Consider the following 71,723-nt stretch of genomic DNA (forward strand, 5'->3'; position numbering starts at 1 on the left):
CATCGCTGAAACAGCTACTCATCCTGCTTTATTTTATGAGACACCTTTAGTGAGAATTGAAGCAGAAAATCACTATATAATGTAAGATATGTCATGATCGTTGCGAGACAATTACCTTGAGTAGCGATGTTTACTGCTGACAGTGTGGACAGAACCTTGCTAAAATTCTCACCAGTGTATAAGCTCTCTGGTTCAAAACCCTAAAAACGAAAAAGAAGAGAGAGAAAAAAGATAGTGAGAAACACTAAATGAAACAGGAATCAGAGGTCAAATGCAAAAAAAAAAAGAAAAAGAAAAAAACTTCAGTGTATACAGTCAGAAAAGTGGAAGCTGAGTATAAAGTCGTACAGCAATATGACAACATTGAGAAGCATACAAGATGCCTCCGAATCGCTGTCCAGCCTCCGACGTTCACAGGCCGCTATCCTTTTTCTTCCAACAGGTTAGGTTTCACGTTTTAAATTAAACATCATAAACAGAGAGTTTACATGGTACACTGAAGTGCATCAGTCTTCTTATCTGTTTAAAAACCCTTCAGCAGTGTTGCACGGGACAAGATGAAGACTTAAACAACGTTACTGTGCTCTGTGAGGCAAGTTACTGTTGGAATTGTTTTCACATCACAACTTGCTTTGGGCATGACTTGGCAAAGACTTTATCGGGCTCACACTTTAATCACACAACTTAGCATTTCTCTCCTTTCGTAATATGTCCAGTACAACGTGCTCTAAACAATCAAATTGAAAACCACTTTTAAAAAAATTCACTCATTTTAAATCCTAATCATATAATTAAAAAATGTGAATTATTTTAAACATTTTAAGTGTTTGGTGCATAGTTAAATCAAAATCAAAGATCTACAGAAGCTGAAAACAAAATACATGATTTCCTTCCCTATGGCTATGAAGATGACCGGCTTGGCCAAATTACTCCCTTTCCCACATCCGAGAGATGCTATCTTTAAGACTTATAACTGAGTGTCCTTGTTTTGATTTTTGGTGTTTTTTGTTTTTAGATGTGTTCCTGGATGTGTAGCTCTCATGTTATCCATTCATCAGCAGATTGGCACTTGGCGCTCACTGTCAAACGTTAGACTACAAAAAGGTGGATTTTCTTCTTGGCATTTACTGGTAAATTGTTTGCTTATCTCCGCACTTTCATTCCAGTATGTTACAATCAGTATAACATTTTATTTACCACGTTCCCAGGGTTATTTAGAGAGTTTAATGTCCTTCTAAGTAACAACATTAAAAGTATTTTAAAAAATAATAATTTTTTTTTTTAAATTGTAAAATACTGTATCATGCCTTATTCACAAACATTCTTTATCATTTACTTTTACAGGACAGACAATGCATGTACATACAAGCACCCACATAAACATGCTAGCTAAACACATAGCGAATGGATTCCTGGCTTAGAAATGCTAACCTGGAGCAAGTGAACAGCAAAAGCAGACAAAACTACACAATGACTGAAATTCAAAGTGGCCAGATGTGGGACTGTTAACTTAGTGAGTTAGCTGAGTACTGATACTATCTGGATGGGTTGATAACATAAGTAGACCAAAAAAAAAAGGCAGTGGTTAATCATGAAATGGAATATAATCATATATAATCATAACCTGCTACACTTCACTGAGTGGACAAAAATGGTAAAAGGTTAGCTAAAGGGTTAGCATGCGTCAAGGAAAAATGTGTCAAAACATTCCAAAAGCAAAAAAATGCACTGCCAAAATGCGCCTTAAATAGCCGGGATAAAATGGAAAGAATTCCAGATTTTCATTAGTAGGAAAGGGGCAGATTTTTTTCCCCCCATCACATCTGATGTAATTCTTAATATTTTAGCTGTTGAAATTTTGCTTGTTCATCTGGTAATTTTGTGGAATACTTCCGACACAAAATGAAGTCTTTAGCCTTACTGCACACTCAACACTAATAAATGGGCATAACAGCTGGACTAGGCAAATTTGTATGACAAACATTTTAATAAACTCAACTCTTACAACTAGGATAAAGTAAAAGAAATGTAATGTATATGCTGCATAGGAACATTAAGCCACATCACAAAAAAAGAGATGTGAACTGATAAAGTCTGAATAATAATAAATAAGACAGCTGTTGCACTACTTTTACTTTGCTTCCGCTTTGAAGAGTTCCCCCAAAAAACAGAAGCGAAAATTGGGCAAGTGGCTTCTTTCTCCAGTCACATGATTTACATCTTCTGTGAGAGGCAGTTGACGGACCACTTCTCAGGTCTCATGTGTTCGACTTAAAAACACGTGGTCCATATGCGTTGTAGCATCCCATCCTGCTAGCATTTCAAACAATAAAATATTGCTAATATTGGATGTGCTCAGCGTGGAGTTTTTTTTTTTTTAAATTGGTACAAAATCTGGGAAGCAGCTTTAGAACCGGACCAATGACAGTACTGAGTGCAGGACCGGGGGGTTGGGGAAGAGAGCATAGTCTGTGAACAGAACTTGCAAATATAACTTTTACTGTTAAAGCACAGATACAACCAAAACACCTCGAAATCCTGGCATGTCACCGCGAGTCCAACCTCCCTTTACAGGTGATAGTGCTGCCTGGACATGTTGAACCTCCAAACTGGAACCAGCCCTCCCATTTTCCCGAGGAAACGGCAGGCCCCGAATACATCACAGCTGTTTACTTTGGCATATTGAATACCTAAGGCGTTCTGTCACAATTCAGTTCTCCTCATTTCTATTAGTATTTGAATAATTCAAGTCTCCTCTTGGCGGGACTTCACAATGTAGCTTGCAAACTCCTGCTTGTAAAGTGTCTGCATTCAGTACATGCCACAGGTAACAGAAAATACACTATAAAATGCAATTTAATAAACTTGCACTCTTATATATATATATATATATATATATATATATATATAAGAAATAGCTGTAACCAGCTCAGCTTCAGAGAAGATGTGATGATTCGCAAACAGGCCAAGAAAGACAAAAAGACAAAGCAGCATACATAATGATTAAAAATTAACGCACTGCACCTATATTTACACATTTCCCCACGTGCTCTGAAAACATTTCCCATGTTTCCCTAAAAGTATTGATCTTTATTCTTGTACAATTGGCTCGACCTGGAGGAAGAATTACGGTACACATCCCTCACATGATGCTTGATGGCTTGTAAACTAGACAGTTAATCAAAACACATCAGTCCACGGATATAATAAAACACATTATCAGTTTATCTAAACCGAGCAATGTCAGTCATGTACAAAGTTGTTCTAAGAGCAATCACTAATAGCACTTTTTATTTATTTATTTTATCTGACTTGTATTTATTATTATGCAGATAGCTCAAATATACGCAGAGAATATTTCTCTCGCTTTATTCCTGCTGAGATTCTTCTGCAAATACCCCATAACGTCCATTCAGAGGCATATGTCCTGGATGTAATTAGTTAGGAGAATGATGTTATGATAATAAAGTGCAATGACCGCTTACCTCAACCTTTAAAGAGACGCATCCTTTCAAAAACTCCCGAATGTTGCCAATGCAGTCGGTTTCACATTTAGGATCTGGACAGTACTGCAAGAACAACAACAAAAAATAAACAACCGAAGAGGATAAATAATACTACTAATGTCACATGGGTATACTATCTAACTGCGACTCGAGGCTGAAAAGAAGCACGAGCTGAACGGATTCCGGTTTAACGGCGTAACCGAGTCGTTTAGGACGAACTAATGCAGTGCATTCGTTATGCAAAAGTATTTCTCACTCTTCTTGTCAGCATAAACTCTTTGCTCCTTGCCCTTAACGCTCACAGACCCCTTTCCCCGTCACCAAGCAAAAAAAAAAAAAAAAAAAAAAAAAAAAAAAAAAAAAAAAAAAAACCCTGTGTGGAGGAAGTGACGATCTGCTCAGGGTCCGTAGCGACAAGTATGGGCACGTTAAAGCGGAATACTGTGCAAAACACTACACCGAAATAGTATTTATACGTTATATTTATATATACATATTTAAATATCTGTAGCGCGCGCTGCTTTGAGTTAGTGTTAGCAACATGCTAACAGACGCCTGCTACAGCAGGCCTTTCTCTAGTCGACTACAGACACTGTAGTATGCTGTAACGGTGTATTATTTCCACATTCAGCACATTAATTAGTTCTGAAACCCAAACACCAAACCAAGCTAACACCCACAATCCGTCCACGTCAATTAAACATGTCAGAAATCTACTGCTGTGGCTTTTACAATCTTAAGCAGCATGTTTGAATCCACTGGCTACGGAAATGAAACCACGGGCTAATTCTTAGGCATAGAAATGAAATATAAAAAGGTTTAAAAGTGGAGATAAAACGGGAGAGAGGCTGATAGAAAGGACGTGCTTTGTTATGGTGTAAGACGATACAGGCGGCAGAACAAGACAAGGACGTTAGAGAATGCGGAAGACTTAATCGTGCAGACAGGAAGTCGGAGTTTACATCGCAATTAAAACTGGGCGTTTTTAAGACTACTTTGCTTATCAGGAAAACAAATATTTAGTGTTTATTTTAACACTTTTACACGTAAATTCATTTTTAAAACACAGCATGGTGTACTCATCCGGGCTGTTAAGTGTTTGAGGTAAAGCATCGTCGTCCCGTTACATTCCTCTTCAGTTTATTGAAGCTTAACAGTAAAAAGTAAGCACACGGTACATTACTGTCAGTCGTGTCATCCTTTATCTTCCCGAATCGCGTTACCTTTGTAATAGATCCCGGTACCAGTCGCTCCATAAGCTTGCACAAGACGACTCCATCTCGAAGTGATGCTTTGAGAAATCCCTCCGGGTCCGCGATGTTCTTTTTAGGGGAATTAAGCACTCCGAGTGAGATGAGCCAGGTTACAGTCTGCTCCTCCGGGTTCATGGCTGATCGGACCGCGCTGCTGCAGCACACAGGCCGCTGCGCACTGCTGCTGCCCACATCCGCAACACTTCTGCTTTGCGGAACAGCGTTCACATCTAGCAGCAAAGCATTAACTGAGTCTACAGTGAGAGGATATTGAACATCCCGCCAACCTGATCTTTCCAAAGAACTACATGCACACTGACTAGACCTCCTTAAAATGTTTCTCACACACGCTTAAAGTGAGAGAAAATTCTGCTTATGGTTTCCTTTACATTAACAGAGACTACACTAAGCCACACAATGTATTTGAATCAATTGTGGCTCTGCAATGAATGGACAGAGACAGCTTTGAAATAGAGCAAAAGTTTATTTAAGAAAACACACACACACACACACACACCACTATGTAGGTTTAGACTCAATTCCATCTGAAGGACCCACTTAACCAGGGCCACACTCGATCTGGATCTGAAAGACAGATGCAAGGAGGATGAGAAACTGAACACAGTTCATCATTTATAAAATGCGTCTATGGAAGTGGGTATACCTGCTGATTGCCATACATGCCGTGTATATAGCTACAACCAAGCAGCCATCAGCATTGAAGAACTACAAGCTCAGGTCTTGTTGATCAGGCTATGTTCATCCTGCAACAAGAAAAACTCTGATTAACATACTGCTGTAACCATAATATAAATATATATATATATTTTAAAAAGGTACACGAGAGCAAAAATTTTATGCATCCGGATCCAATTTGACTGGCTTCCAGTTATTTTCCAGGCTGAATTTTAGAAGTGTCTTTTCCAGGCGTCTCCTTTGTTAGAATGGGCATGCTTGTGAGCGGCTTTGGCTTTTGTTAAAAGCTAAGGCAACATCTACAATAAAAGGTTCCACTGACAATGGTCTGGAAATGATTTGAAATTAGGGGGATTTATACTACATTGTAGAAATAGTCCACAGGTGGGAGGCTTCATCTTAATATCCTTAAAATGCCTTTTGTCACTTGGAATGTGGTGTTGGAGAGTTGGAAATCCATGTTTCCCCCTTGTCATTCATTCCTGAGACTATGGGCTTTTAAATTCAAATGATCCACTGATTTTTTTTTTTTAAAAAAGGGAGAAAAAAAAAAAAAAAAAAAAAAAAAGACTCCTTTGGTTGCGGACGTTTTTTTTTTTTTTAAGTCAAGTTGATCAAGCATGAAATAACTGTACGGTGTTAGATTGCAGGTTATCGTCTGTAAGGCCAGAAGAGGTAAAGATGGTGTGTTAACTAACCTGAAGTTGAGACATCACTCATACCACTGAGTCAAGTTCATTTAGACCAGAGACAAAAGGGTTTGCTTTGCTTACCAGCTGATGTCAGGTTTAATCTGGTGTTGGATTGTTTCCTGCATATTGGTTGTCTTTGGATTGGTCGTTGCAAGCCGTCAATGTTTAGGCTTTGTGATGAGGAATCCATTTGCACTGAGGAAAACTATACTGATAAAGAGTTTGGCAAAGACATTGGTCTCGTTCTCAACAGACTGAACATACTGAAAAAGATTCTCCACATAATCTAAAATGGATCAATTTTAAGATTTCCCTCACCGTGAATGAGGCTGAGAGCTGACCGTTTACATGGATCCTCTTCGAACAGGAGTGGGGCATGAATGTTTTGATTAAAATTTTTATTGATAAATGAAAAACAATACTCTTGGGCATTGCATGTCTTTAACATCACTAGGGCACAAAACTAAACACTCATCACTTAAATTGGCAACAGTACTATTAAACGTGAGACGAGCAGGGGGAAAGAAACAAACTGTAACACTCAGGAAAAAACTTGACATGGTTGCGTACAGATTGAAACCGAAGCTTAAAGTTCATCTAGAAGTTAAAAATTTAGCCTCTCCGTTGTCTCACAACGTGACCTAACCCTTTTCCAGCACAGAGTCCATTTCAGTACCGACTTCGGTTCATTCCTCTATCTGCTCGATTAGCTCCACGACCCCGAGGTGCGCCTCGGCTTGAGCTGCTGTATTGGCGAGGAGGGTAGCCTCTCTCGAGGTCTTGCCTGGCCGGGCGTTCGGGGCGGCTGGCAGAGTACGACTCACTCCGACCGCTGGCGTAACTGTCTCGACTGCCATAGCCATCCCTGGAACCGCTGCCATAGTCGTCATAGCGACTGCCTCCACCACTCCCACCGTAGGACGGAGGGGGGCCCCTTGAGGGTGGGGCACTGCGTGAGTTACCTGCAGGGTCAACGGGTCATGTAATTGGCAAAATTCACAGACATTTTTTGTGCAAGCTGTCAAGTGCCCACTGTCCTAAATATATTCCTCATGGCTGAATGATTTACAGATCAGGGCCATTAGCACTTTCAAGTGTTCCATGATTTAACTGCGAATGAATGTGGAGCTCTGGGTTTATGAACTAAACCAAGTTAACATGTTGGTTCAACTGGTTTCCTTTAGGAATAAGGTCAAGAGGATAGATTGTAGTTTGATCACTTTGCTTCTCGTGTGATTTAGACTGGGCTCTTGGAAAGGCTCAATGGAGGAGGAAAAATCTTATGAGGCATTTCTTTTCGAGTGCGATTCTGAAATTGTACGACTTTAGTTGAAAGGACTCTTTGAAGGTACCCATTACTATTTGGATTGTCATGAGGTCGTCTTGTCCCAGGAGCACACAGCGCTGTTTGGGTACATCCTTAAGCTCTTTCTAGTACACTAAAGCTTGGAATCTTACCGTAACCATCATAAGGTTCTCTGTAGGAGCCTCCACTTGTTCGCTCCATATAGCCTCTAGGTTCACGACCTCCCCCGTAACTGTCACGATCACTACAAGCAAAAAGGAAAAGGTCACTCAACAGCCTGTGTCGCCCCCACCCAAAAAAACCTAAAAAAGCAGACAAGAAACATTTTATACCTGTAGCTGCGAGACACAGAACCATAATCATCTCTGGAACTGGACTGTGATGGATAGTCACGGTATGAATAATCACGTGGTGGAGGCCCATAGTCCCGGCTGTCTCTCGAGCTCATGTAGTCCCGACTAGAATAGCTGTAATATGTATAAAAAATAAATAAAAGAAAAATTATATAATTTTATATATATATATATATATATATATATATATATATATATATATATATATATATATATATATATATATATATATATCTCTCTCTCTCTCTCTCTCTCATGGATTATGACGTACACCAAGATACAGACAAAGTTATTTAATTATGCTTCATTTATTTGACATACCTGTCTTTGACACTGTAGTGATCATCACGTGGTGATGGGTAGTCATCCCTCCTTGACATGAGTGAATCTCTGCGAGGAGGAGGGGGACCATAAAGATCCCGATCCCTAGACATTGGAGCTGCAAAACAAAATGACTGGTTAAAAGTTTGAAATGAAGATAAATGAATGAATGAATGAATGAATGAATAAATAAATAAAATCAAATTCAGATCTGGAACAAAATGCAAAACCATTCAACCTATTAAAATTGCTTACGTCTGCCCATTGGCCCAGAAGGTGCTGGTCTCTTTGGTGGTGGCCCTCCATTGCGCATTGGTGGTCCTCTTTTTGGTGGGGGTCCTCTGGACGACATCCCTTTAAAAAAGGGTTCTACAATCTCTACGTTATCACAATACTTAGCAGATCAGAAAGACATTATTAGATACATACACTATATAGGCTCAGTACTTCTTAGAGAACAAGCGAAAAATCAGCTCCAATGGATCAAACGAAACAAAATCATCATCATAGCCCACATGTTACGAATTCCTAAAATAAAGGGACAGCCTGGAATCTTTTGTTTAATACCTCTGCTCGGTGGTCCCCGCATTCCACTGGGACCTCCTCTGGACCCACGCGGCCCTCGAGGAGAACCCCGACTGCGTGGATGCATTGACGAAGGTCCGCGACGGCCAGACGACTCAAACTGAGGCTTTGTGGCCTGCTCTACTTTGATGGGTTTACCATCCAGGGCCTTTGAAAAGCAAAGATTCACATTAAGTATTTATAAGCCAACAAAATATTTCAAGATAAAAACCAAAGTGGATAACACACACACACAGGTAAGCTCAGTACTTCTTAGAGGACAGTTGGGCTAAATCAGTTCAAACTGATCATTGCGAGAAAGCATCATCACAGCTTACTACCACAACTGGAACCACAAAAAGGAGCTTACCTTTCCATTCAATTCCCTCGCAGCATCTTTTGCATCACCAGGATTCTCATAGGTCACGAATGCGAACCCTCTGGACTTATTCGTCTCACGATCCTTCATCAACAGAACTGTAAAATGGAAGGGGAGAGGAAAGAGGGCAAAAAAAAAGCAAGTGCGTCAGAGCAAACCAATTCAATCTCAGCATAATAGTAACTGCATTTATGCAAGCTCAGAACTTCTCAGAGGTATTGATTTAATTATTTTCACATTGTGGATCAATTCCAAAATTTTTCATCACAGCTTGCAATGTGCCCAGTACAAAACATCTATGATGCCCAAGTACAAAATTAAATTCCAACAGCCGACTCTGTATCGTGTCCATTTCTACAGGACAATTCCATCCAAAATTTGCACGTCATACCATCACCACATTTTAGACACCAAAACATCAGAGCAAAAGTATTCCTGGTTCTTCTGTTATCCTCCCATTAGCACTACTTAGTACTAAACCTCCTAACTAAACGTACAGGTGCGTGTTTCAATTTGGCATCACACATCATTTGCTCTTAAATTTCAGTAATTACCTTCAGATATCCGGCCAAACTTGCTGAAGTAGCTTTCAAGAGCTTTTTCTGTAGTTTCAGTGTTCAAGCCACCGATGAACAGCTTCCCAGGCCTGTCTGCCTCCGCCATAGCCAACTCTTACAACTTAAAAGGAAAGAAAGAGGTTTCCTTATTTAAATATTTAAAAAAAAGAAAAGAAAAAAAAAAAAGAAGTGTGCATATAGCAGGCTGAAAAAAATATCATGTGTACTGTCTGTGGGAAATGTTATCATTTATAGCCCTTTATAATGTTAGGCTATAGTAAGCACATTGTTAGATGAGGTAGTAACAACAGCACAGACAAGTCTCATTTGAAGAACTCAGTGCTTTTGAATAGTGCTGCATAATAAAAACAGCACGCGTCTCTTACATACACAATGTTGGATTCTGCAAAAGGACCACACAAAAATTACGTTTCTAATATGTTCATTTCAGCACTTCTATTCGGCGTTCAAAGCATCCAGTTCGAGTACCAGCTGCATGTGTAACTAACCATGCAAAGCTAGCGATTTAGCGAGCATGTTAGCCTGGATTAAACCTCAGAGCTATCACAGTAAACAACGTTCACTAAACACTCATGCTAATATTAGCAATACAAGCAGCAGTGCATATGGCAATTTCCGAGGCGATAAAATAATACAGAGAGAAAGCTCGCCAATAAAACACGCTCTTTGGTTAAATTAGCAAGCTAACAACACCTAGCTTCAGTCGGTTGTTTGATTAACGTGATTCACAAAATGGCGGACGATGCTGGCGGTTTGGAGAGCCTTCTTACACACCATGGCCAGTATGGCTACATTGCATGCTTTACTACCCCCAACTACAACCTGAGCAACGTGTTAAAGGCTTTAGGTCATGCTCACCTATTAAACTATACATGCTAATAAAATAATGTTTGTGACTTTATGTAATCGCTATACAGTGTCCAGCAGCGCTAGCAGGTTTGTTAGAGAGGCACGTAGCCGGTAAGGGACGCGACTGGAAGTGTGTTTCTTGTTCAACGGTTTCATTTCTAAACAACTTTAAACTAATATTTGTATGTGCACCTTAAGTGTGTATTACTTTGCATAATAAGGTAGATTCAACCTAATCAGGGTAACAGATGGCAGCCGTGGACGCTCATTCACTGAGCACTCACCTGAAAACGTCGGACGCTCAACAGGAGAACTGAAGAAAGACCTCACGCTGCCTTTAATCATTCAGATGTCCCACCCGGGGTAACGAAAATAGTTGACGTCGTGAACGATCGCCGCACTAAGCTTAAACGCGCATGCGCACCTGTCGCGCATGCGCTGTGTTCGATGACTGGTCTCGCAAGAAAAGTTGATACCTGGGAATGAATAAACCGGAAATGTAAATGTATTTATTTATTTATCTATTACTTTATTCATTTTTTTAAATTGAGATATTTAGTTGTTTGTTTATTCATTTATAACTAATCGATCAATTAATGTATTTGTACATTCAATTGTGATTTTTTTTCTTGAATAATTCAACAACTTTTACATAACACAACCTATGATTAGTACAACACAACCTCAACTGTAACAGGTGGGTGGGTGGGTGGGGGCATTGAAAAGGGATACACTGACCATTTCCAAATGTGGTAAGAGGCCATCAGAAGCACAGTTCTGTGTGCTTTGGGATGTTTAGAATATAATATGGTACTGTAATGTTGTTGTAATTCATTTAAAAATAAAGAAATTCAGGGTTCTAAACTACTACTCTTGCACTTATGTATAAGACACTTCGACTAACAAAAACAACAGGTTTATTACATAATACCTATTACAGTCATTCCTTTCATAGCACATGCTGATAAGTAAAAACAAAGTCGGCTTGTATGCCGGTCTTAATAAAATGACAGTTCATACCAAAATTTTTAAGTGTGATTACAACTCCAAAATAAACTAAAGACCGTCTCTGACGAGTTGTTACAAAAACAGCACAGAGTGTCTGTCATTTTTGATTCTTTGAATAAAACATTTAGCTGGATAACATTTGTGTCAGAATTTGAAAACAACCTCTTTGACTTTGTTAGTCAAAAAGTATTTTCAAGTCAAAATTCCATTTAAGAGATCTTTAATGGTGTCATAGATATCGTCAGTTTATGGGTCACACATACACAAAGGTTTTTAGAGATAGCTCTAATTCAGTTTTGACTAGTCAAAATGATATTTTCAGATATCTGAACTGAGTTTTGCCCTAGTACAATTTGCTTTCTATTAGGTGACTAATAAAGTATCGGAGTGGGATTTGGAAAGCATGGCGGCTGCTGTTCTCGTCAAAATAGCAAGAAAATGTCAAGAAATCGAAAGAGCTCAACATCAAGGAAATTGTGGCAAGCAAGAACTGATAATTGCTCAAGAAATGCACAGAGAATTGCACATTTACTATCTCCAGAGACATAGAACATAACAAAAGTCTGGATGATCTTCGAACAATGGTGTCATCATATTCACAGTCAGTAGGTTTACATGGACAATAATATTCCGATATTAACCCGATTAAGACGATACTCTGATTAAGAAACTACCATGTGAACAGCGATTATTGATGACCTTAATCCGACTAAAGTCATACTCGAAGTAAACACAAATCAAATTAAGACATGTGGAATATTCCTGTTTTAGTCGTATTTATTATCGAAGTGCATTATAGACATGTACACATCTTAACCACACTATTAATGTCGTGTGGGAGTTTTCACCGCATTTTGCGACAGGACACGTTCACATGAAATTTCTTTCCATTCGGCGTCATCAAATTCCATTAAAACAACTCTCTCCCACCAGTCTTTACTTCGTACTTTCATCCAGTATCACCGAGTTTGTCGCGGTGGTATGAATGAAATGTTGCCGAATGAAAGAGGCCTGTTGCTGGAGAATTTGTATCCGCCATTGTCTATTTGCACGTATAGAGGCACAAATAATTAACTGCACTTGAAGCTTTCGTAAAGTTAAAAACGAAACACCCAAAACTGTATATGGTACCATAACAAAGACGAAATGTATGTTCATACGTGAAATTCTTGAGGGAACGTCGGACGGCGTGGTGTGGGGACGTAATGATGTGTGCCGTTAATTGATCTATGTTCAATAATATGTAAAATGGGAACATGAAAGGAATATTCTAAAAGCAACTCATGTAAACACCTTAATCTAAAAGAATATCGTCTTATTTAGAATAAGGTCAATAATTAGATTACTCCTGTCCATGTAAACATAGTCATTGTGAGGGAACTGGAGCTTTCTCTGTCTCTCGAAGTAGCTCAGGTGAGTTTCAGGCTTTACTGAAAAATGAAATAAAACGATACTTGCCCCTCAGACTGAAGCATTAATAGTAACCACTAGACCAACAACAATATTATGTGTATGCATACTGTATATCCACTTACCTAGCTGCAAAATTATTGCAGTTCGGTCAAAGTTATAAGACAAATCAAAACCTACATACCAAATTAAATGTGCCTATTAATCTGAGAAAAAAAATGACTGTGCAACAAAAGGTAGGCCTGCATAATGTTTCTTTGAATGGAGAAAAAGCCACTGAAAAGTTCCACACATGTCAAGTTCAAAGATCCATTAAAAATGAATGTGTATGTTTACAGTCCACATTATGTATCACACTCCAGTATATTCTTATGCAACTTTAGAAATAACAGAGAAACAGCGGCTCCAAGAGGTCAAAAGGTTAATTGTGAACTATTACCCCATGTCAAGTTAACTGGTTTATAAATTAGAAATGGTAAAATATGCCTTCAACCTTTGTATTGTGATAAACCATTGTATTATTTGCAACAGTCCAGTGTCATAATAATAAATAAGTAAAAAAAAAAAAAAAAAAACATTGACTGAGAAAAAGTAATTGAAATCTGTCACACATGGTAAAGTGCAAAGTGCTTGTTACAGAATCACCCAATTATGAGTCTGATATTCCTGGTTTTCTAATATTATATTGGTTATCATTAGGAGTTGCAAGTCAGCAACACAAAAAAGTGTGTGATTTTCAATTTTAGGTAGGTGAGGTAGACCAGCCATTCGAATAACATGTGACCAAACTGAATTTCTAATGAAGCAAGGTCACGCAGTCAAGCAAATGGCAAGAATATTATGGTGCTCCTCATAATTTCTGTACAAGTGGTCCAAGTTGCTTTGTATACCCATCAGGAGCAGAATGCTAATAGTGGATGATGAAGAGCTTGAAAAATGTAGTAAGATGACTCCAAGGCCTATATCAAAATTCTGGGAATGAGGTAAGCTTTGTTGGCACTTAAAATCTGTTCTTTCAGTTCATCAATCAAACTTTTTTATTTATTTATTTATTTATTTATTTATTTATTTATTTTTGCAGTTCAATACAACCATTTTAGATGATGCGAGCCTTAATGGTTGCAGAAGGATTGAGTGTTTCACGGCATAGGGTGCACGAGATGTTGGTTCATATCAACCCAGCAGCTGCTGCAAGGAGATGGAGTAGCACAATGGCTAGAAGACTGTATCATTCGCCCTACCCCAACAGTCTGTAGCATATTGATAACATGCGCCTCATAAGGTTAGCTTAATAATAGTTGAGGGAGCCTATAGTTCTGCTAATGCAGCATAAGCATGGTGTGTTGCTGGGATGCTAATATTGCTTAGTCTACACCTGCATTAGCCAATTCTGGCAGGTTAATGGAAACTACAGCCAAACTTATATAAACACCTGAACACCCCATCCATACATGCTTGTTGAACATTTAATTTGAGTTAAAAGGTAGTTGGTCCTCCCTCCAGTGCTGCTTTGGCCATTCCCAAGCTGTTGTCATTAAATGGGAAGCACACAATTCTCTAGAATATAAGGGTATGCAGTAACAAGATTGGTCCTATCTGGAATTACTGGAATATCCGAACCTGCTAATTAGAAGGGGGTGTTCATATGTATAGCGTATAGTGACTCAGCAAACCAAGTGGACTCCTTACATTATACAGTGTTTTGGTAGATTTTCACTTTAAATATGATCACTTTCAGGTTTGGTTAGTTTTGATCAGGTTTAGTTTACAGGTAACACTTTACTGCGAGTGTACAAATAATCATGTACTAGTACCTGAACTAATACATGAACAAATGGTAAATAAACCCACCCAATAAAGTTTACTGTTGTTCATGTATTACTCCTATAGTGCTTATTACTCCAGTTGTCGTTAAGGTAAGCACTTCATATGCATATACATGTGCTATACATGTAATAAAATTGCTTTGACTTGAATTGAATTCATGATTTCTTGATTAGACCATGCCTTTATTCTGCATTTATTCATATTGAAATATGAATTAGTCCAGGCACAAGTACTTGATTATTTGTGGGCCCCATTGTAAAGTGTAATATTCGTAAAGATCAATGTACAGTAGATGCTGACAGTGAACATACAGTATGGTAAGTTGAACAAGCTATATGTAAAGCTAGAAGACAAATGGAAGAACTTGACCTGACCAATCAGTGTGAGTAATATAATTGTAAGGTTTTTTCCTGCAATAAACACAAATGCACGTAAATGGAGAACAACACGTTTTATTTTGGGATGCACATCTCAGTAAAATGTGTTTAACGTTAGGTTGCTTCTCAATGGAACTTTAAATTCTGCTATAAGTAACTCGACACAAAATATCACGTTGTAAAAAAAAGCTAACATAAGTACTTAAAAGGAATAGTAGAAAAATGAGATTTCTGTCATGTCTGAGTAATTCATGCATCCATTATGAATGAGTCTAAAATGCTGATCTAAAATAGATTTGATCTGGCACTTATAAGTGATCTTAAACAACCTAGTTCAGACAACACCAAAAGTTGGGCTCTGCACAATTCCTTCTGATATTATGTATGCCTTGAACATTTCATACTTATACAACGAGGCAAGTATTGGCCTCTGGAAAGATTTTTCCATCTTGATGGAGGAACTCTATTAGCGGGTAGTGGGGGAAACCCAGCGGTAGCACTGTTGGGGCTCCAGACGCAAACTCCATTATCATCTCAAGGGTGACCGGGTCACACTCTCCTTCTGGAAAAAACCATATGTAGAGAAAATACTGTAACTTCATAAAGAATGTATGCTAAGCGCAGCTCTTTAATAGTGACATTTTAATGTAAACATAGAAGAAGAGTTGGTCTAGTTATGGGTATGCATTGAAAGCTGCAAGGTTTCCATGTTTCATTTAGCTCCTAGAAAAACACCTAGGTGTTTTTTCAGCACAATGGCTAGACTGACTACAAATCAGAGCATGATTGTTCGGTGTGCATGCTTGTTTTCTCCAAATCTAAGTCATTGCTTATGGATCTGTTTTCTCTTTCAAAGGACCACTAGCATTAAAGCGTTATTTTTCTATAGAACTGCTTTTCCCCAGAGGAAAAGATTGTTGCTCAGTGGTTGCTTTTCCTAAGCTCAGGAGACATAGTTGTGATTCTCATATATCTCTCTCCCTGCATCATAACTGACCAGGTTTTTAATAAATAAATAAATAAATAAATAAATAAATAAATAAATAATTTTTAAAGCAAAGTCTAATCTGCCCTTTCTGTACTTGAGTGTTACCAGTGATTTGTATGTTTAGGTAAACCATCTGTACTTACATTCATGAGGATGTCTCTTGATTGTTGACTTTGACAATGATATGCCTACCTCCTCCAGAGTATTTTTGACTTGGCTTGATGTTGTGAAGTGTTTTTCTTCAACAAGACAATAAATCTCCATTCATCCACTTTAGTTGTCTTCCATGGTCTTCCAGACATTTTGGTGTTGCTGAGCTTGCCAATGCATTCCTTCTTTTTAAGAATGTACCAAGTTGTAGATTTGGCCACTCCTAATATTTTTTCTGTCTCTTTGATAGGTCTGTTTTGTTTTTTCAGCCTAATGATGGCCTTCTTCACATGCATCGATGCCTCTTCGGACTGCATTATGAGAGTTCCCATGAACAGCTACCAAATGCAAATTCAGGGCTTGGAATCAACTACAAACCTTTTATCTCCTTAATTTATCATGAAATAACTATGAAACAGGCCACACCTGGCCATGAAACTGCTTATCAGTCGACTGTCCAATTACTTTTGAGCCTGTGAAAATGGAGTGACTGTGTAAAAAAAAAATGGCTGTAGTTCCTAAACAGTAAATACAATATTTTTGTTGAAATAAAGTTGTCTTGAATTAAAGCTGGAAGTCTACACTTCAATCACATCTTGAGTGCTTAATTTCAAATTCACTGTGGTGGTGTACAGAGGCAAGATTATAAAAAAAACAAAACAAAACAAAACAAAAAACACGTGTCACTGTCCAAATACTTATGCACCTGACTGTAGCTACAACCATGCATGTAAAGTATTATATACAGTACTATAAACACTATAATAAAAATACATTTAAACTTCTGAAAAATGTACTGTAGATAATTGAACTGGAGATTTTTGGTTCAAATATCAACTTTATTGCCATTGTCAGAGTACAGTTACAGAGACAATAAAATGTAGTTAGCATCCAACCAGTAGTGCAAATAGTAAACAAGTTAAATGAAGTAAATAAGGCTATAGTGCAATAAGTTAAGCTAACAGTGTACAGGTCAAGATAAACCGTGTTATGCATACCAGTAATGCAAATGGAAATTAAGTTAAATGAAATAAATAAGGATTATCTTGCAATAAGTTGAGAAACAGCATACAGGTAGATGCATGCAATATGATACAGTAGATACATACAGTGGATTACAGTAAATGTGAATGTGCAAATAATAATGTGAAAACAACAGTTTGATATAAATAATTGTAGTAATGACAGATAATTGGAGTGCAAGTACATACACATACTGTAATTGCAGATAATAGCAGTAATGTACAATGCAGTATAGTATGATGTCTAACGCTAATGTTTAGTTGTTAGGTGGACGCTGGCAGTTAACGCTTAGAAGCTGAAAGGAAAAAAGCTCTTCATTAGTCTTTTTGTATGGCAACGCACACTTCTGTAGTGTTTTCTGAATGGGAGATGCACAAAGAGTATATGGTGGGGATGGGAGGTGTCCTTGATGATACCTCTCGCTTTACGCATGCAATGTGTTTGATAAATGTACTTAATGTTGGGTGGCTGTGTTCCAGTGATGTATTGGGCAGTTTTCACTACCTGTTGTAGTGCTTTCTGGTCACACATTGTGCAGCTATTGTACCATACTATGATGCAGTTTGTTAGGATGCTTTCAACGGTACAGCAATAGAAGTCACCATGATCTGAGGTGCAGGGTGGGCTTTCTTCAGTCTTCTCAGAAAGTACAGGCACTGTTGTGCCTTTTTGAGAAAAGAGGAGATGTTGAGGTTTCAGGAAAGGTCAGTGGACATGTGAACACCCAGAAACTTTAAGCCAGAGACCCGCTCCACCTCAGTCCCATTAAAATAAGGTTAGGAATGTATTTGTGGGTCCTCTAGGATTTCCGGTATTCCACAATCAGTTCTTTGGTTTTCTGGGTATTAAGGTCAAGGTTGTTATTGGCACACCATGTTACCCGATGCTAAATGTCTTTCCTGTAGGCTGTTACGTCATCATCTCTGATCAGGCTAACTAACATAGTGTCATATGCGAATAGACTTGGAGATGTGCACAGGTACACATTCGGAGATGAAGAGGGAGAAGAGGAGTGGACTCAGCACATAGCCTTGTGGTACACCAGTGTTTAGGATGATATTGGAGGAGGTGCTGTTGACAAGTCTAACAGACTGTGCTCTGTTAGTCAAAATAAAATGTACAGAGTCCAGTTGCAGAGAGTGGTACTCATACCAAGTCTGGAGACTTTGGAGATCAGCTTAGATGGAATGACAGTATTAAATGCAGAGCTAAAGTCAATGAATAACATCCTCACAGGAGTTTCTATTTTCCAGATTAGTCAGGGCAGAGTACTGAACTGAGGTAATGGCGTCCTCTTTTGATCTGTTATGATGATAAACATACTGATGGGGATCCAGTCATGGTTGTAGACAGGCCTTCAGCTTAGAGCGGACCAGCCTCTCAAAGTACTTGGCGATGATGGGGGTAAGGGCGACTGGAAGTAAGTTGCTAAGTGCTTTTGCAGTACTGTGCTTTGGTACTGGCACAGTGTCTAAATGTCTGTTAGAAGTGGAAGTGGCACCAGCTATGTGCTTGGAGTTGACCAACTTAAGGATATGGTGTGTGACTTGGATAGCAACTGTGCTGACAGCACAGTGCTGAAGTCAACACAGTGTGCTCAGCTGGCAGATTTAGACCCTGCATTCAGACCCTGCATTTTGACACAGCCTAAACATCTTGTCCTGTGACAACTAATAAACATAACAAGAGGTCAAGAAAGCATTCTGAGCCAGAACTCAGTGGCATGTGGTCTGGCTAATATGATTAATAACAAGCAGCTTGAATGCTGTTGACACCAGTGTTGTGTCACTAGTGGTTTTTCCAGATGAAGCACTACACCCACATATGTGGGTTTATAGCTGTCATAACATAATAGTGATGATAAGTAATAACAGAAACTCGTTTCACAGACATTCCACAACATGAAAAATAACTAGTTAAACGGCATGAAGTGTTGTTCATTAATGAATTTAACGTTGTTGGCCAGTCACGGTGGTGTAAGAGGAATTAAAAGTATTGGGTTGTACTGTTATAGGAAAATAATTCACTTTGGGGTGGTAACATTAACTTTGCTCCATGTTGGGTTGCATCTCACCACCCCATCGTGGATTATCTATAACAGCACACCCAATCATAGTTTAGTCATTGTTTAATCATATGAATCAATAAACATACATCTAGAAATAAATGGGTTGTTGGATGCATGATCATGACTTTATCGTTGTGTTATACCCCACTGGTTCAGAACATGTCAGTGTTTCCTTGCTTTTACACATCCACTTCAACTCAGGAAGGGCTCTCCGGTGTGTTGGGAGCAGACAAAACACTAAAATGTGCGGGACAGGACCAGGGTTGGGAACCTGCTTCAAAGCCCTTTAGTGTTAGCTTAGCTAAACAAAGCTTAGTGTTTAGCCCGTTTGCCTCACACCTCCAGGGTTGGGTGTTCGATTCCCAACGTGGCCCTGTGTGTGAGGAGTTTGCATGTTCTCCCCGTGCATGTTTCCGCCCCCAGTCCAAAGACATGCATGGTAGGCTGATTGGCATGTCCAAAGTGTCTGTAGTGTATGATTGGGTGTGTGAAAGTGTGTGTGATTGTGCCCTGTGACGGACTGGCACCCTGTCCAGCGTGTACCCCGCCTTGTGCCCGATGCTCCCTGGGATAGGCTCCAGGTTCCCCATGACCCTGAAAAGGATAAGCGGTATAGAAGATGAATGGATAGTTATTGGCAATTAAAAAAAAACATTTTTGAAGCGGGGTAACATACATGTACAACAGCAACGAGTCAAACAGCCAATCAAAAATAGTTGTGGATGGGATTACACCTATGCTGTGTCTGAAACCGCTCCCTATCTCCTATACAGTGTCCTATATAGGGTATCGGCTATTTTGTAGTGTCCGAAGTCTGAGTGAAAAACTTAATTCCCTACTTTTGTTCAGTCATTTAAACCCACAATGCATTCTGATTTCGAGTATACGATGTACACTCGCCAATGCATTATTTCCCACAATCCAATGCGAGACAGCGAACTCAAAAGACAAATAAACATGGCGGACAGGAAGATCGGGAGCGGCAACTTTTAGCAATGTAAGTGTGACATTTTATTAATTGAAATACATCTGTATTGAGATATTTCGAAGTGAAATGATAAAGAGTATTGATTGATTGGCACAGTATTTATTTTCAGCCACTTAGGTTGTGATTTAAATGAACTTTTAAATGACCAACTGTACACAGCAAATGATAATTTGGTGGATTGTTCACATTTATTAATTAACACAGTCACAGTACAGTATTCACATACATATTAGAAAAGAATGTATTGACGACACAGTAACAATAATGTCCGCGACAGAGTAACTTGACTCATTACAGCGTCCGAATTCGCTCAATCGTTTTCCTTCACTTCTTCCACATATAATGGACTCAAATATCATTCGCTATAGAGTGAACGAGTGAACGAGTGAGCGGTTTCAGACACAGCACTAGTTCTCCATCCAGACGTGTATAACCCCGCCCCACCGTCCAGGACGCAGCGAGGGGTGTTTACTAGTGGTGCAGCAACAAGCCCCGCCTTATAGTTTATTAAATACAAATACTGGTTTTCGGCCACGCCCAATATCACTGTGATTGGCAGGAAAAAATGACCACCGACCCTCATTCGCCATATAGGTGATATCATGAGTTCAGTTGAAGCTGTAGCTTGTGGGCACAGAGCTTAGTAGTCTGTCTAAACGGGTAGTTAACACAAGCGCTCAATCTTTATTTCCGACAAAGTGGAAAAGGAACGAAGTGGAAACTAAACCAGCTGGAATTTGCCAGAACAATGAAGACCCTGGACTTATGCTTTAGACTTGTGTGCAGTTTTATTGCTATTAGCACAGTATCTGGTTTCTACCTTCCGGGTTTAGCTCCGGTTAATTTCTGCGAAGAGGACAAGAAAACCGGTGACTGTCAGGTAACATTTCTCACTTTCCCCCTGCATGGTTGTCTTCCGGACAGTTTGCAGAGCGGACAGAGAGCGCTATATACTGGAAACAGTGCACATTTTACAGCCTCATTCTGCTGTAACTTCGCTCCAGAGCTAGCAGAGTTAGCTGAGTGAGAAGTAGCTAGCTTAGTTTCTGTGCAAGTCACGCCACACTAAGGCAAGCAAGGTGAGAGGAGATCTTTTGCTAAGTATCCCTCTCATACCGCAGTTAGATGTGACAGAAGACACCTGAACTCCTCCGTCTGTACCTAGGGCATGTTGACCGATATATATATAGCTAGTTGCAAACTGACATCTTGGCCAAAAGAAAAGTCACACTACTGCATCAGTTCATTTGAACAGCTTTGCATAAGTTAACATCAGCTCTCGGTCACTTCTTCTATAGAGTGAGATCCAGCTCTTTGTAAACCGGTTGGACTCTGTGGAATCCGTCCTGCCCTATGAGTATAACGTGTAAGTGTGACCCAGCCTTCAATACAAACTAACAGGTTATACCTGCTTACCCTACTCTCATTTATACATGATCATTGTGTGGTTTCAGGTTTGATTTTTGCAAAGATGAAATGGAGAAGAGGCCCTCAGAAAACCTCGGGCAGGTGCTGTTCGGGGAGAGAATTGAGACCTCACCGTACAAGGTAGAACGATGTTTTCAGTCAGAGACCAGTTTAAACACAGTGATTGATGATGCTGTTTACACACATACCTTGTCTGAAGAAGTCTTGCATAACTGCAGGATGTCCCAAAAGTCTCCATATATAAGGGACTATGTATATCAGCACCATGACGAGTGTGCATTCGTCACTGGATGTTCGTGGACGCTCATGTCTCGGTTGGTCCGCAACACTTCCAGTCTTTTGAATTTGATGATAAGTTTGGCAGCAGTGTCGTGTGATGGGCTTGCCATGTTTCCTGTTCAAGCTTTCCAATCCAGCCATGAGAATGATTTCAATATGTGTCTTTATTTTTTATTCTTAATTGCTATCTGGGGGAGGACTGTGTGTGTGTGTGTGTGTGTGTGTGTGTGTGTGTGTGTGTGTGTATGAATAATGTATGTGTGTACAGTTGCAATCAAAATGATTCAACCCCCATTGCAAATCAGGTTTGTCAAAATTTACAGACTTTCAGCTGTTTGCAATGAACAAATCAAACAAAAGCAATTGAAATAGTTCAACACAACGAATGCTTCAAGTGGTTTCCCCAAATTCAACTGAAAATGCAACTTCTAATGACCTCCAGTTTCAAACTTATTCAACCCCTTCATGGCAAGCATCTTTAGTACTTAGTAGAGCACCTTTTGCTGTTGTGAGCTGCTGCAAATGAGATGCATAGCTTCTGGCAGTGTTCCTGAGGAATCGGTTCAGTGATATTCTTGGGTTTGCGTGCTGCAACCGTCTTCTTCAAATCCCACCAGAGATTTTCTATCGAGTTCAAGTCAGGTGACTGTGATGGCCCTGTAGAATCTTCCAGGACTTCTTCTACAACCAAGCCTTGGTGGAATTTGAGGTATGTTTGAGATCACTGTCCTGTTGGAACATTCTGCGTTAGTACGCACCTTACTGTGCTCACTGAAATTTCAGTGCCTGTTGCCACCAAGTCCAGCTGCAGGTCTTCTGCAGTCACTCGAGGGTTTTTCACAACCTGCCTTCTCAGAAATCTGGTTGCAGCCGTTGATAGCTTCCTTTTTCTGCCCCGTCCAGGTATTTAATAAATTTTCTCCCCCTAACCAATTCAGGTATTTCATGTGTGCCAGCCCAAGCACACCTGGTGCAACTAATGAAGCCTTCGATTAGTTGCATCAAGTGTGCTTGAGACAACACCTGTTTTGAATAATTGTGCTGTTGTAAGGAATTCTATTCAGGGGTTGAATAAATTTGAAACTGGAGAAATCATTATAAGTTGCATTTTCAGTTGAATTTGGGGAACCCACTTGAAGCATTCGTTGTATTGAACTATTTCAATTGCTTTTGTTTGGTTTTGTTCATTGCAAACAGTTGAAAGTCTGTAAATATTGACTAACCTGGTTTGCAATGGGGGTTGAATAACTTTGTGTGTGTGTACCAATTGTTCATACTTGTATTATATAATACAATACAAGTATGAGAAATATTGGAAGACATTTTGCTAAAGTGTTCATTTCCCCTATGAATGGAGACTGTTGAAACACCCTGTATATACTTGATCACTTTGTGTAAGATGTTAATTACTTTTGGGAACTATCACTTTGAAAGTCAGTAGTTTAATCTTGCTCGGTTTCCCTTCCGAATTATTGGAACCCTTCTTAAAAATGAACACGTGATTATATTATACAAACATTACTCCCAATAATTAAACATTTCAAAATGCAGGTTAGAACTTTATGTATTTTTTATATATATATATATATATATAATATAAAATATAAGTATCTCACAAAAGTGAGTACATGCCTCACATTTTTGTAAATATTTGATTATATTTTTTAATGTGACAATGAATTTTTTTTCCTTGCCACCGTCGCCACTCAGTGGCTTGCTCAGTTGGGATAAATTCACACCTTTAATATCTGTATACCGTGTTGATATTTCTGTAAAGCTGCTTTGAGACAATGTCTATTGTAAAAAGCGCTATACAAATAAAATTGAATTGAATTGAAGAAATGACACTTTGCTACAATGTAAAGTAGTGAGTGTACAGCTTGTGTAACAGTGTAAATTTGCTGTCCCCTCAAAATAAATCAACACACAGCCATTAATGTCTAAACCACTGGCAACAAAAGTGAGTACACCCCTAAGTGAAAATGTCCAAATTGGGCCCAAAGTGTCAATATTTTGTGTGGCCACCATTATTTTCCAGCACTGCCTTAACCCTCTTGGGCATGGAGTTCACCAGAGCTTCACAGGTTTCCACTGGAGTCCTCTTCCACTCCTCCATGACGACGTCACAGAGCTGGTGGATGTTAGAGACCTTGTGCTCCTCCACCTTCTGTTTGAGGATGCCCCACAGACGCTCAATAGGGTTTACAGTGAGGGGGGGGGGGGGGGGGGAAGTATTTGATCCCCTGCTGATTTTGTACGTTTGCCCACTGACAAAGAAATGATCATTCTATAATTTTAATGGTAGATTTATTTGAACAGTGAGAGACAGAATAACAAAAAATCCAGAAAAATGCATGTCAAAAATGTTAGAAATTGATTTGCATTTTAATGAGGGAAATATGTATTTGACCCCTCTGCAAAACATGACTTAGTACTTGGTGGCAAAACCCTTGTTGGCAATCACAGAGGTCAGACGTTTCTTGTAGATGGCCACCAGGTTTGCACACATCTCAGGAGGGATTTTGTCCCACTCCTCTTTGCAGATCCTCTCCAAGTCATTAAGGTTTCGAGGCTGATGTTTGGCAACTCGAACCTTCAGCTCCCTCCACAGATTTTCTATGGGATTAAGGTCCCATATGGGACCCATGGGACTCCAGGACCTTAATGTGCTTCTTCTTGAGCCACTCCTTTGTTGCCTTGGCCATGTGGGTTTTTTTTTTTTTTTTTTTTTTTTTTTTTTTTTTTTTTTTTTTGGTCATTGTCATGCTGGAATACCCATCCACGACCCATTTTCAATGCCCTGGCTGAGAGAAGGAGGTTCTCACCCACGATTTGACGGTACATGGCCCCGTCCATCGTCCCTTTGATGCGGTGAAGTTGTCCTGTCCCCCTGGCAGAAAAACATCCCCAAAGCATAATGTTTCCACCTCCATGTTTGACGCTGGGGATGGTGTTCTTGGGGTCATAGGTAGCATTCCTCCTCCTCCAAACACGGCGAGTTGAGTTGATGCCAAAGAGCTCCATTTTGTTCTCATCTGACCACAACACTTTCACCAAGTTGTCCTCTGAATCATTCAGATGTTCATTGGCAAACTTCAGATGGGCATGTATATGTGCTTTCTTGAGCAGGGGGACCTTGTGGGCGCTGCAGGATTTCAGTCCTTCACGGCGTAGTGTGTTACCAATTGTTTTCTTGGTGACTATGGTCCCAGCTGCCTTGAGATCATTAACAAGATCCTCCCGTGTAGTTCTGGGCTGATTCCTCACTGTGATCATTCCTCATGATCATTGCAACTCCACGAGGTGAGATCTTGCATGGAGCCCCTGGCCGAGGGAGATTGACAGTTCTTTTGTGTTTCTTCCATTTGTGAATAATCGCACCAACTGTTGTCACCTTCTCACCAAGGTGCTTGGCAATGGTCTTGTAGCCCATTCCAGACTTGTGTATGTCTACAATCTTGTCCTTGACATCCTTGGAGAGCTCTTTGGTCTTGGCCATGGTGGAGAGTTTGGAATCTGATTGATTGATTGCTTCTGTGGACAGGTGTCTTTTATACAGGTAACAAGCTGAGATTAGGAGCATTCCCTTTAAGAGTGTGCTCCTAATCTCAGCTCGTTACCTGTATAAAAGACACCTGGGAGCCAGAAATCTATCTGATTGAGAGCGGGTCAAATACTTATTTCCCTCATTAAAATGCAAATCAATTTATAACATTGACATGCGTTTTTCTGGATTTTCTTGTTGTTATTCTGTCTCTCACTGTTCAAATAAATCTACCATTAAAATTATAGAATGATCATTTCTTTGTCAGTGGGCAAACGTACAAAATCAGCAAATACTTTTTTCCCCTCACTGTAGGTCTGGAGACATGCTTGGCCAGTCCATCACCTTCACCCTCAGCTTCTTTAGCAAGGCAGTGGTCATCTTGGAGGTGTCTCTGGGGTCGTTGTCATGCTGGAATACTGCATACTGATCATGCTCTGTTTCAGTATGTCACAGTACATGTTGGCATTCATGGTTCCCTCAATGAACTGTAGCTCCCCAGTGCCAGCAGCACTCATGCAGCCCCAGACCATGACACTCCCACCACCATGCTTGACTGTAGGCAAGACACACTTGTCTTTGTACTCCTCACTTGGTTACTGCCACACGCTTGACACCATCTGAACCAAATAAGTTTATCTTGGTCTCATCAGACCACAGGACATGATTCCAATAATCCATGTCCTTAGTCTGCTTGTCTTCAGCAAACTGTTTGCGGCTTTCTTGTGCATCATCTTTAGAAGAGGCTTCCTTCTGGGACATCAGCCATGCAGACCAATTTGATGCAGTGTGCCACGTATGGTCTGAGAACTGACAGGCTGACCCCCCCAACCCTTCAACCTCTGCAGCAAAGCTGGCAGCACTCATACGTCTCTTTCCTAAAGCCAACCTCTGGATATGATGCTGAGCACGTGCACTCAACTTCTTTGGTCGACCATGGCGAGGCCTGTTCTGAGTGGAACCTGCCCTGTTAAACCGCTGTATGGTCTTGGCCACCGTGCTGCAGCTCAGTGTCAGGGTCTTGGCAATCTTCTTATAGTCTAGGCCATCTTTATGTAGAGCAACAATTCTTTTTATTTTTTTATTTTTATTTATTTATTTTTATTTTTTAAATCCTCAGAGTTCTTTGCCATGAGGTGCCATGTTGAACTTCCAGTGACCAGTATGAGGGAGTGTGAGAGCGACGACACCAAATTTAGCACACCTGCTCCCCATTCACACCTGAGACCTTGTAACACTAACAAGTCACATGACACCGGGGAGGGAAAATGGCTAATTGGGCCCAATTTGGACATTTGCACTTAGGGGTGTGCTCACTTTTGCTGCCAGCGTTTAGACATTAATGGCTGTGTGTTCAGTTATTTTGAAGGGACAGCAAATTTACACTGTTACACAAGCTGTACACTCACTATTTTACATTGTAGCAAAGTGTCATTTCTTCAGTGTTGTCCCATGAAAAGATATAATCAAATATTTACAGAAATGTGAGGGGTGTACTCACTGTCTGTATGTATGTATGTATGTGTGTGTGTGTGTGTGTGTGTGTGTGTGTGTGTGTGTGTGTGTGTGTGTGTGTGTGTGTGTGTGTGTGTGTGTGTGTATGTATGTATGTGTGCCAACAAGTTTTACATGTCTTATGAATATATGGAAGTTTGTTAGGACTCCTCAGCACAGTCCTCTTACACAGTGAGGAGGGGAAAAATGTATGCTAAACAGTTGTTTTGTAGAATGATCGTTTTTCATTAATTAAAAAAACAACACCTAAAAACATTAAACAAATCTTGTTTAAAATATACAACTAAACAGTGACTCCTGTATGTTTTGAGCTCATCACTTGTGACTTTCAAACGTTTTAAACTCCATTGCAGTCATAAACTTTTATTTTTCAGTTCAAATTCAGGAAAGATGAGCCTTGCCACATAGTGTGCAAAAAAACATATGATTCATCTAAACAGGAAGATAAAGCTAATTTGGACTTTCTTAAGAGAGGCATGGAGCTGAATTACCAGCATCACTGGTGAGTGGGTCTGAATTTATTTTGTTGATTAACATTTATTAAGTTGCTAAGAAACAGTTTTATAGATGTAAACATATAAAGGGGTGGCTGTTTCACTTTCAGTGTGAATAGTCAATGCATTTTTTGTCATGAATAAAAATTGTATGTTGTTCGCAGGATTGTTGACAACATGCCTGTAACATGGTGTTATTATGTGGAGGACAATCAAAAGTACTGTAATCCTGGCTTTCCCATTGGTTGCTTAGTAACCTTCGATGGACGATCTAAGGATGCATGTGTTCTCAGCGTGAGTAAGCTGTTTGCTAAACAGCTACTGGAGTCTGTGATCCCTAAACCGCCGCAAAATACTAATTAAAATAATAAAATTCTGGAGTTCTGTATGTGCGAGCTTCTAGCTTCAATTGTCGCTTGAATTTCTGTGTTGTAATAGCGCTGTCTGTTTTTGCGTTAAGTCGGAGTTCAACAAGAAGAATACTTTCTACCTCTTCAACCATGTGGATATCACCATAACTTACCACAGTGGGGAAAATGAGAGTTGGACAGGTGCTCGGCTAGTTGGTGCTCGACTGGAGCCAAAAAGGTTAGCCGTTTTAGCCATCAACATGTCTCATCGAACTTGTATACTTCTCTTACTTCTTGTATACTTCTCAAGACTGAAAATTCTTCTATTTAAAAACGATGCAAATTTGTGTTGTAAATAAGTGAGTCTATAGAAAATTGTGCTTGTCCATAGTGCATGAGTGGGTATGTGTTTGTGATGCCCTGTTGATGGGTAGGCGCTCGTCCAGGGTATCCCCTGCCTCGTGCCCCGAGTCCCCTGGGATAGGCCACATGCTCCCCATGACCTTGTGTCGGATAAGCGGTTCCCAAAAATGGGTGGATGGATAATAGATGACTCGCTTTTATTTCAGCATTAAACACGGTGAGGAAAGCAGCCGGACATGTGACGGGCCGCCCATGGACATACCAAAAGAGTTCAGTAGTAATCTGGAAGTGATCTACTCTTATTCAGTCAAGTTTGAGGTAAGTTCACTGATGTTCTATAGAAACCTTTTATAAGCATAAATGTATCCAGAGAGTTTGACTTTATTTATTAATTTTATTAATTTATTTTCTCAGAACACAGATCAGATCAAATGGGCTTCAAGGTGGGATTACATTTTGGTGTCCATGCCTCATACAAACATCCAGTGGTTTAGGTGAGCGCTCTCTCTTTCTCTCTCTCTCTCTCTCTCTCTCTCTCTCTCTCTCTCTCTCTCTCTCTCCCTCTCCAGACTTGTCTTAGAGTGTACGTATTCTCAGGTGTCCACATGTATATTAATGACCCTTTACTCTGTGTTCTGTGAAGCATCATGAACTCTCTCGTCATTGTGCTCTTCCTCTCTGGCATGGTGGCCATGATCATGCTGAGAACACTTCACAAGGACATCGCCAGGTACAACCAGGTGGACCAGGTACAGTAGTACTTTCCTATTAACTGCTTTAATAACATCTTTAAATAGTTGCATTTTCACCATCTATTAAGATAACAAATGCATAATAAAGCATATTTATTATAATAATAAATATACAGTGCTGTGAAAAAGTATTTTCCACCCTGATTTCTTCTGTTTTTGTATACTAAATTGTTTTGTATTGTAAATTGTATCTCATACTAAATTGTTTCAGTAATTAAAACAAAATCTGAGATAAAACAAAGGCAACCTGAGTAAACACAAAATACAGTTTGTAAATGATTACTGCAAACCCTGTTCAATCAAATCAAAACTTGAATAGAACTTTTTCAGCAGCATGAAGTTTGTTAAAAGGTCTTACCCAGTAATACACTATACCAAAATTGAAAGAAATTCCAGAAATTATGAGGAAGAAGGTGATATATCAGTCTGGGAAGGATTACAAAGCTATTTCAAAGGCTCTGGGACTCCAAAGGACCACCGTGAGGTCCATTATCTCCAAATGGAGAAACTCTGCACGGTAGTGAACCTTCCCAGAATTGGCTGACCCTCCAAAATTCCTCCAAGAGCACAGCAACTACTCATCCAGCAAGTCACAAAAGAGCCAAGGACAACATCAAAGGACCTACAGGCCTCTCCTGCATCAGCAAAGTTCACTGTTCATGACTCCACTATATGAGAGACATTGGGGGGGGGATGTCATCAATAGAAGAGTGGCAAGGAGAAAACCACTGCTGACACAGAAGAACATTATGGGTCATCTGAAATTTGCCAAAATGCACCTTGATGATCCTCAAACCATTTGGGAGAATTTTCTGTGGTTTGATTAGTTAAAAGTGGAACTGTTTGTAAGACCGGGATCCCATTACATCTGGCGTAAACCAAACACAGAATTCCACAAAAAGAACATAATACAATCAAGCATGGTGGTGGAAGTGTGATGGTGTGGGGATGCTTTCTTGCTTCAGGGCCTGGGCAACTTGCAGTAATTGAGGAAACATGATTTTTGCTCTCTGTCGGAAAATCCTTAAGAAAGTCCGGTCTTCAGTCCATAAGTGCAACTCAAGCACATCTGGATTATGCAGCAAGACAATGAGCCAAAGCATAGGAGTAAATCCTAGTCCTATAAGTAAATGAAAGATTGATCTCCAGTTATTGGAAGCATTCTGTTGCAGTTATCGTCACGAAAGGTGGAAGAAGCAGATTTTAATTTTAAGGGGGCAATCAGTGTTTCACGTTGGTGATGGATGTTGCATAACTTTTTGTGTGTTTTCTCAGGTTGCCTTTGATTTATGTTGTATTTCGTTGGAAGATCTAAAACTATTTAATATGAGAGAGACACAAAAAACAGAAGAAATCATGGTGGGGCAAATACTTTTTCACAGCACTTGTCTATTTTAGCATTGTGGATTCATCCATGGGAATGCCAGCCACTGAAATCTCATTTGTAACATTTGCAGGCAGACTTGGTTAAGATCCACCTACAGTCAGGCATTGTATATGTAAGCCTATTTCCAGGCCCTGTTTGCATATCTTCTTAGGGTGATTTTATTTTATTTATTTATTTTTGGGGTGACTGTTGAATGAATAATTTCTGGGATGTTTCTTTGTGGTAAAATATGGTGTATCGGTCATATTTCTCTCACTGGAATCATGTGAAAAAAAAATTACAAATACATGCATTCTCATTTCTGCAAATATCTGACTGAAATTTACTGACATATAATCACATTTATTTCTGCACCATATTTTATCATATCTCAGATGTGTCCTCTTGCTTGTGCTTGGCAAGTGATAACTGATGAAAGCACTCAGTACCTGATATCTGATTAACCTTTATTGGGGGTCTGAGAAATGGCTCAACTATCAGTGAGGATGTACCTGTCTTCTTTTTTTTTTTTTTTTTTTTAATTTATTTTTTTTCCTTTTCTTTTTTTGAAATTTTTTCCCCCCTCATAATTAGTTTCTAATTTAAATACGGCAAAGTTTAGTCATTGTAATCTGTTTTTGTTATCTGTGGTACAGGAGGATGCCCAGGAGGAGTCAGGGTGGAAGCAGGTACATGGGGATGTGTTCAGACCGCCCAGGAGTGGCATGCTACTCTCTGTCTTTCTAGGGCAGGGCACACAGATTTTCATCATGACCTTCATAACGCTCTGTAAGGAAAACCTGAAATAACTCTTCGAGAAATTTTTGTTTGTCTCTTTTGTGTATATGATTTTAATACAAGGCCTTTGTGGACTCCTGCTTTTGGTCTGTTTACAATATTTATTTAAACTCCTCTTTTCAGTTCTAGCGTGCCTTGGATTTTTGTCTCCAGCGAACAGAGGAGCCCTTATGACCTGTGCAGTGGTGCTGTGGGTTCTGCTGGGCACACCTGCCGGATATGTATCAGCCAGATTGTACAAGAGTAAGGATATCGCCTATTAAAAGGACTGTCACATTGCTAATTATGTTCACCATTACCAAATGTTACAGGGCATTTAACTTTAAACTCTTGACGTGCACTTTTAAGTTGAATTTACTTAATTCAAATGCGTACATCGGTTCCACACGATCAAATCGAGTTAAACTAACATCATTTGTTTTCGTACATCCAACGTGATTTTGATCATGTATTTTCAATGGCCTGAATAAAAATCAAACGTCACACTCACTTGAGCTGTGGATCGAACCAAGGTTGCTGGCATTCTGCAACTGCCATGTTACCGCTGCTCTATTCTACCACACATGCTTTTTAATCATGTTAATTGAAATGCTATAGTTCTAGTACCTGTCAGTGGCAACATCTGCACAAGATTTCATAATGTAATTGGTTTATGTTAATACTATGTGAATTGATCACACCCACTTTACATAATTTGTTAGAATTAATTAGAAAGTGCTTGAATTAAGTTTAGCATAAGCAATGAAATAACATTTTGATGAGAAATGTAATATTTTTATGTAACCCATATGTATTTTTTTTTTTTTTTTTTTTTTTTCTTAATCTAACCAACCACATTAAATTTTTCAGTGTGGGGTCATGCTGACATTGTCTTTGTGTATGTATGTGTTCTGAAAATGATGGGTTTTCCTGAAATTAAATGTTTTTGTTTTGTCTGTATCTCAGTAATAAGTAAAGTTCTAGCATTTGTGCCAAAGTATGTTGTTGGCAGAAATGCAATTTTGAAACCCCCCCCCCCCCCCCCCCCCCCCATTGGCTGTTTGCCAGAATTCAGCCGGCCTCCACATACTGAGTTATTTAATATTGACCCTATTACTCAGATCTCACCTACTTCATTGGTTTACCTCACTGTTCATATAAACAACACTCATTTTGTAAGAGTAAAATATTTAGTTGTACATTAGATTGTTGTATTTGATATTTATTATTGATATTTTTAGTAGATGCCAATAAAGGGCTTGAGTTTTGGCAAATTGCTTTAATTCTAAATAATTTTAAAAACCCCACTTGTGTACTTTTGGCCTGGAGTGTGTCTGTGCGGAGAGATATTTTATTTATATATAATATGCATATGCACGCTTACTAATATACTTAATCATAATGCTTTCTTTTATAAGACAGCACAAATACTGACTGCAAGATATATGACCAGTTGATTGTCATTATATAAATGAGCAATTTTCTTTTTCTTGTTTTTATTTTTTTTAATTTTTTTCTCTCTCTAGGTTTTGGTGGTGACAAATGGAAAACAAATGTTTTATTGACCGCACTTTTGTGTCCTGGGTATGTTGAATTGTTTTGTATAATGAGGAAAAAGTGGTCCATAACAAGATGGGCCTTTAAGATTGACGTTATAACACTGTCCTTCACAGCATTGTGTTTGCGGATTTCTTCTTGATGAATCTGATTCTGTGGGTGGAGGGCTCATCTGCTGCCATCCCATTCTCAATACTGGTAGCTATCCTGGCACTGTGGTTTGGTATTTCCGTTCCTCTCACCTTTGTAGGTGCATACGTCGGCTTCAAAAAACCGGTGAGTTACTGCTCTGAATTTAGTACAACTTTTTGGCTTGATGTATGGATTGTGTAGTTTTATTTTTTTATTTATTTAAAAAAAAAAAAAAAAATTTGGAATATTGTGCAACTTAAATCCCCCCCATTTAATTCAAAAAGTGGAACTTTCATATATTCTAGATTCATTACACATAAAGTGAAATATTTTTTTAGTTTTACTAAATAGTTTAGTTTTTATGGAAATCAAAAATCCACTATCTCAAAATATTAGAATAAAGAATTTATAATACAGAAATGTCGACCTTCTGAAAAGTATGTTCATTTATGCACTCGATACTTGGTCGGGGCTCATTTTGCATGAATTACTGCATCAATGTCGCGTGGCACTGCTGAGATGTTCTGGAAACCCAGGTTGCTTTGATAGCAGCCTTCAGCCCATCTGTATTGTTGGGTCTGGTGTCTCGTAGATTCTCTGTGGGGTTCAGATAAGGAGTGAGTCAACGAGGAACCAGGAGCATCACTTGGTTTGCCTGCTGCATGCCCACTCTGAAAACAAGGGAATAGCAAATCTAATAATAATAATAATAATAATTGTTGTTGTTGTTGTTGTTATTGTTGTTGTTTATTATTATTAACTTGTGCACACATTTTAAATGATCAAATATTTTAAAATATGTTGGTTGGGTGAGTAAATACATAACCTCTTATTACATGGCTCTCTGAAATTCTTGATTCTGGTCAATCCGTGGTCTGCTATTTCCTGTTTATTACCGTCATGAATAGCCACGCAGTATAACACAACGCTCATCCTGAAACTCTGTCTTTTTTCATGTCTCGCGCTCTCTCCTTTCATATAAACACAACTGGTGTCATCGTGCGTCTCTGTTATAATTATTGATTGTATTGAAACTGAAATCAGAGTTCTTCAGTATTTGTGTTGGACGGCTGTTTTTGTAGACGTCAACGGATTATAAAATAATAAAGAACAGGTAAAATTTTAAAACCTTCATTTCAAACCACTATTTCATGTCCCCGCAATTATTTTGAAAAGCCGTGTATTAGTGGTATGAATGTACTTTATCCCTTAAATGTCACACTTATGTTTGTTACTGTCTTGTTTGAACTTGTCTTGGCTCAAAGCGATGCACTTGCTAAGAAATTTATTTCAAGACAATTCACTATTTTGTGTCCAACTATTTACTTTTCCTCATACTTTTCTCCAAGTCATTCATTGAGCTAAAAGTGATGGATTGTTGTCACGAAGATGACTCAGCAGATTGGATGTGTTGCCCCCTTTTTCAGCATTTAAATTTTTTTTTTTTTTTTTTTTTTTTTTTTTTTTTAAATAAAATCCAAAATATGACCACACTTCGGATTTGGTCCTCTTGGAAGGTTGGAAAAGCTCCTGAGCGCTGTCACTGCCTGTTTCCACTCTCAAAAAACAAGTGTTTCATGCTGCGCCAGCGTCGTGTGTGTGTGTGTGTGTGTGTGTGTGTGTGTGTGTGTGTGTGTGTGTGTGTGTGTGTGTGTGTGTGTGTGTGTGTGTGTGTGTGATAAATCACGATAATCGTGCACGGTTAAAATGATAATTAAATGTGACACGGAAATACTAACTGTCTGGGAATTGAATCGTGGTTTATCTTGAAACCGGTAACCGTTTCATCCCTATTTGTCTGAAAGGGATATATGTATGGGTCTCTAGTTTCAGGATTTAAGTAGTTTTTATTCTATTGTGGTTATTGGCTCACTGAGGATGTCCACATGAATGGCGGCTCAAAAACGGATACTCTTTTTGGATATTGATCTTAGTGCTTGTGACTGTGGTTTGCCAAACATATCCAATTACGAAAAGGAACAGCGGGCTGCATATAACATACACGAGATGCCCTCTTGTTGCTTCGGTCTACTGTACCCACTATGTCTATTGGACTTGCCAGATTTGCCGAACGCTGAGAGTAAATTTTCAGATAAAAGACGCCTAAGAAGGAGAGCACGAAGGGGTGGTATAGGTCAGCGTCTATGCTGACGTGGAAATAGATATATAATTATGGAATAATTATAAGCAACGTGAGACCTCTGCAAAATAAAATTTGAGGAGCTTCACACTGAAGCCAGGGTCTGCTTTGAATACAGAGAAGCAGGCCTTTATGGTGTTCATGGAAACATGGCTTCATCCAGACATGGCCAGCTAGCGGTATGAGGTGGATGGTTTCTCTCTGGTTCGGGCCGATCGTTCTGCAGCATCAGGAAAGAACCGAGGTGGGGGAGTGTGCGTGTATGTGAGTGAAGGCTTGTGTTCCCAGTGAGCTCTACGGTATAATACCGACGTTGAACTGCTTTGCTTAAGTTTAAGACCCTTTTGTTTACTGAGAGAGTTTGGGAATATCATCATTATTTGTGGGGTTTATGTTCCACCCACTGGTAATGCAATAAGAGCTGCGGAGCAAATTAATGACTGTGTTCAACAACTTCAATGCACACCCAGTGCACCTGTTTTTATACTGGGAAACTTCAGACGCTGCAAATTGGAACTGTCGTCATCTGGTTTTGAACAATATATTAAGTGTGCCACAAGAGATGATTAGAACTTTAGAGAAATGCTATGTGAATGCAAAGAAGGCGTATAATGCAAAATCAAGTCCCCCTCTAGAAAGTGATCACAATACAGTGTACCTTATTCCAACATATAGGATAGTCTGGAAAAGTTTTAAACCTGTGACTAAAGATGTGTTGGTGTGGTCAGAAGGCAGTACTGAGTCTCTGAACGGCTGTTTTTTATGCACGGAGTAAGATGGGGTTGTTTTTATTTTTTTTCCCCCCGTAGTGCTGATATTGATGAAACTACAGAAGTAATACCTGACTATGTAAACTTCTGTACAGATAACATGGTTACTGAAAAACAGGTAACTGTTTACCCAAATAACAAACTTTATAACACAAAAGAGATAAAGATTAGCATTTAAAAACCACGATGCAGAGTTTTATAGTGCCTATAAATTTCAGGTGACTGTTTCCAAATACTTCATCTTCTCATGTTCAAAGTAATAGAGCACAAGTACGTGTAATAACGTAGCTATATTTGTATGAGCCTATGTATGTGTACTTATTAGTAGAAAATTATAATGCCAAAGTAGATTATTGTTCTAGGTTATTCTAGTTAATTCAAGAAAAATTTCATTTCTAAATTACAAGTCTGAAACATTCCTCTACTCGGGGATAAAAGCAGGGTTTAGGACGATGATAACACTGGGCTAAGCACAGTGTGAAAAGCTCTTGAGCTTCACATGGATTGGGCCATGTGTGATCTTTGTCTCTCTCGTCTTTGAACTTTGTCTTTGTCTGACACCATTGGCTATGGTCCTGGTTTTTCATTCGGTCTCTGCTACAGTGGTCTCGAAGCCCAACACTACTGAACAATATAACAAATGCATCATCACATCAGTATGAATGTTTAAAATAAATAGTGATTTTCCCAGTAACTTCAGTTTGATCCATGATATTTTGTGCTAGCCATATGCTCAAATGTACCATTTACAGTGTGACTTGGCAAGGTGGCCTCATCTGGTGATCATAAACCACACACACACACAAAAACCCATAACCTTAAAGTGCACCTGTTATGGATTTTCAGATATTACCGTTCATGTGTGTTATAGAGCTGTTTGTGAATGTAAAAAGTCTGCAAAGTTTCAAAGATCAAAGTACCTGACAAACTGAGTTATTGACTCCCAAAAGAAGGAACAGATTCTGAACAGCTGAAACGAGTCGTCAGACTTACTTCCTTCCTTTGTACAAACCTACATAGGTGTGTAACAAAAAGCCCCGCCTCTGGTCTTCATTGGCTGCTCGCTGACAGCAGTAGACCAGTCACAACAGACTGGGACATCTGACCAATCAGAGCAGAGTATGCTCTCTGAAAGGAGGAGTGTAGAATGAATCATTTAGAACGGATCATTTAAGATGTCGTTTTTGACACTTGGGGGGAGGTAATGCTGAAATTTAAATTATGAGCACGTTAAGGTGATTTTTGACCTTGGATGCATGTAAATCTATTGTATGAGACACCTAAAACACTATTAGGCACGTTTCAAAACCATAATAGGTGCGCTTTAAAGGCTGGCATGAAGACTTTGCGCTCAGCGGCGGTGACAATCAACTGAATGCTTTCTTGTGTATGCGGAGAACTTCAACAAAGTCACAAAGTGATTACAGAGGAGAGTAGAGGGGGAAGAGCTGGTCTAGAAGTGAGGTGTCTGGATTGATTGGGATGATGAAACGAAGGCAGCCTGCTCATGCCCCCCAACCAGACACTCTAAACTGATTTGTAGAGCCAGACATTGGACAAATAATCATCTGTTGCATGTGGAAATTGATGTCATGTGTCTGACAGCTTGAAGATGATATGGGTTCTGTGTAAGGCATCACTTTGTATTAGCTGGTTTTGATGTTATACGTCAAGCAAATTGGGTTGTTGAAATTATTCGTCAACCCCTGAATATATGCATTAGTTAGCAAACCAGGAAAGTAAAGGCAATGTGCTTGTCCAGTCCCATTTTATGAGAGTGTAGAGGCATAGTTTGATTGAACTCCAATATGAAAAGCTAGTTACATGCGTTAAATATATGTTTTAAGAGTATTCCCTTATTGCTGCAGAAAATAAGTGTGTACTTTAAAGCCATAGTCTTTCATCACTGCTTGTAATGACTTTATCAGAGTCTGTCTAGCATCTTTTGTTTTTTTGCTCATTTGAAGTGTTTAAATGAAAAGTGACTGGATGCTTGGTTAATATCAGTGTTACATAACGATTTGATCACTTTTCCCACATCCCTACTTATTCCTAAATCTGGATATACGGTTTAGCATCCGTTCAATTCACGAATATGCCTAATATTTAAAGATGGGATTAAATTGAGTCCCTGTTCAAGTAATAAGGCATTTTGGACTTGTTTATTTGAGTTATTATCTTTTGAAACAGGTGAAGGAAATTTAGTAAACTTGGCAGAGTAGCTATATTTTGGTGAGCACCTAAAATATTTTGTCCCTTTTGTGCCAAAAGTATTGAGCATGGTTTTTCAAGAACCTAACCAAAATATACAATGAGAGGGAAGAAAAACACTCTGAAACTGAAAACAAACAAACTCCATGGCAAAAAATGTAACATGGTCTTCAAATAAACAGGATTCTTTGTAAGCATCCTTTACTCTAATCATTGGTTAGGAATGCACTGTCAGAGTTTTCGGTTACGCTTTGCAAGTTTACATTTCCCATTCCGGCACAAACATCTCATGCGGCCGGGCTTAACAGCGATTTATTGTCATTGGCTAGTGAGCTTTTGATAGACAGCTCACTGACCTGGAAGTAGAGAATTCACTGGCATGAATTTTGTTGGAGTATTTTTGTAGTGGAAATTACTTACTTGGTCAGTATATTAGTTCATAATGTGATATTTGAGGTCTGGGTAGTCTTTTATGACCATTTGTTTTGAGATGAGCTCTCAGGAGCAGCACAGAGCATTGTCGTCCTCCTCCTCCTCCTTCTCAGACACTCGAGCTGTCGATCCAAATCTTACTAGCATGCACTTTGACGCCAACAGTTGCAAGACTTACTGGCAGATCCTGTGATGAAATTTTGGGGTTCTTGGAGACTTCTTTTTGCAACAGACGGTCTGCTCTTGGGCTTATGTAATAATTGTAATACGTTGTAATGATGCATTTCAAATAATTTGGAGATCTTTTTAAAATCTCTTGCCAGACTCCTAGGCATCCATAACCTTTTTTCTGAAGGCCTTCCAGAAGTCTTTAGATTTTGGCATGATGACACCACACACCTCAAATACAAGGGGAACACCAGATACTAGATATATGAGAGGTTTAAATAAGACCAGTTCCACCTGCACTCCCTAAGCAGGTTCTAATCACGGACACCCGATCTTGAACACCTGGTTCTAATTTTATGGATTTGAAGGTATGATAAATGTAGGGGGTGTACTTACTTTTTCCATGTGACTGATCTGTTTTTTTGTTAATTTAAATTGTGAAAATGACCACAAAATGTCAAATTTATGTCATTTGATCGTGGATCGTTTCAAAGCGGTCCAAATGTTTGCTTGTCCAAGTATGTCAAAAAAGCCAATAATTTCCATGGGGTATACTTATTTTTTCACGTGACTGGACATAAGACATACCACACCACAACCACAGCAACCTCTCCCAAACTCCCAAACCCAGGTTTAAAGGAAAAAACTCATGTTCATGTGATCCCAATGCACACATCTTGTTTGAAGCTTTCTCAAAAAAAACAAAAAAACAACGCAAATTACAAAATACAAATTGTTCACATCTGTATTCATTTTTGTTAAGGATTCATTTTCTGTTCAAGCCAAATGTATTTATTCAGTTACATCCCTATTTCATATGTACTTTGTGCTCTCATACATTTTATTTTTTTAAAATTTATTTTATTTTTTTTGGTACTAAACTCTCTATTCTCCCTGCATAGTGAAAATTGATAGTAAGGTGGTATGTTTATAGAGGTTGCCAGAGGTACGTGATTGGTTTTGTACTTGTGGTCATGGTTTATAGGGAAACAGTAGACCCACTGAGGGAACAACTCCAATATTTACCAATTCTTTGGGTGTGCGTCAAATAAAACTTGGTAGGGATGGGGGGGGGACCCCACAAAAGGGTATGTTATTACTTTTTAATGGGAGTAGACTATAAACAAGACTTAACGCGTTTCGGCGTTAAGCCATCCTCAGCGTCTTGTGCAGACACAGAAACTCTACTTTTAACAGCACATTGCTAGTCTATGATTTTGGTGAGAAATCGTTAATGTCTTACAAAATGTGTATCTTCCGGTCTTTTCCTGTTACTTGAGATGCTTGAGTTTAGCAACAGACAGATGAGGTCTTTTGCTAATTGTTCAGTTTACATTGGAACATTAGTTTTTTCTCTTTCCCAGACAGAAAAGAACTTAATGTGAAAGTAATTTTGAAAATCTCATTATGAATATACAGTTTGGTGTGTGTGTGTGTGTGTGTGTGTGTGTGTGTGTGTTGGGTTTTTTTTTTTTATTTTTTTTTATTTTAAAACAGATCCTCTGGTTATCTATTGCTTTTAATAGCTTAATAAATTACATAATCCCTCATCGATTCCCAAATTTTTTTTAATTTTAATTTTTTTTTTATTAATCCTGTCATTACATTCATAACTTCAGAATGCAAGATGTTAACCAGGAAATGCATATATTGTGTCCAGCTTCTACAGATTTTCTTGGTGTGTCATTTTTCACCAACTAACAAGATGACACTATATTGTGCAACAGTGATTCCTGGGGGTTGTAGAAACTCAGTGGTGGCTTGTTTGTCCCTGCATGGATATTTTGGAAGTTCACATTCAGTAGGGGTATCCTGGCAGCCCTAGAATACTAGAAATGAGCCATAAATAAATAAAACAAAAGATACTGTTTTGTCCTTACAAATTTTTTGGAAGTTTGTTGACACTCATTTAGTGTGGCATCAGCAAAATGTCTCTCTGTAATCACTGTAAGCTCCTGATTCTGTGTACAGTGTGTGCTGCAATCCCACACTGTCGGTTTCAAACCGTATTCATTTTAATCGTTTATGGCTTTTTATTATTTTTTTCAACAGGTGATTGAAGTGCCAGTGCGAACAAACCAGATCCCACGGCAAATCCCAACGCAGTCCTTTTTTACCAAACCTGTTCCAGGCATCATCATGGGTGGCATCCTGCCCTTCGGCTGCATTTTCATCCAACTCTTCTTCATTCTCAACAGCATCTGGTACCCTCATAATAATCCTATGAGTTATTCAAATAATAGCAATTATACACCCCACTGTTACTGTAAGATTTACAAACAGGACATTTTCTGACCTTCTATACTTGCAGGTCTCATCAGATGTATTATATGTTTGGCTTCCTGTTCCTGGTGTTTATTATCCTCCTCATCACATGTTCAGAAGCCACGGTTCTGCTCTGCTACTTTCATTTGTGTGCTGAGGTGAGGCTGTAGACCGGGATGTCAAAGTTTTTAAATTCCTGTGCATTTATGGATGTATTTTTATTTGTAATATATTAATAAGTCTGTGAAATTCTTCACATATCTACAGTACTGTGCAAAAGACTTAGGCACCCCACCCTTTTTTTTTTTTTTTTTTTTTTAATTTAATTTTTTTTTTTTGTACAAACTTTGTTATAGATTTTTTATTTTATCTATTCTGCATTATCGAATCAGTACAAATACCTTTTTAGATTCCCAAACATTAGTTTTCCAACACAAAATTAAATGTGACACACACCTTTTTCTATGTCTTTAAAGAAACCAACATATTAAGTGGTAAGAAACTTTTTAGACAAAAACCACAATGAAGGCTGCTGGATTTTGCTGCAAAAATAAAGTCTCTGGTATACTTGGGGGTTTTTTTTTTTTTTTTTTTTTTTTTTTTTTTTACACGTATGCATGCAGTCGTACGCATAGCCTTTCAAAGAATACTCAATTTGGCATGTACGCGCACACAGTCGATCGACGCATGCGCATTACGACAACTTGCACTACCCCTCCTGGTCTACAAGAGTCAGTACAGAGCAGTAAAGCAGTTCTTCTGGTGTGAAGGACGACAACGAAGAACAATGCTCTGGCAATTTCTGGGCACAATTAGCACCAGTGTACAAATCCTTATACTTTAAGGCTAGAATTATACAAATGCGGGTACTTTCTAACCTGCACTCGGTTCCGTCTCTTCCATTTTTATTCCATTTTTTTCTTCAACTACCTTGACAATCAATGGTCCTGGCTCACTGTCTCAAACCTTGTGCAACTAAATAATGCAAAAGAATTAAATGTGCACGTGCGAAAATCGTGTGGCGCACGTACTCTGCTGATGATGAAATTTGCGTCACACGTAGCGTACGCTGTCCCTAGCGTATGCATAGAAAGTTAAGCATGCTTTCTGCTTAAGAAGCAAGTGCGACAGTTAAAGTCTCCAGAAGAACTGTGGCTGGTTCTGCAAGATGCTCAATAAATCTTACAGCTCATTTCCTTATAAAACCACACAAATTCTACCTGAGAAGCAAAGGGTCATCAACAAATATTCCCTTTGTTTCATTTATTATTTATTGCTCATTTATTAATTTATTTCCCCTTTGTTTCATTTATTTATTTATATATTGTAACATTTAATTTCCTAACTTTTGAAGGCATCTTTGCTCTACACCATTACTTTGCATGTGCTTAAGTCTTTTGCACAGTACTGTACATGTGATTAGTGTATATAGTATTTCACATCTGGAAAGTATTACAGTATATTGCACTCTGTATTCTAGAACACTAATTCAAAGGGTCTATCTTGAGCATAAATATCTGCAAAGTTTTCATAATGATTTCAAACAGGAAAACCCTTGGCAAATGGGTCTTGTGCTCAAATGTTTTTCACAGTTGCATTACTGTAGACAAAAACTTTTGAATATCCTGTCGTGATGGTGGAGTTTTCAAGAGGCTTGTGTCTATATACTTGCCCACCTATTTTTATTTTCTATTTTCTGTTTACAGGATTATCACTGGTGGTGGCGATCATTCCTCACTAGTGGATTTACTGCGGTTTATCTCTTCATCTATGCTGTACATTATTTCTTTTCCAAACTTCAAATCCAGGGAGCTGCCAGTACTATACTTTACTTTGGCTACACCATGATCATGGTTCTCATATTCTTCCTCTTCACAGGTGAGTGATGTGCTTTAAAAAAAAACAACAAAAAAACAAACAAAAAAAAAAGGTGTTCCTGATAACCGTGTAATTTGTAAATGTGTCACGTCAGTGTAACTGGTCATTGTTTAAACATTATAAAAACTGAGTCATTTTAATAAGAAGCATCAATCAAAAACGCCAGCCTGGCAGTTGACATTGAGTTTTATAGGGATACTGTGGGGCAGGAAGAATCAGGAAGGAGCAGAATGTAATCCTTTTGCTCTGTTTACACAGCCTGTGATGAAATAAGTCAATAAGTTGCGAAGTGGCCTGTGTTGGTAACCATTTTAGAATATGCAGGATTTGTATCCTGTTCCCATTCCTCTGTAGCAGTAGCTTCTGTATGCTTACGCTGGCGGATATTTGCCTTTTTCTTTGGTCAAACCCTTTTTTTTTTTTTTTTTTTTTTTTTTTTAAATTACTTCACACCTGTGCTGGTGTTATCTGTGATCTTGGAATTCAATTCTAGTTTATTTTATTTGTATAGCAAGCACTTTTAACAATGGGCAGCTTTATAGAAATGTATACATTCAGGGTGTACATTTTTATATGTATGAATTTATCTCTAACGAGAAAGCCAGAGGCAACGGTGGCGTGGGAAAACTCCCAGGAAGAAACCTTAGAGGAACCAGACTCAAAGTGAACCCATCCTCCAAGAAGACTGAACGAATTTTTGAGCAGATTTAAAAGTTCAGTGTTGACGTATGGAAATATTAGTGTCGAGCTATAATTTGCACGATTTAAATCTATACGGATTATATTATTAAATATATATATATATATATATATATATATATATATATATATATATATATATATATATATATATATATATATATATATATATAAATTTTTTTTTTTTTTATTTATTTATTTATATTGTCACTTAGGTCTTTTCCTGTGGTAACTTGGCTAACCATCACAGACCCCCACACTTGAGAAATTTTTTTCTCTCCTATTGTTACTCTTTACTTCATGTTCTGCTTCAGTAGAGATGTTTAGGCCAAGAGTTAATGAAGAGACTTATTATAAATATTTCAACCCATTTTTGTTTTTTAATTTATGTGAAATAGTAGCCCAGTCATTGGTTGTAATGAAATCTTCCCCAGTTTTTCTCAGTTGGAGGAGGCTAAAGGAAATGATCCAGCTATGATCCAAGCAAACTGCATACAGTGTGTGTGTATTATATAAATAGCACACTGACTGCTGACCTTATTTTGCTTCCCATCTTCCTGAAATGATCATCTGTTCAGCATTGGGTTGCAAAATCATCCTTGGTCTCACGCTCTCTCCTGTCATTGAATAGCTTTAGCCACAAGCTACTCTAATGCTGAATCCTAGCTTCTTGGTTTCCATCTTGAAATGATGATGGTCTTCAATTATGCTGGTAGTATGTGTAGATAATAGAGGCCTAGAGTATTTACGGTCATTACTGAATCAATTGACTGTTACATAGAGCACTCCTTACAGTCACATATGATTGCAGGACTCTGTATGGCTTTGCTATTATAGTCTTCGATTTGGTACCGCTGTTTCCATCATGAATATCAGGCTCCCAGTTTATATGTTGCCATGGCATCTAATAGATGCTTCAGAATCCCTGGCGAAGGCACTTATCACAATTACCTCACATTTAAGACATGAAAACAAGAATCTAAAGAGAAACGGAACATGTTTGTGTACAGCTTACGATGCACACTTCCCAGAGTGCTTGTATTTTCTAGGTAGAGGTAGTCAGAAGTTGACATGGTAACAGCACAATCTAGCTGTTCCTAGTTGAAAACACCCACACATGCCAATATGTGGGATGCATTAAACCTGTACCGACTTCTAATAGCTGTGGTTCATGGTTTTCATCCTCTCCCTCTCTGTATGCCTAATGTTGTTGCCTCAGTGAACCTGGCGAAGTTCATAGGCCGAACTGACCTTAAAATCTCAGCAGATTCATAAATGTTAAAACTGTTGATCAAAGGGATTGTTGACAAAAGACAATTGCCAGTAAGGTACCAAACCTGTTCACGGCATAGCTGATTTATGTTCTATTGACGCCCCTGAAAATGGCAAAGCTGATGGAGAGCTGAAAACATTGGAGGGGTTTCCTCCCCCAGTCTTAAGTCGTGTTGTAGGCTGATTGGCATTTCCTAATTGTCCGTAGTATTTGTGTGTGAATGGGTGTGTGCGCGATTGTGCCCTGCGATGTGTTGGTACCTTGTCCAGGATGTCCCCCACCTCATGCCCAGAGTCCCCTCAGATAGGCTTCAGTCTCACCCATGACCCTGTGTAAGAAGCTGTACAGAAAATAGATTGCTTTTTATGAATACCACATTTCTTGTCTAAATACTTTGAATGATTCACGGATGAATTTGTTCATATCCAACTTGTCTCATCTGTCCATCTTTCCACAGGCACCATTGGCTTTTTTGCCTGCTTCTGGTTTGTAAATAAAATCTACAGTGTGGTGAAGGTGGACTAAAGTGGGACTCTCAGCACTGGACTCTCTGGACAATGTGAGGAAATATCTTCAGTGTTGAGCTTCGAGTGGCAGACTATTGGGGAGAAATGTCCTTCTTTGCTTGTAAACTAGATTTACTGTCATAATTCTGTTTGTACTGTATGTAATTTGGTTGATTTAGTTTGCACAATTAACATGTTTTGAACATTATGAATGTGATGGACAAGCTGGCTAGAGAGAAAAGCAGAACTGAGCAGGCTCAAACATTTGCACATGAAAGGGTTAACTTGTCATTCCCAATTGCAGACTCTAGAAATTGTAAAAGAGTGAAGGAAAATAAATTGTGATCAAATAAATCTATATGGGAGGCCATCTGCTACCTGAACCTTAAGCACACATTGATCTCAGATTAGAAAAGGTATTCAGATCTCATGTGTGTATATATTATGGTTTTATATTAATCTCCAAATATGATCATTCCTTTCCTCTTTTTTTATTTTTTATTTTTTAAATTTTATTTATTTTAAACCTGTTCTGCTGTAAGTTTTATAATTTGAATGTTAAAATATGGAATCCAGTGTCATTTTTAGTTGTGGTTTTTTTTATAAAAATAGTCTTTGCAAAAAGGTGAAAAGATTTGATAATAATAATAATAATAATAATAATAATAATAATAATAATAATAATAATAATAATAATAATAATAATAATAATAAAGGATTTAAAAGGGATTATTCATCACTAATGATTGGGTTTTAAAATGACTGTTACTGTATCTTTCGTCAACAACCTGTTAAATTTTTACGGCTATCGCACATTGACTTTGTAAAACCAAGAAAGGAATTGATTTAATAAGTTGACAGAGACAAAGTTTTGTTTCAGCTTTGCTTCAAGACCTTTTAATTGAAAATCATGTGAGGTATAGCTAAAGATTCTTGTATCATGAAACAAAAATAAAACACAATATAAATCATTACAATATTTATCTACATAGTTTAAAACAATTCAGTTCTTAATATAAGTACAGGGTTTTTTTTTTTTTGTTTTTTTTTTTTTTTTTTTAAATGCCTTGCATTATAAGGATCTTAATTGTTTACTCATTAAATATTTGATTTACTACAGAGGAACAAATGTTGGTTGAATTTAGACATCAAATGACTGTCTTGTATTAACATTCACGTGAAAATAGCAGGCTATAACCTTGCTGAAAATATAAATATTGAACAATTCAAATATTCAATACATTATTCATTTTATTATTAATAATATTGATAAAATGTTTTCATCTTTACCTCTTCAGGTTATTCCTATAAGGCTTTTGCTAGAAAACGGTTTAATTCGGAACTTGTCTACATATGGATCGGTTTGGGCTTAGGCTACTGTTTTTTGATGCATTCCCTGTTCTCACACAAGCTCAACTCAAGAAAGCCTTTTTAAGCTTGTGAGTTATCATGTGCGTTGCAAAATGAACCCCCCCCGAAATATACAATGCAAGGTATCCCCAAGACCAGGGCCTGCAGAACCACTGGCTTAAATCAACGATTCCTTTTCAAGTTTGGTAAGTACAAACTTGAATTATTTCATCATTTAACCAGATTTAAACTGCAATCTGTTTGAGAACATTATTCTGTCCACATTCACTGAGACCGTAAGTTTAACAGTCTGGTTGATTATTCATACAAAAAAATACTGCAGACACATTATTGACTGTACTGTTAGGAACAGATGATGTGTCCTAGGGCTATGAAACTTTATAAATAGAGACAGACATGTCAGACAATTTAAAAAACTAATATAGACTTAAAAAAAGTGTTTCTGTAAGGGAGTATATGTTTCCATTGTTTTAACTCACTAACCAGTAGTGAAAATCTGTTTTTTGTTCTCCCAGTTTCATCACTTAGCATGAATGAAAATCGCTCTGGATTTTTTTCACCACTTAAGTAGGACTGCACAATATATTTGTTGATCATTATGGTGATCTTGGCTTCTGCTATGTACAAATCAATACACTAATGAATCATGCTGTGAGCATTTTAAACAGGGTCAGAAGTGTGTGTGGGTATTATGTCAAATAAAGGCATAGTGTTAGTAATAATTGAGTGTATTGTAGAGTATTTCAGTGAAAGACAATCAAATCTTAACATATTTTGAACATATTGTGCAGCCCTATGTGTGTATTATGATTGGGGGGGACTGAATACATATGCAAAAGAGGTTGCTCCTTCTGCTGTGATCCACACCAGAACATTAAGTGCCCATAGGGATTGTCACCCCTTTGAACAATTTGTGGGCATACCGATTTAATTATCTCACACTTAAAGGAAGTGAGCTATTATACAGCTCTCTTAGAGAAGCGCTCTTAAACAGAGCTGACTGTGTACAGAGCCAGCAAAGCATTTCAGTGGTAAAGAAGTAAGACAATACACAGACTGTATTACCCCTTGAGCAGCTTAGCACACTGGATGCTCTCATGAAGAACATCAGCAACCTCGACATGAAGTCAGTCTTTAAGGTAACGTGTGATCGTGGGTTTTGAAGTATTGTTTCCTTTTAAAATGCCTCGTCAAAACTTAGCTTGCCTGTAATTTTCATGTCCTAAAAACCGCCTGCCTCTTGTTATTGTTTTTAAAACTTATTTATTTTTAATCAAAAGTGTACATTCTCCACCTGTGCGTTTGAGGAACCACAGCAAGACTTATGTTACGCTAATGTTGAAACATTAGGGCTTCTCCCTGATGTCTTTACAACTTTTCGAACACAAAATATGTATGTTTTGGTTGAATTTACAAATATTACACACAGCATCACAAAATGACATACATGTAAATTCATAGTATATCAAAAAATTGTAAAAAATATACTACGTTTAACATACCTATAACTTCATAATAATAATTCAATATTAATAGGCCATCAAATAAACTACTTCCTGCATGAAGAACATTGGAATAGCATTTTTGCAAACCACCAGTTGGAATGACCTGGGCGCTGAAAGAAATATCAGAGGTACATGAGCTTTCTGTGCATATGACCCTTTGAATTTCACTTTTTTATGAAACTGACAAATAGTAACTACTAACCACTATAGCAGTCAATAACCACTCGTTCATTGTCTATAAAGGTTTTCAGTTAGGCCATTTCGAAAGTATTGTGGTCTATAGAGGTAAAACTGATTAAACCTCCTGGATGAGCAGTCAGACATATTTAAGACATAAACCTAGTCACCTGGACTAATTACTACTGACCCTGTCATGCAAATTTATGTCTTCGTTTGCCTCAAGAACATTACAAATAGTAAAGAATAATATCACTTGGTGCTTTGCAGAGTAAGCTCCCTGCCTGAGGTCAGGCTCACAGACGTTGTCTCTTTCTGGCTCTCCCTTGATATCCGGGCTACAGGTGAGGATGATGTCGTTCCTTCCTCCCAAGTCTGGAGGGAACATATGCGGGTCATGTGGCTAGGGATATGCATTTGTGCTGACCGTCCATCGGTCACTGTGAAGCAGCTGTCCACAGCTGAACCTCGCCCTGGACGTGTCTGTCCGCATCGTGGCCCGCAGAGCAGCGCCAAGAACTCCTTACGCACGCTGCGGTGCATGTAGCCGTAGATGTAAGGGTGCAGGCAGCACTGCAGGAAAAAGAGGACAAGGGCCAGTGAGGCCAACCATGGTGGCACAGCAGTGCGGGAACTTATGGAAATGGTGCTCAAAACACTGTACGGACCCATGCTGAGCACATAGGAGGCCATGATGACGAAAACCACCCTTGCTGCCTTACAGTGGTAGTGAAAGCGACGGTGCCTGTTCCTGGCAGGATTCGTGGCTGAGAAAGAGCCTTCTTGTTGGAGCTGCTGTAGCTGCCTGTGGGGACTGGAGCCTGAGTCTGGAGGGTGGTTCGTTTGAACAGGGTGCACCAAAGCATTCTGCCGCCGGGCTGCCCTAAACACCATCCAGTAGCAGCCAAGCATGATGGCCACAGGCAGCCAGAAGGAAAGAGTGGCCACCAGCACCGAGTATGACTGGCTGGAGGACCATACCATGATGCAGGCATTATGGTGTCTGTCGAAATCGATAGCTCCCCAGCCGTAGAGAGGTGGGGTGCTCTGCAGCAGGCTCACCAGCCAGGTAAGAGCGATCAGGTTAGTGCCCAGGTGAGGTGTCATGCGTGTTGGATATGACAGCGGGTGGATAATGGCCAGGTAGCGGTCCACTGACACGACGATAATAGTGTTTACCCCAGTGAAAGCAAAAAGGTGCATGAGCACCACCAGGGCTTGACACAGACGGGTGTCCAGTGGCCAGACCTCAGGTACGGTGGCGGCGATAACAAATGGCATGACAAACACCGTTTGCAGCAGATCAGCCAGCAGTAGGTTGAGCACGAAGCGGTTGGCCACATGCAGCAGCTGTGGCTTTCTTTGGAACACCAGCAGTACCACCACATTGCCAAAGAGAGACATGCACACAATAGCTGATATGGCCACCATCTTCACAGCACTGTTTGTCATCGAAGGTGGCTGGAGGGCACCAGGGTCCCAGGGCACCGCACTCAAGTTGTAATTCATGCTAGGATCCTGCATTGTGGGCATGGTGATGCTGATTAAGTGGGTGATGATGCATGTAGCGGCTTCTACCACCCCAGCAACATCACCTCACTATCTGCACAAGCCTTCTCGCTGTCCCCGTCTTCACCTAGGAGATTAAATACAATGGAAGTGCACTGAGTGTCTACATTCAACAGCGTGACAGACATCGTTATCACACACATCTCTCATTTGTTCAGCTATTTCTACAATGAGCATTCAATACGGATCACCAGATCAGACTTACATTCTCAGATCAGATCTATTCGAGCATAAATCACCAATGAATACAGTGCCACAACATGACAGCTATACTTGCTTCATGTTCTCCTTAATATTTCTTCGGCACATCCACACCACTTAAGTTAACCTGGTAAGCCGTTTTCTCCTTCACAACGGTGACAAAACAGCTGGAAAGAACAGCTGTCAGAATTCCATTATTAACCCAGGCGCGGATTCTCTGGACACAAAGAGGCTGTCACTCACGTCGCTGTCCAAATCGTTTAATTTAAAAAAATTTTTTTTTTACCTGGCTATTGCAACCATTAGGCTATAAGAAGAGATGAATCTTCTGTATCTTGAGTTCCATATCCAAGGCTGTGGTGTGTTTTCAGTCGTGCGTCCTCCGCTGAGAGTGTGCCCACTGACGGCGCTGTGCTCTGTTCCCGACGCTGCGCTCCCATTTTAGTGGTAATCAATGGCCGTGTTGTGCTTTTGCATGCAGCGCACGTCTCTGATCATCACTGACAGCGTTGCTTTCTGTCTCCTTCTCTTTCTCTCTCTCTCTCATTCCGATCGGAATTCGACGGTCATAGCACACATTTGCTGAAACGGCTGTGAACGTCCCCGATATAGGCTACACCATGCACCTGCGCTATATGCAGCTGCATTTCACTCTGGAGCATAAACAGCCCTCAGATGAAAACATAATGGTCATGACATAAAATATCTCCAAATGCAAGGTGGTGATGAATTATTATTAAAATGAATCAATAATAGATTATGTACATGCGTTTTTTGTTGTTGTTGTTGTTTTTTAAAAACAGTGTCTAATATTAAATTGATTCATCTAACAACTTACATTAACACTCAGAAACATTGACATGATTTGCATAAACAGAAGCAACCCAGTACTAGCACCTTATATAGCTTAAATATCATTTTAACTCGATTTATTGTAACCGTTATGACATTTCGTGCAGTCTTTAATCATACCTTAGAGTCTATATTTTTAGTATACCATGAGGGTGAAGTCAGCTAAAATGGGCCACTTTTTGGCAAATGATTTATAATACCATCAAATTAACTATGCATGAGATCTAATTATATATATATCTTAAATATAATTTTCTTTCAAAAATGTGCAAAAGTATAATTGTTTTAAAATGATGAGAGTTAGAGTATTGGCAGGTACTCTCTTGAGCCATGACACAATGTTCAGGGAAATTTGGCCAGCTGTTCAGTTATTGATCTTATAGTAAAAGTGTATTTTTACTGTATTCCAGCATTAATTTATTCATTCAAATTCAGTATCCGTTTTATACTGGATCCTGATGGACCCGTAGTATATCCAAGGAACAGTATGTGTTGGTAGGAATCCCCACTGAATGGGATGCCAGTCCATCAGAAAGCACCATACATACATGTTCTAGAGTAGCCAACCTACTGTCATATTTTTATGAGCTGGAGGGGGGAAACTGATGCAGAAATGGGGAGAACATGCAGAAAATAAAAAGCTCCACACAGACAGTAACCACAGCCCAGGATCAATCCAGACAGCCTGGAGCTGTGAAACAGCAATGCTACCTGCTGTACAACTGAATTTTTATTTTTTATTTTTAATATTGCATGCTTCTTCAATTCCATTCATCACAGATACCCCAAAATGTAATCTAATAAGCAATCTAATAAACCGAAAAGAAAATCAGTTTAAGTTGCAACTTGTATCAATTAGTGGTTAGCACGTTCGCCTCACACCTCCAGGGTCGGGGGTTTGCTTCCCACCGTGGGCCTGTGTTTGCATGTTCTCCCTGCGCTGCAGGGGTTTCCTCCGGGTACTCTGGTTTCCTCCCCCAGTCCATAGACATGCATGGTAGGCTGATTGGCATGTCCAAAGTGTCCGTAGTGTATGAATGGGTGTGTGAATGTGTATGTGATTGACACCCTGTCCAGGGTGTACCTCGCCTTCTGCCCGATGCTCCTTGGGATAGGCTCCAGGTTTCCCCATGACCCTGAAGTGAAGGATAAGCGGTATAGAAGATGGATGGATATACAGTGGGGGAAATAAGTATTGAGCGCATCGACACTTTTTCCATTAAATATACAATACAATGAGGTTATTAACATGAAATTTTCACCAGACTTTGGTATTAACTCAAGAAATCCACACATATAAAGAAATCCAAACATTAACATTTGTAGCAAACTTTAAATGAGCTTCGACATGCCTTTTCTTTAGTAATGGAGTCTTGTGGGGTGAGCCTGAGCAGTGGAGTGCATTGCCTGTTGTTTTCTATGTGACGATGGTACCTGTTGCCTCCAAGTGTTACTGGAGCTCTTTCCGAGTGGTTCTTGGCTCTTGGGCTACTCTTCTGACTATTCTTCTGACTCCCTGGACAGAAATCTTGCAAGCAGCTCCTGTGCATGGTCGGTTGATGATGGAGTGATGTTTCGCCCACTTGCAGATAATGGCTCCAATGGTGCTTACTGGAAGATTCAGAAGTTTTGGAATAATTCTGTATTTGATTCCGTCAATATGTTTTGCAACAATAAGGTTGTGAAGGTCTTGGGAGAGCTCTTTGCTTTTGCCCATCATGAGATGTTTCTTGTGTGACACCTTGGTAATTAAAAGCCTTTTTATAGACAATCAATTTACTAACCCAGCTGATATTAATTTGCACAGATAGGAGGTATAATTACTTTCTAACTTCTTACGGATTTCAGCTGGTTCCTTGCCATACCTTGACTTGGAGAACTGCTTATTCTTAACGTGTTCAACACTTTTTTTCCTGTGTCATTCCACTTTATTACACCTAACTTTATTTATGGACTTTAATGTTGTGAATTCTTTATATTTCCTGATTTCTTGAGTTAATACTGAAGTCTGGTGAAAATTTCATGTATATAACCTCATTGGAAATATATTTATTGAAAAAAAAAAATGTCGACACGTTCAATACTTATTTCCCCCCACTGTATGTAACAATGTACAAAATATGGAAGCTTCCCTTTAAACTTAAAGACATGATCCACGATTGTTAAATTATCATTGCGTATTTATCATTTAAACCTATTTATAGCCTGTAACTATCACAATAATTTTCTGGAGTTAATAGGTCAGAGCCTTTGGTGTAGAAAATATGGTAACATCTGTAAATGACTAAAGAACACCTCATTAGCTAACAATTACAGGAAAGATATGTAGCCAACACTGTTCTAGCATTAAAAAATGCAGGATAAATTCAGCTCTCACAGTTTTCAACTAAAATGGACATCTGTATCATCAATGGTTGACCTTGACTGCAACAAAGGCAAATATGTAGCTAGCCACTGCTTACCTATGTCTGTAAAATAAACCTGTCAAAAAATATTTTTTAACAGTTTGTTGGTTTTGCTCTGCCATCTAAAAATGTTTGGCCATTCAGTGTCTTACCCAGTTTAATGGCAGGCATCTGAAATCTGGTGGTTTACTTGGCAGGGTAAATGTCAATCTGTTTTATAGAATTTTAGTTACTTTGCATCTTCTCCATGTTGAAAAGGAGAGTCATCGCTTGTAGTGTCCTTTCCTTTTTGGTCTTAAGGCTCGCTCATTCCTTAGTCTTGACCTAAGAACAATTCATAACTATCTATAAATGTATAGGCAAGGCTATAGTACCTATAGACTGTCCAAGCAATTACTAATTTAATGACTTACTAAGATGTTCTTCTTTGCTAGTATAAATGGTGCCTGTTGTTTCTCATATTTAACTATTGCATTTGAAATATTTATTGTGATCAGAACAGCTAAGAAAGGATTTGTTTCTTCATGTAATTTCTTTCACACTCTTTGAGTTTTTAATCTTGCTTTCTACACAGTAGAAATGCATGAGTAAAAATAATGTTCCATTAATAATGACAACTGCAATGATACCCAATCAAATTCTTTAAAAGAGAAACCATATAACTGATCTCAGTTGAATTCAGATCTTCAGTTAAATTAAATGAGCTTTATTGTCATGATTGTGTTCTTGTGCTCGCTCTCTCTCGCTCGCTCGCTCGCTCGCTCTCTCGCTCTCTCTCTCTCTCTCTCTCTCTGTGTGTTTACTTTTGTGGCATCACAGAGGAAACCGCAATCTTTTTATTATCAGAGGATACCCAAGGTTCATTGTTCACATTTGGCTGTGTTAAACAAGACTAAACTCCACTATGCTGCAAACACATGAATTACTTTAGCTCTAGCAAGTGTATTCCAGGGTAGTATAGTGTTGCTGCTTCACAGCTCTAGGCCTCCAGTTTGATCTGAGGTGCATGTTCTCCCTGTCATGAGATGGAGACGGATTCTGAGCGGCATCCTCAGCTGAATAGGGATGCTGAGCGGCGTCCTCAGCTGAATAGGGATGCTGAGCGGCGTCCTCAGCTGAACAGGGATGCTGAGCGGCGTCCTCAGCTGAACAGGGATGCTGAGCGGCGTCCTCAGCTGAACAGGGATGCTGAGCGGCGTCCTCAGCTGAACAGGGATGCTGAGCGGCGTCCTCAGACGGGCTGGGAGGTTGAACGACGTTGTCTGTTGACACGGCAGGGTGGGGTGGAGTGGAGACGGTTCCATCCTGGCTGGAAGGCTCTCCTTTGGTATACTCCATGACGGACTACATCATGTCGAGCCATTCCCTATTGTTTTTAATGAAGGAAAGCTTTTCCTTTTCATACAGGGCCTCTTGGACCCTGAAAAATTCTGCTGCATCCATGTTAAGGTCTTACGTTCTGTCACGATTTGGAGACAGAGACCAGTGCAGATAATAAGTTTAATAAAAACAAAAACACAAAAGACACTAAGACCTTGTGGCAAAACACTATGGCAAAGACTAAACATAAACCAAAGACCTAAACACAGCAGCAATGACAACGGCAAAGAAAGACCAACGTAAGACAAGGAGTGCAGTGCAAACCATGGCTATATACTCATGAGTGCTGCTTAACAAGAATGTGATTCAGGTGCAGGTTTGCTGTGACTTTTTACATGTCACTGTGATGATGTTGTGAGGTGCAGTGGCTGCTGGGAACTGTAGTTCAGAGTCCCTTCTCTGATACCTGACACTCCCCATCTGTGTGAGTTTCCTCTGGGTTTTCCAGTTTCTGTCCACATCCTATAAACATGCTAGTAGGTCAGTTGTTTTTGCTTAATTGACTCAACGTTTGAATGAATACAGCGCTGTGAAAAAATATTTCCTGTTTTTGTGTATATCTCATACTAAATAATATCTTCAAATGAAATACAACATAAAACAAAGGCAACCTGAATTAACACACAATACATTTTATTTATTTATTTATTTATTTATTTATTTATTTAAGGGAAAAAAAAAAAAAGAAAAAATAAAGAGTGATCCAACACCTATCACCCATGGGAAACACGAATTGCCCCCTTAAACTTTCAACCTGGTTGTGCCACCTTTTGCAGCAATAACTGCAACCAAATGCTTCCGATAACTGGAGATCAGTCTTTTACAGGTCACTAGGCCACTCAAAAACTATAATGTAGCATTTTTTTAACCATTCAGAGGTGGATTTACTCCTATGCTTTTGATCATTGTCTTGCTGCATAATCCAGTTGTGCTTGAGTTTCAACTTATGAACGGAAGACTGTTCATTCTTTATGATTTTCTAGTAGAGTGCAGAATTCATGTTTCTCTGAATTATTGAAGTTGCCCATTCCCTGAAGCAGCAAAGCATCCCCACACCATCACACTCCCACCACCATGCTTGATTGTAGGTATGGTGTTCTTTGAGTGGAATTCTGTGTTTTGGTTTATGCCAGATGTAAAGAGGCCACTGTCTTCCAAACAGTTCCACTTTCGACTCATCAATCCACAGAACATTCTCCCAAAAGGTTTGAGGATCATCAAGGTATGTTTTGGCAAACTTCAGATGAGCCTTAATGTTCTTCTGGTTTAGTAGTGGTTTTCTCCTTGACACTTTTCCCAGTGCCTTTCTGATAGTGGAGTCATGAACAGTGACCTTTATTGATGCAAAATAGACCTGTAGGTCCTTTTATGTTGTCCTTGGCACCTTTGTGACTCGCTGGATGAGTAATTGCTGTGCTCTTGGAGGAATTTTGGAGGGTCGGCCACTTCTTGGAAAGCTCATTACTGTGCTGAATTTTTCCATTTGGAGATAATGGCTCTCACTGTGGTACTTTGGAGTCCTAGAGCCTTTGAAATAGCTTTGTAACCCTTCCCAGACTGATATTTCAATCATCTTCCTCATCATTTCTAGAATTTCTTTCAATTTTGGTATAGTGTGTTACTGTGTAAGACCTTTTAACCAACTTCATGCTGCTGAAAAAGTTCTATTTAAGTGTTGATTTTGATTGAACAGGGTTTACAGTAATCAGGTCTGGTTTAGTCTAGTCCAGCTGAACCCCATTATGAATGCAGTTTCATAGATTTGGGGAATTAGTAACTACAGGGGCAAATACATTTTCACACAGGCCCAGTTGGTATTGGATAACTTTTTTTGCTTCAATAAATATTATCATTTAAAAACTGTATTGTCTTTGTTTTATCTTAGATTTTGCTTTAATTTCTGAAACAATTTAGCATGAGATGTACACAAAAACAGAAGAAATCAGGATACTGGCAAATACTTTTTCACAGCACTGTGTATGAATGTTTGTATGATGCCCTGTGATGGACTGGACTTTAAAGCCAGGGCATGAACAGTAGATTTGGCCAATTGGGCAGTGGGTCGACCTTTCACCTCAACCACATTGGTGACACTATACTGTTCACGTTGTGAGCACACATGCAAGACGCATCGGCTAACGGTCCAAAGACCTGCGTTGCAGGCTGATTAGCATCTAAATTGTCTGCAGTGTATGAAGAGGTGTGCAATTGTGCCCCGCGATGGGTTCGTACCCTGTCCCTGGCCTTGTGCTCTGAGTCCCCTGGGATAGGCTCCAGCGTTCCACGTGACCCTGTGTAGGATAAGCAGTACAGAAAATGGATGGATGTACATTATCCGTCATTTACACACAACACACATGATTAACTTACATAGTATTGATGTAACCTTATCAAACCTTGTAGTTGAACATGTTGTCACTGATGGGAAGTATAATACTACATTAACACAATTAAATGTGTGCAGTAGAATAGTGGAGCAGTAATGTAGCTGTTGCAGAATGCCAATGATCTGCATTCGATCCTCAGTTTGAGTGAGAGCTTGGGGTTGGTTTTATTCTATTCCTTTGAAATACATGGTCAGATCATATTGGATGTATGTAAACAAATTGTGTTCATCTAAGTGAATTCAGTCTCATGGAAGCGATGCACAGTATGCATTGGAAGTAGATTCAATAAGCATTTTTTTTCAGTCTGGTTAACCTTACCAAGTGTTTGCTAAGGTCATACAGTCAATAAATTGTCATGAAATATAGCAAGTGTTAGCTGTCTTCGTTTATGCCATCACTTTGTTCAGTCATTTGGTAGAATATTGGTACACTGAGCTAGTTTAGACATCAAAATGAGCAACATACTGGAAACACTGCAAAGAACTCCCTGCTGAGGGTCTGTTAGAACAGTTATCTGGAAAAGAAGACATTCCTTTTGCTATAGAACTTTCAAAGGTGTCAACACTAAATCTACCAAGTTTTAAAGATGGTAATTACATTTGCTGGGCTGTAATTTCAGTGAGCGCTTCAGTGCATATTGGAAAGTGCGTGCGGGTTCATGAGGCTCCATCATTTCTAGCCCAACCCAAAAATGTCAATCACCTTCATCTGCCTTGTCATTTTATTTATTATCAAGTAACTGCTAAAAAAAGCATTTATAAAACGGTTATTTCTCGTCCACTAACTTGATCGGACAATGGGCATTCCAAGAGTGCTGATATATGGCGTTTTCATTGACGGAGCAAAAAATAAAACAAAAATAATTGGCCATCATGTGTTTGAAATGTCAGTCACACGACAGTCATTTCTTGTTTATAGAACTGTTATATACAAGCAATATCACACTCAATCGGGCTGTTGTACTGAATATCAGGATGGCTGTGAGAACCTGCAGCCTCGTACCTACGGCCAAACCACAGCTGTGCTGATATTCAGTAAAACTGCACTCTTGCTTGCACAACATTGGATATTGGAGGTCAAATGATCTTGTAAAAATGTCAGAACACCATTCCCTAAAACAATTTCTATAGGTGTCACTTTGTGTTCAATAATATGGGAATGGGCGGGGTTAAAATTGTGCTGCAGCCAGCCACTAAAGGGTCTTAGAGCCTTCACTTTTGAATCCCTGCTACAATGTCCATTCATACATAGTATTATGGAAGTATTTTGTGGACTATTTTCAAAACTAATTGCAAATTGCTCGCTTGCGATTGCGTTTTCTATTTGTGCACGCATAAACTGTGACTCGAATGAAAATACAAGTAGAGTATTACCATTTGCATTTTTGTTTGCACAAACGTACAATGTCTGCCAAATTTCAAATGGAAAAACAAAGTCCATTTGCAGTTGCATGTCCCATGTCTTACGAGTTATGACACTGTCATATCAAAATAGCAATTACCCCGTCTGCTATTTCACTTCCTCAGCGTCGTGTATGGAGCCTGCCAAAATTCAGATGGAATTGCAATTTGCTTTGCATTTGCATTTCCTATGCCCTGTACAGAAACCTGTCAATCAGTGTTGGGGGTGGGAGTATACTACAGGGCGTGTTTGTATTTGGAAGTGATGCTAGTCAGAGTCAATGGCATTTTAGAGTCCCTTGCAGATTAGTCATGGGAATTACTGTACTTCTCTTTTTATTGCCCCTAACCATAACCCTTTGGCTCAGCTCAGCAATAAGGACTGGCTCTTTTGGCTCCCAAATGGCTGTTCATTTAGTACCACTTCTGGCTTTTATAATTCGTACATAATATATGAATTATGTAAACATATTTACATAATGTTTGGGATAAAAACCATAAATAATGTAAAAACATCACACTATTACACATGTGTACTGAACATTTTATTTATATTGAACTATACAAAATACAAACCCAAACAAAACAAATCGCACTCAGAACACGGCGTGCCATATAACAAATAAAAAATAAATTACAATTTGCAAATGTGAAGGTTGTTGTGAAATAATACATTCTGTGTTTATATTGTCTATCTTTCATTTGTGACTGTCACTCAACTTGTTTTCTGTCCCAAAATTAAGGGTGACCTTTTCGCCACACTCCATGCAGGCAGGAGTGACGCATTGGCAGAATCGTCTGTACAGCACATTGTCCTTCTTGGCTGTCGACTGTGACTGACGGCACATCCAAATACAAACCCGCCCATTAGTATACTCCCACCCCCAACACTGAGTGCCAGGTTTCTGTGCAAGGTATCAGAAATGCAAATCCATCCATGCGTGCATTTTCTGTACTACTTATACTACATAGGGTTGCAGACGAGCCTGGAGCCTATCCCAGTGGACTCGGGGCACAAGGCAGGGGACACCCTGGACATACTGCCAACACACTGTAGGACACAATTGCACACCATTCATACACTACCAACAATTTAGAGATGCCAATCAGGTTACAAAGCATGTTTTTGGACTGGGGAGGAAGCCGGAGTACCCAGAGGAAACCCCCGAAGCACAGCGAGGACATGCAAACTGCGCACACGAAAGGTGGAGGTGGAAATTGAACCCCCAACCCCAGAGGTGCGAGGAAAACATTCTAACCACTAAGCTGGGTAATTGCTATTGCTATTTTGATATGACAGTGTCATAACTCGTAAGACATGGGAAATGCAATTGCAAATGGACTCCATTTGGGCTTTTCCCTTTGAAATCTGGCAGGCATTGTACATTTATGTAAATAAAAATGCAAACGGTAATGTCAGTTTATGCGTCCACAAATGGAAAACACAATTGCAAATACAATTTGCAATTAGTTTTGAAAATAGGCAGCGAAATACTTCAATATGGTATATACAGTCTTTGATCAAATATGGAAAAAGAAAATGCTAATATTCCTGTTTTCTATTAGGGTGGACGTTGATAACGTACCACTAGATGGTAGTAGGTGTAATCCTCCTACAGGGGTGCACTTTCTTTAATAATAAATGAGTGAACAAAACTAGTTGAATAAAACACTGATTACCATGTGTCCTTATCATAACCATACAGGTTCGTAGTGTAGATGAAGATGTAAGTATACATTATTATGATTAATGGAAAACTTATAAATAGCATTTGGAACATAAACAAATGACATTTCTGAATAGCTACACTAATGAAACTACTGGTATGAAGATACTGGTATTCATGCATGTGTTACTAGAATATTTCTGGAATGATTTCTGTATGTTTCTTTGCAGTGGAGTAATTCTTTTTATTAACAGTGTCCTTGCTAAAATGACTGCACAGTTCTGTGCTAATCAGTCAATACAGGATTTCATTGATTTTTTTTTTTTTTTTTTTTTTTTTTTTTTTTTAAATGATTGTTGAGACCAAAAATGGTTGATTTTGCTGCAGATTTTTATTTTATTTTTTTAAATTTGCAATGGAGTTTGCAGAGATTTTCGGGCTTTTTGCGGAAAACAATATGAATTGGTGAAATTGCAATTGCAAAATTATTTTGCGCGGTCTTATGCAGTTATGTTTGTTGTTAAATGAGACCTTTTAGCTGTACTCATGTGAATCGAAGAGGGCTTTGCCTGAATGTAGGTTGTGATGACATCACTTAATGCTTCTTGGTCCAAATCTGTGGTAACTTTTAACCTTTGTAAGCTCCTCCAAATATTGTGGAGATATTTTAATTTCTGCGATCACAAAATCCTGGAGGGACTGGCTAGTGAGTCTGCCAAATGATTTCTCTTCCTGCCTCATACAGTGGACATAGCACTGTCGCCAGGGTGCCTGAAAAACATGTTTGTAGGTGGAGTAGCTACTCTAAATTGCCCCCTAGGTGTGAATTTGTGGTGTGTGCACATGGAGCCGTGCACTGAATAGCATTCCATCCAGATTGTATGTCCGGGCTCAGTGTCAACTAGCAGAATTGAAGCTGTTTAAGATCACATCTCTGCTGCTTTCAACTAGACAATGACAATGCAGAGAGGCATCATGGCAGTGAACTGTGAGTGAAGAGGTCGCCTTAGACAATTTCTGAAAGGCCTGTGTGATCTGTTATCTGATGAACTCTCCCAAGATAGCCTAGATCAGGGGTTCCCAAACTTTGCCAGGGCAAGGCCTCCCAAATGGCATTAACATTTGACCGAGCCCCACCTGTTGCAAGATATCTTTAAAATACATTAAAAATACATACTTCTGAATATATCCCCCTTCTTTTTTAATTAATAATTACGTCTTACATCTTTACATTACATTACATTAGGGTGTGTGTGTGTGTGTGTGTGTGTGTGTGTGTGTGTGTGGGGTTGTCTGAGAGTGAGAAAGAGAAAACACACTAGTGGGAGGGATGGGCTTGGTGGCTCCGACCAAATTGTTGAGACCCCCGGGCGCCCCCTGGCGGCCCCCACTTTGAAAACCACTGGCCTAGATCCAGTTGCATAGAGAGATGTAGCTAAACAGCTACGTAGTGACAAAGAGGGGTATTTTGAATTTGCAAAGGCCTTTCTGATCAGTGTTATTAGAGTTTGAAAATGAAGCAATGGCAGCATTGTAACTGTAATGGCAGTTATATTGGCTAGGGAGTTAGGTGCAGCTGCGCCACAGGTTATTGACACTAGTGAAACAGTGTTAGCCCTTCCACTAATTTCCAGCTCGGTTACTCTATAGCCTCTGAATGAATTCATCACACATGATCAGTGGGTTTCATGGACAGACTTGTCATATTTGTTGTGTGGAGAATTTAAAATCCATGGAGATCACACTGGTGACTGGACATCAGAGATAAGCTTCAGCATATACAGGCAGATAGGTGAAGGTGTACGTGAACATTGTGAAGGTGTAGTGACCATAAACTCATCAGGTGCACAGAATAACAAAAGCAGGCAAATTCAAGGAGAAGTGAATGTAGAGAGGGGACTTAAATGTAAGAGTTGAAGGGAATATTACAGTCTCGCTTGGGCGATAAGAATAGCACAGAGCTCTTTCAGGAACTAATGTGGAGCTAAAAGTGGACGAGCTGCCAAAAGTACACCACTTTTTTTTTTCTGGCTGGATCATGATCCACAAATTTATCACAATTATTTTTTGTGTTTCATTATTTTTCACTAATTTGCAAAGTTCTGTACAGTGTAATCAAACTCATTTTATTATTGAGGAAAATATAGCTCAAGAAGGAAGCATAACCTCAAAGAAAAAGAATAAGACACCATAGGCCAAAATACTATTGAAACATTTTTTTAATACACAGGCAGCTATAGACGAAATATATAAACATCTGTAATTTTTTAAAAACAAATTTGTAGAAAAAAAAAAGAGCAAAAGTCCACCAAAAATGTAAGCAATTATTTCTAAAATGAAAACAACCAAGCATGGATAACACATTTAAAAATGTTTTAAAATGTACCATCTTCTCTGAAAGTACTTGAACGGCAAGGCCATTTCTATTGTTTTTGCTATACAGTGAAGACATTTGGGTTTTAGGTCAAAAAATGAATATGAGACGATAGATCAGAATTTCAGCTTTCATTTCTTGATATTTACAGTCGGATCCATTTATGTACGTTTGCTTTTGAACACCACCACAATGGATTTGAAAGGAAGCAAACAAGATGTGATTAAAGTGTAGACTTTCAGCTTTAATTTAAGGGGTTTAACAAAAATATTAACAAAAATAAAGTCCCTCCATTTTCGCAGACAGCATCATGCTGTAATGATGTTTATCAAAAGTGATTATGTGAGTCAGATTATCTTTGAACACAAGTGCATGACAACAGGGGAAAAAAGCCGATGGAGCTGGTCTACTAAAAGAAAATGGAGAAAATCCTCAAATCCATCATCATGAAGACATCATATCCTAGGAACTTCAACAAAAGAGCTAAGTGTAAACATGTCATTACATTAAGAAAAAAATGATTTGCAAAACTGTTTTTCTTCTGCTTTCCTTGGTAGGCAACAAACTGAGATGGTCAGTCCACATTTGGCCACTTTTGGGGGATACCCAGGGTGTGCCTCAGATGAGGATCACTGATTGAACCGTCAAAAGATTTGTCTAAACACTGAGGGTTTTCTCAGACTTGAAAGTGCCTCAGAATTTTGTTGCTGCCTTTAGGTTGGAATAAGGTGCACCAGATTGTGATCAGATTGTTCCACAGGTGCCCAGGGAACAGAGCGAGGTGTGTTATTTATTATGGTGTAGCAGTGTTCCAGTGTGTTACCGTCTCTGGTGTGACATGTAATGTGCTGGTTGAATTTAAGCAGCTCATGGCTGAAGTTATGTTTATAAAAATCACCCAGAATGATAAGAACAGAGTCTGGATTTTGTTGCTCTCTGCTGATAATCTGAACAACCAAGTCAAGTCTGGGTGGTGCCCTGTCCACCTCTCCACCAAGGTTATCATTTGACAGCTTGTTGACAGCACTACACCCCTTTTAATACCTAAGTATTCAATATTATTGGGTTTACATTTTATCCTCACCCTCCCAGACAAATTAGATGGATGATAATCTGGGTTTGGGGATCTGCAGCGTATGTAGTTGTTGAGCACCAAAATTAGCTGGCAACTATGAAATTGTGTGAAATTGAATTAAGGAAGATTTGGTGCTTGGAGTTATTCTGAATTACAGTGTTTAACTGCCAGGATGTTGAGTCCAGTATTGTGTTCAGAAATGTAGCTACTACAATTCTTCATTTGGGGGAAAGCACACTTCACAGCCTCTCACCTGAGATGAATAAACATCCAGTACTGAATCACCTAGCCTGTCAGACATTGTTTCACACCTAATCATAATGACTTTGCACTCTCAATGCACCTCCTAAAAGGCTTGATAATTAGCTGATAAGATGGATCAGATGCATCGGGGAAACTCTGTGAGGCATTTAGTCCTGGAGCAGAGGATAGAGAAAATTGAGAAAAAGAACCATCTCCACACTTAAATGTTATATATTACTGGCCAAAATATTAAATAAAACACAATGAGACAGTATGTGGAGATGGGGATTGTGGAATATATATGTTAGCATGGGAACTAATATTTATTGTGTTACAGAAATTATTATCCATATCAATGTCGTGTGAAGTGTCATGGTTTAGACATTTAAAACAGTGGACATTTGAACAATTACACAGTAAGAGCACATGAGGTTTGTGTAAGAACGAATATATTAATTTATAATCGTCCTCTGCCCCCCCCCCCCAACAATCTGTGAGCAGATCTCAACGTACTAAGCAAAATAAAAGTATGCGCTTGTGAAGCTGAAGGGTGACATCTAGTGGCTATTATGGGAAATGTCAAGGTGTCAAGTAACTAACACACACACACACACACACACACACACACACACACACACACACACACACACACACACACACACAAACTTAATTTACTTTAACATTAGCCACTTTAAGTCCTTGTAGCACTGACACTAGATTGCTAGGACAAAAAAAAAGCAGCAAAAATATTTCAACTACTAACTTAAACTTGATATGAATCAATCATATGCAGTGTTTATACAAAGGGATGTATGTGCATTTCCCGCCAGAAGGGATTTACCTAATACTACATGTAAAAATGTACTAAAATTGCTCCAGACTCCCATCAAGCCACAAAGTGTTGGAAAAAAAAATGTTCAAACCATCAGTGGGACTATAATGTTCATGAGCCGTCTTCGGGTTTTGAACCACAAAGACCACAGTTGGGTCCAGTGTAAAAAGGACCATTCCAACAAAAAAGAACCTAATCTCCATTTTATAGCATGCTGGCTGAAAACTGACTATTTTGCCTTCGAAGGTATTGGGGTTAATGACATCTTGGATTCTCAGAGAGTTCTCAGTTCTTTAGAGCAAAGTCTGGTTTTGCCACGAGGTGAAATGTAGTTCTTTTATTGGATCTCTGAGGAACATATTCCAAAGCATTCCTTTTTTGCTTTGATTCCAAAGCATTCCTTTAAAATGACTTTTATCCCAGAAGTAAGCTTTTGCAATGGCCACCCTGCTTCAGTATATTAATTTTGGACAGACATTGTGCAATTGTCTAACCAGGAGATATTCTGTATGAAGGAGCTGGGAATGAGCACAAAGGGTTAGGGTTGGGTTCGATTCCCACCATGGCCCTGTGTGCGGAGTTTGCATGTTCTCCCCATGCTGCGGGGGTTTCCTCGGGGTACTCCGGTTTCCTCAGACATGCATGGTAGGCTGACTGGCAAAGTGTCCTAGTGTGTGTATGTGTTTGTGTGCCCTGCGATGGATTGGCACCCTGTCCAGGGTGTACCGATGTACAGGATTGTGCCCGATGCATCCTGGGATAGGCTCTAGGTTTCCCCGTGACCCTGAAGAAAGGATAAGCGGTATAGAAGATGGATGGAATTTGCAGTCAAGTCTCCATCACTGAACAGTTAATAACTTCAGTTTGATACAACAGCCTTTAAGTTAAAACTATAATGAATTCAGAAATGACTCTGATGCTCATACTCATAAGTTGCTCATATGTTCCTGTTAGCACAATAGCACTTTTGTATAGCACTATACTGTATACAATCAGGTCCATAAGTATTTGGACAGTGACACAATTTTCGTAATTTTGCCTCTGTACACCACCACAGTGGATATGAAATGAAGCAATCAAAATATGATTGACTTTCAATAGACTTTGTGTTGACTTTCAGCTTTAATTCACTGGGTTTAACAAAAATACTGCATCCATTTTCACAGGCTCAAAAGTAATCGGACAACTGACTGATAAGCAGTATCATGGCTAGGCGTGGCCTGTTTCCTCATAATTCCTCAACCTGACTGTACATAGTACACAGTTATAGAAGAGAAATTATTTATAACCGCACTACCCGGTATCACACAGATGAGGATGGGTTCCTTTTTTAGTCTGATTCCACTCAAGGTTTCTTCCTTATGTCATCTCAGGGAGTTTTTCCTTGCTACTGGTGCTTCTGCCTTGCTCATCAGGGATACATTTATAAATGTAAAATTTATATCAGAAATTTATATATTTCTGTAAAGCTAGTTTGTGACAATGCCGTTTGTTTAAAGTGCTATACAAATAAAACTAAACTGTGTATATTATATATGTCTCTTTTTAATTGAGTAGTTTTATTGAGTAATTATAGAATGGTGTCCCTAAGCATGATCCAAAAACATATACATTCTGTCTCAGGCTCAAAAGGGAACCTAAAAGGGACAGAGAAGACTTACAATACACTGCAGACAGATAAACACACTGATAGAGTGTCTACTAGAAGCTTCCAGAATAGAAGCATTTTAAGGGTTCCTATTCATACAATGGTGCTTGTTTTCACTCCTGAAACAGTTTAAAAGTAATTACTTGTGATTTCCTTGGAGCCTCCCATTCATAGTAGTGGACTGCCACCACAACAGGCCAAAGTGCTCAATTGTTGACTGTCCTCTCTGGGCCAAAGGAAGACATTAAAAGTATTTGTACAAGGCTCTTTCAGGAGATTAACTTGCTATGAGGGCTACCTGCCATGAATCATATTCATGGAGCCAGCACAAAAGATTTTCCAGTTGAGGCCACAGCTGTGTGAAAACCATGGCTGAATAGGGGAATGATCACAAAAGACAAACCTCAAGTGTGGAAAAAAAAAAAGTCTTCTTAGATGTTAGTTTCCCATTCATGTGATGATTCTCTCTGTTTTCTATTGAGGATCTGTGGACCGGCCACCAAAGCGCCCAGGCTAATTAACTTCAGAGGCAGTGTTGAGGCATGAGCTGCAAAGTAAATGCAGCATAAAGGACCAAAGTAGTTGTTAATAAAATCTTTCGCTAGACTTCCTTGTAGTAGCACACATTACAAAAGTGAGTATGAAATCGGCTGAACGTAGAGCTCATCGACTAGGTTGCAAGCTCATTTGAGTTTTTTTCATTTGGGTCAATTTGCCAGCTCAGTGTAACACAACATGTTAATTGATATGCAGTTAACCCAAAAAGATGTTTTTTTAAACATTAATGTACTCTTACTCTATTATAAGTGTTAAATTTACTTGTAGTGTATGTTTATATTCAGGGGTGGATTTAGTGATTTGGGGGCCCTAGGAATGGGACCCTCATTTCAGTGTTTTAACATCGATGTTAAATTTTTTAGCATGCATTATTTTATGTTAATAATTAAAAACAAATATAATTTGCATTTTTAGGGGGCTCTAGGGGCCCAATGCAGTTGCCTACCTTTGCCTAGTGTTAAGTCTATCCTTGACTATATTGTATATCTCTATTTCTGTTCTTTAAATTGAAAATGCAATATAATACAGGTAGAATTACTCGGCTTTGGAAAGACAAGGAAAACACATGCTATAGAATGGCAAACATGCAGAAATTTGTAAGTGCTGGCTAGGTCACTTATGTATTTGGGTAAAGTTGTGTCTATAATGTTGTAGCTGAGAGCAATGAAGATATCTGAGTATCAAATAAGTGATCAGCAGGATTATAGCAGGCTTGCCTCAAATCTCTCTCACACATTAAAAACACTGGGTGTCTTTGTGCTGGGATGCAGCACACCATCAAAACTCCATCTGCCATGTTCATCTTTGCCTCCTGCAGGCCGTGTGTGACCGCCCTGACCACAAAGAGAATAGTGCCAACTACGTACTCACTCACACACACACACACACACACACACACACACACACACACACACACACCGAAACTTGAATCACAGCCAGTTTCTAACCATGGGTGTGGGTTCGCAAGAGAATGTGGAAAAGAAAACAGATGTATAACAGAGGGAAATGCAAAAAGATGGAAAGAAACAAATGCAAAATAGATTGCGAAAGAACAAAAAAGAATGCTGATGTACATGCGAAATTGCCAATGCTATTATCTCAGGGTTATAACTGAGAAAAGCAATTGAATGGTCCTCTTTCATACACGGGACATGCTGTGCCATATAGAGAGAACCAGAGGGAGGCCCTGGGCGCTTTGCTTGTGCTTACAGAGTGGAAAGGCTCTGACAGGTGTGTCATTATGTGTGTGAAGTAAGAGTGTTCCAGGGGAGTTCTGTGACTGCTGGTAATGTGTTTATCAGCCATGAGTCTTTTAAAAAGAGACCATTTGAACAGTTGCCTCTCTCTCTGTGTATTTCCGCCATTGCCTTCATAACCTTCCTGAAGAGAAAAAGCCTCTGGCTCACAGTTGGCTGAACCTTCCTTAATGAGCCTGAGAGCCAGCGCCAGTCTCCATTCTGCTACTCAGGCATATCAGAGAAGCAACACAGCAAGTAAAAGAGAGCAGAAAAGGAAAATGCTGTTTACGAAATTAGGAAACCAATGTTATTAGCTACCACATTATAGTAAGTGCACAGGGAACTGGTTTCCATCTAAGTATGACTCAGCTGCACCAGTTGATAGGCCTTTTCTCCACCTGGGTAAGGACATTTCCAGTATTTTGTTGACATGTATTTAATTTGATGTTTTGTCAACTAATGGTGAATTTCTACTTGTTCTATGTAGCCATTTTTGATTTACAATGATTAATGGCATATGAACCACCTTGCATTCATTTGAAGCCATAGTGTCCATTCTCAGCAATTAATTCAATATGCCTTCAGCCTCAACAAAAGTCAATTGTATTTAAAAATCTGTTCTTCAGTGGGTCACTGTGGCAGAGAGGGTAGCATAGCTGAGCTTGTGTTGCTATCTGTGTGGCGTTTCAGTGCATTCATCCCTGTGTTATTGTGGATTTCCTTCTGGTTGTCCTGTTTCCTCCTACTACCCAAAAACATGGAATTCCAGGAATAGACTCTGGATCCATCTTGACCCTGATCAGGATAAAGCAGTAACTGAAGATGAATAATTGAATGAAAGCTGGAGATCATCTGCAGTCTTCATTAAACTTAGTTTCAAACACCAAACTCCAGCCACTAGATGTCAGTGTTCACCTGGCTACTGTGCGTATGGTCCCTTGGGGCACTTTAGCACACGGTGTGACCGCTTCCCTAGGAAGCTACCATGACATTTACTTCACTTAATGACACAAGCTAATTAATCATTAGCGATCCCAGAGGTATTCCTGTTAGAGAGCCTTTGTCGTGCCTGCTACCAGCAGGAGGCCTGAGCCTCAACATGTTATGTATGCATATGTTCATCAGCTTTATTCTGTGCTAAAAATGTCGTAATGTTCTCCTGTTTATGCATTTCAATTTGACTTTAGTTCAAGATCTCAGTTCCAAAAAAGTATTCAAAACTAGTTCAGTAATGTTCCCTTAACCCTGCGTTGACTGCAGAACACCATAGAGGACCTGTGGATCAAATGTGTGATCAGTTTTGAAAGTATGAATAGCAGCAATTATACGATCAGAGGCATGTCACATTTATTTATTTATTTATTTAATTGTTTCATTTAGAGATGCCAGTGTCTCTAAATAACCCTCAATGTCATTGGCAGCACAGCACTGCAGTGAATCTTATTTAATACTCTCAAACTGGGTATGATTTTCCACTCTAGTCTTTCTCCATAAAGATAGTACAGCGTTTGCATGCAACAGACTGGTTTGTTTTGTGTGAGTTCTTTTTGCACATGTCTAGGGTGAGGTGTGAATATATTAAAGAGCTTGTATGTATTGTGAATAGAAATAACAATGGATTCAGGGGAACTAGGTTGTGCCTAACTGTCTCTCATGTGATGGAAACTTGTACTCCACAACCTGAGCAGAAATGTGGTTGAGAGAGGAAAAGGTCAGTAACACAATGAAGTTTTAAGCTATGTTATGAGCTATACTGTCTGACTGATTTCTATGCTTCCATATGGAACTAGAGTGAGCCACTAAGGAACTCTACTAGACACACAGTAGGGGGTTCATTTTCTGGGTATACTGTAAAATTTCCCTGCCCTACATATCTCCCTGGCTGTAGGAAGATCATGTCCATCTCCCCCAAGAGTGGAGAACATGTTTCCAAGATGCCTATTCGGCAAAAGCAGCTGAAGCACTCATCAGTAAATTATTTTTTTTAGCCACATTAGCAAACCCCTCCTACTGATTTGGGCATGCCATGGCCAGCTGTTCCTACCTGAAGAAATTTTCCAAAATGAGAAATAATAAATCACATTTTCTAATCTACACGTCTGACCTTCTTTTTCTCATTCACTGCCCTGTCGTCAATTTCATTGAATTTGATAGTGTTTGTGGTTTGTTTTCTCTGTTCTTATGGCTTGACCTGCCGAGTCTTCATGGTGCTACCACACATATTGAATGTGATGTTGGATCCATTTGCCGCAGGAGGATGAATTATTCCATTTCATGGCTATCTTGTCATTGAAATACTAAGGAGATTCTAAGTGTGTCCCACTCTGCCAGGAACCATTTAAAATTGCTTGGGTGTACATGATATCTTTCATATCCACATTAATCAATCTAAAATTTCTCTTGAGAACAAAGATAAAGTAAGTGTCCTATACCTGAATAACCTTGCAAGGGCACATGTTACCAAATCGCTTTAGTTACTGAGCGGTAACTTGTAAAATAAGTCTGGCATTGTTCTTTCCTCAAAAATCTCATCACAAAAATGAAGGAATTTAACATAATTCTATGATTTGTTCTAAAAAACTACTACTAACAGTTCTCTGCCAAAAGAACTTAATCACAACCATTCACATCCAGTTAATGATTATTGCACAACATTTGTCAAGGAATAACATGGTCAACCCATGGCTCACTTTACTGTTAACAGTACCACCAGTGCTGTAAGTGAGAGGTCTGGAGTTAGAGGTCTAATTGGAGCGTAGTTCAAGAGTTTCCTGCTTAGCATCTGAGTGTGAACATACTCCTCACTGTTGATCAGAACTGGTGCCAGCTGCCTAAGATGCCCTCGGTGTCTGTAGGCCCACCCGTGGTGAGCCGGATGGAGCTGTTCCAAGACGTGCCAATGTGGGAGAGCATGGAACTTTGGCTGCCAACAGCACAGGAACACCTAGATCCCAATAGAACTCCATCTGTGAGCATTTGGAGCCCCCTCGGTCTTATCACCCATTTGTTGGTCACCTCCAATTAAACGTTAGTCGGTCACACAAAGGTGCAGTGCTTGCTGAGTACCTGCCACATTTTAAACTGTTGATGCCCAGAAACATATTCAGACTTCTACAGCACATGTTCTTATATCCCAGCAGGAGCTCGCTATGGGAAATATCAAGATGAATAAAGCTTATCTCTTTGCTGAGCAAAGAGGCAGCTTATCAATGTCAAATCTACATCATAGGCTATCAATAGTTCACTTATAACTTGGAGAAGTAATCAGAGTGGTTGAACATGCAAATAGTTGAAAAGTGGGAGTCATTTTTGAAATTGCTTGATACTCAGTGGAACGTAACCCTTCCCCATGTATTCTGGTGTAGTTCTCCATTCATTCTGCAATATCAAGTTCAATGTGTGAAATTGCCTTTTGGAGTCAGCAAGTGGGAGGATTTGTAACGGTGTCCCAAAGGACAGCTTATTTACACCCCTGATTATGGATAATCAAATAACAAGAAAACTTTTTTTAAATTTCTTTGGCACTGGAGCCTTTTAGTGATGGCCTCTTTCATGGCATCATAGGGCGGGGTCAATGCATTGCATGTGATTCACTATCTTTGTGAA

General features: G+C 39.1%; 4 protein-coding genes and 3 non-coding genes across 11 annotated transcripts in view; 1 reads left to right on the forward strand and 6 right to left on the reverse strand.

Moving 5' to 3' along the window:
• The window catches only part of arhgef6 (Rac/Cdc42 guanine nucleotide exchange factor (GEF) 6), a 38,898-nt gene extending 33,914 nt beyond the window's left edge, over nt 1-4,984 (reverse strand). For both annotated transcript variants that reach the window (XM_017474318.3, XM_017474317.3), the window contains exons 1-3: nt 4,730-4,984; nt 3,486-3,569; nt 116-200 (exon numbers count right to left, since the gene is read on the reverse strand). In XM_017474318.3, coding sequence (XP_017329807.1) covers nt 116-200; nt 3,486-3,569; nt 4,730-4,894 — 334 coding nt within the window. In that variant the 5' untranslated portion in view covers nt 4,895-4,984. The remainder of the gene's footprint in view (nt 1-115; nt 201-3,485; nt 3,570-4,729) is intronic.
• Nucleotides 4,985-5,207: 223 nt separating this feature from the next.
• rbmx (RNA binding motif protein X-linked) lies at nt 5,208-10,937 on the reverse strand. 3 transcript variants are annotated; one of them, XR_001813391.3, is made up of 10 exons: nt 10,782-10,937; nt 9,625-9,748; nt 9,062-9,168; nt 8,695-8,860; nt 8,383-8,496; nt 8,128-8,245; nt 7,786-7,920; nt 7,606-7,697; nt 5,424-5,523; nt 5,208-5,344 (listed from the first exon to the last, which is right to left on the reverse strand). XR_001813391.3 is itself a non-coding variant. In XM_017474321.3 (9 exons), exons 2-9 carry the CDS (start codon nt 9,731-9,733, stop codon nt 6,817-6,819), a joined length of 1,119 nt encoding a protein of 372 aa, XP_017329810.1. In that variant the 5' UTR covers nt 9,734-9,748; nt 10,782-10,937; the 3' UTR covers nt 6,529-6,816. The 3 variants fall into 3 exon arrangements, 2 of the variants coding, with proteins under 2 accessions (XP_017329810.1, XP_017329809.1); XM_017474321.3 differs by lacking the exons at nt 5,208-5,344; nt 5,424-5,523 and adding an exon at nt 6,529-7,109 and having other exon boundaries at nt 8,383-8,481; XM_017474320.3 differs by lacking the exons at nt 5,208-5,344; nt 5,424-5,523 and adding an exon at nt 6,529-7,109.
• On the reverse strand, nt 8,564-8,638 carry LOC124628467 (small nucleolar RNA SNORD61). Its single transcript, XR_006983001.1, has one exon. It is a non-coding gene; the product is annotated as a small nucleolar RNA SNORD61 (small nucleolar RNA).
• Nucleotides 8,951-9,025, reverse strand: LOC124628465 (small nucleolar RNA SNORD61). The gene has a single exon (XR_006982999.1). It is a non-coding gene; the product is annotated as a small nucleolar RNA SNORD61 (small nucleolar RNA).
• LOC124628466 (small nucleolar RNA SNORD61) lies at nt 9,266-9,341 on the reverse strand. The gene has a single exon (XR_006983000.1). It is a non-coding gene; the product is annotated as a small nucleolar RNA SNORD61 (small nucleolar RNA).
• A 9,974-nt stretch (nt 10,938-20,911) lies between the features above and the next one.
• On the forward strand, nt 20,912-45,816 carry LOC108269305 (transmembrane 9 superfamily member 2). Of its 2 annotated transcripts, XM_017475100.3 has the most exons (18): nt 20,912-21,216; nt 21,635-21,702; nt 21,791-21,884; nt 27,477-27,604; nt 27,761-27,890; nt 28,057-28,184; nt 28,516-28,627; nt 28,724-28,803; nt 28,953-29,058; nt 30,519-30,560; nt 31,084-31,216; nt 31,349-31,468; nt 32,731-32,788; nt 32,878-33,037; nt 40,667-40,818; nt 40,926-41,037; nt 42,586-42,757; nt 45,187-45,816. In XM_017475100.3, the coding sequence occupies exons 1-18, from the start codon at nt 21,085-21,087 to the stop codon at nt 45,252-45,254; spliced, it is 1,995 nt and encodes a 664-aa protein (XP_017330589.1). In that variant the 5' UTR covers nt 20,912-21,084; the 3' UTR covers nt 45,255-45,816. The 2 variants fall into 2 exon arrangements, with proteins under 2 accessions (XP_017330589.1, XP_017330590.1); XM_017475101.3 differs by lacking the exon at nt 30,519-30,560 and having other exon boundaries at nt 20,913-21,216.
• A 1,366-nt stretch (nt 45,817-47,182) lies between these two features.
• Nucleotides 47,183-50,352, reverse strand: gpr101 (G protein-coupled receptor 101). The gene has a single exon (XM_053682248.1). It carries the CDS (start codon nt 49,819-49,821, stop codon nt 48,541-48,543), a length of 1,281 nt encoding a protein of 426 aa, XP_053538223.1. The 5' UTR covers nt 49,822-50,352; the 3' UTR covers nt 47,183-48,540.
• Nucleotides 50,353-71,723: the final 21,371 nt, after the last annotated feature.

Source organism: Ictalurus punctatus, chromosome 8, assembly GCF_001660625.3.
Source record: "Ictalurus punctatus breed USDA103 chromosome 8, Coco_2.0, whole genome shotgun sequence".
NCBI lineage: Eukaryota > Metazoa > Chordata > Actinopteri > Siluriformes > Ictaluridae > Ictalurus > Ictalurus punctatus.

What these genes read in the sequence shown, in the direction of transcription:
- rbmx (XM_017474320.3), bottom strand. Translation starts at nt 9,733, where the DNA reads ATGGCGGAGGCAGACAGGCCTGGGAAGCTGTTCATCGGTGGCTTGAAC. An exon ending in TTCTGGGCCAATGGGCAGAC is followed by an intron (nt 8,246 to 8,382) that starts GTAAGCAATTTT and finishes TTTGTTTTGCAG; the next exon opens with CTCCAATGTCTAGGGATCGG. An exon ending in CACTACAGTGTCAAAGACAG is followed by an intron (nt 7,921 to 8,127) that starts GTATGTCAAATA and finishes TACATATTACAG; the next exon opens with CTATTCTAGTCGGGACTACA.
- LOC108269305 (XM_017475100.3), top strand. Translation starts at nt 21,085, where the DNA reads ATGAAGACCCTGGACTTATGCTTTAGACTTGTGTGCAGTTTTATTGCT. An exon ending in ACAAACATCCAGTGGTTTAG is followed by an intron (nt 28,804 to 28,952) that starts GTGAGCGCTCTC and finishes TGTTCTGTGAAG; the next exon opens with CATCATGAACTCTCTCGTCA. An exon ending in CATATTCTTCCTCTTCACAG is followed by an intron (nt 42,758 to 45,186) that starts GTGAGTGATGTG and finishes ATCTTTCCACAG; the next exon opens with GCACCATTGGCTTTTTTGCC.
- gpr101 (XM_053682248.1), bottom strand. Translation starts at nt 49,821, where the DNA reads ATGCCCACAATGCAGGATCCTAGCATGAATTACAACTTGAGTGCGGTG.